Source organism: Salvelinus namaycush, unplaced genomic scaffold (assembly GCF_016432855.1).
Source record: "Salvelinus namaycush isolate Seneca unplaced genomic scaffold, SaNama_1.0 Scaffold913, whole genome shotgun sequence".
NCBI lineage: Eukaryota > Metazoa > Chordata > Actinopteri > Salmoniformes > Salmonidae > Salvelinus > Salvelinus namaycush.
The window spans coordinates 1-57,484 of NW_024061657.1; the positions used below are offsets into that span (position 1 = coordinate 1).

A 57,484-nucleotide genomic window follows, 5' to 3' on the forward strand; every position below is an offset into this window, starting at 1 on the left:
TTTAGATGGACTTAAAACAGTGAGTAAGGAGTACTTAAAACAAGTAGAGGTTTAGGTGGACTTAAAACAAGTAGAGGTTTAGATGGACTTAAAACAGTGAGTAAGGAGTACTTAAAACAAGTAGAGGTTTAGATAGACTTAAAACAAGTAGAGGTTTAGATGGACTTAAAACAAGTAGAGGTTTAGGTGGACTTAAAACAAGTAGAGGTTTAGATGGACTTAAAACAAGTAGAGGTTTAGATGGACTTAAAACAAGTAGAGGTTTAGGTGGACTTAAAACAAGTAGAGGTTTAGATGGACTTAAAACAAGTAGAGGTTTAGGTGGACTTAAAACAAGTAGAGGGTTAGATAGACATAAAACAAGTAGAGGTTTAGATGGACTTAAAACAAGTAGAGGTTTAGATAGACTTAAAACAAGTAGCAGTTTAGGTGGACTTAAAACAACTAGAGGTTTAGATGGACTTAAAACAAGTAGAGGTTTAGATGGACTTAAAACAAGTAGAGGTTTAGGAAGACTTAAAACAAGTAGAGGTTTAGATAGACTTAAAACAAGTAGAGGTTTAGATATATTTAAAACAAGTAGAGGTTTAGATAGACTTAAAACAAGTAGAGGTTTAGATGGACTTAAAACAAGTAGAGGTTTAGATGGACTTAAAACAAGTAGAGGTTTAGATGGACTTAACAAGTAGAGGTTTAGGTGGACTGTAAAACATAGAGTTTAGATGGACATAAAACAAGTAGAGGTTGTAGAGTGGACATTAAAACAAGTAGGAGGTTTAGATGGACTTAAAACAAGTAAGAGGTTTAGGTGGACTTAAAACAAGTAGAGGGTTTAGATAGACTTAAAACAAGTAGAGGTTTAGATGGACTTAAACAGTGAGTAAGGTTAGTGGACTTAAAACAAGTAGAGGTTTAGGTAGACTTAAAACAAGTAGAGGTTTAGATGGACTTAAAACAACGTAGAGGTTTAGATGGACTTAAAACAAGTAGAGGTTTAGATGGACTTAAAACAAGTAGAGGTTTAGATGGACTTAAAACAAGTAGAGGTTTAGATGGACTTAAAACAAGTAGAGGTTTAGATAGACTTAAAACAAGTAGAGGTTTAGGTAGACTTAAAACAAGTAGAGGTTTAGGTAGACTTAAAACAAGTAGAGGTTTAGATGGACTTAAAACAAGTAGAGGTTTAGGTGGACTTAAAACAAGTAGAGGTTTAGGTGGACTTAAAACAAGTAGAGGTTTAGGTGGACTTAAAACAAGTAGAGGTTTAGGTGGACTTAAAACAAGTAGAGGTTTAGATGGACTTAAAACAAGTAGAGGTTTAGATGGACATAAAACAAGTAGAGGTTTAGATATACATAAAACAAGTAGAGGTTTAGGTAGACTTAAAACAGTGAGTAAGGAGTACTTAAAACTAGTAGAGGTTTAGATATACTTAAAACAAGTAGAGGTTTAGGTAGACTTCAAACAAGTAGAGGTTTAGGTGGACTTAAAACAAGTAGAGGTTTAGATAGACATAAAACAAGTAGAGGTTTAGATATACATAAAACAAGTAGAGGTTTAGGTAGACTTAAAACAGTGAGTAAGGAGTACTTAAAACTAGTAGAGGTTTAGATGGACTTAAAACTAGTAGAGGTTTAGATATACTTAAAACAAGTAGAGGTTTAGGTAGACTTCAAACAAGTAGAGGTTTAGGTGGACTTAAAACAAGTAGAGGTTTAGGTGGACCTAAAACAAGTAGAGGTTTAGATGGACTTCAAACAAGTAGAGGTTTAGGTAGACTTAAAACAAGTAGAGATTTAGGTGGACTTAAAACAAGTAGAGGTTTAGATGGACTTAAAACAAGTAGAGGTTTAGATGGACATAAAACAAGTAGAGGTTTAGATGGACATAAAACAAGTAGAGGTTTAGATGGACTTAAAACAAGTAGAGGTTTAGATGGACTTAAAACAAGTAGAGGTTTAGATGGACTTAAAACAAGTAGAGGTTTAGATGGACTTAAAACAAGTAGAGGTTTAGATGGACTTAAAACAAGTAGAGGTTTAGGTGGACTTAAAACAAGTAGAGGTTTAGGGAGACTTAAAACAAGTAGAGGTTTAGATGGACTTAAAACAAGTAGAGGTTTAGATGGACTTAAAACAAGTAGAGGTTTAGATAGACTTAAAACAAGTAGAGGTTTAGATGGACTTAAAACAGTGAGTAAGGAGTACTTAAAACAAGTAGAGGTTTAGATATACTTAAAACAAGTAGAGGTTTAGATGGACTTAAAACAGTGAGTAAGGAGTACTTAAAACAAGTAGAGGTTTAGATATACTTAAAACAAGTAGAGGTTTAGATGGACATAAAACAAGTAGAGGTTTAGATATACATAAAACAAGTAGAGGTTTAGGTAGACTTAAAACAGTGAGTAAGGAGTACTTAAAACTAGTAGAGGTTTAGATAGACTTAAAACAAGTAGAGGTTTAGGTAGACTTAAAACAAGTAGAGGTTTAGGTAGACTTAAAACAAGTAGAGATTTAGATGGACTTAAAACAAGTAGAGGTTTAGGTGGACTTAAAACAAGTAGAGGTTTAGGTGGACTTAAAACAAGTAGAGGTTTAGGTAGACTTAAAACAAGTAGAGGTTTAGGTAGACTTAAAACAAGTAGAGGTTTAGATGGACTTAAAACAAGTAGAGGTTTAGATGGACTTAAAACAAGTAGAGGTTTAGATGGACATAAAACAAGTAGAGGTTTAGATATACATAAAACAAGTAGAGGTTTAGGTAGACTTAAAACAGTGAGTAAGGAGTACTTAAAACTAGTAGAGGTTTAGATATACTTAAAACAAGTAGAGGTTTAGGTAGACTTCAAACAAGTAGAGGTTTAGGTGGACTTAAAACAAGTAGAGGTTTAGGTGGACTTAAAACAAGTAGAGGTTTAGGTGGACTTAAAACAAGTAGAGGTTTAGATATACTTAAAACAAGTAGAGGTTTAGATATACTTAAAACAAGTAGAGGTTTAGGTGGACTTAAAACAAGTAGAGGTTTAGATATACTTAAAACAAGTAGAGGTTTAGATGGACATAAAACAAGTAGAGGTTTAGATATACATAAAACAAGTAGAGGTTTAGGTAGACTTAAAACAGTGAGTAAGGAGTACTTAAAACTAGTAGAGGTTTAGATAGACTTAAAACAAGTAGAGGTTTAGGTAGACTTAAAACAAGTAGAGGTTTAGGTAGACTTAAAACAAGTAGAGATTTAGATGGACTTAAAACAAGTAGAGGTTTAGGTGGACTTAAAACAAGTAGAGGTTTAGGTGGACTTAAAACAAGTAGAGGTTTAGGTAGACTTAAAACAAGTAGAGGTTTAGGTAGACTTAAAACAAGTAGAGGTTTAGATGGACTTAAAACAAGTAGAGGTTTAGATGGACATAAAACAAGTAGAGGTTTAGATATACATAAAACAAGTAGAGGTTTAGGTAGACTTAAAACAGTGAGTAAGGAGTACTTAAAACTAGTAGAGGTTTAGATATACTTAAAACAAGTAGAGGTTTAGGTAGACTTCAAACAAGTAGAGGTTTAGGTGGACTTAAAACAAGTAGAGGTTTAGGTGGACTTAAAACAAGTAGAGGTTTAGATGGACTTAAAACAAGTAGAGGTTTAGATATAATTAAAACAAGTAGAGGTTTAGATAGACTTAAAACAAGTAGAGGTTTAGGTGGACTTAAAATAGTGAGTAAGAAATACTGTCTTCCCTCTGCTGTACAGTATGTAGGTTACAAGACTAAGCTTGTTTGAGAGCAGCACTTCCTTCTACTGTGCAATGTTATGCAAACACCGACAACCCCATTCCACTTTACACTGCTTCAAACACACTTAAAGGGATAGTGCAGGGGATAATGCTAGCTGTTCCTTTTAGACTTTCAGTCATTGTGCTAACGCTAGTTAGCAATGGCTCGCAGAACTACCTTAAACTTCCTTCAACCTGCACGCAGAGACATTGACATGGTATCCATGAGTTCGTCTGACTCAGGGTAAGTAGAAAAGGGTTTGCCAAAATCTCGCACTATCCCTTTTTAAACACACATCCCCTTGCCTGGTTGTGAAACAGACACACAGTGGAAGTGACAGCTGCTGGCGTTTACAGACCTGAATTTACAGTCATAATCAATTCCGTAATCCGTCGTTAAAAAAGTATGATTACAATGAGCAGTAAACCGCAGGCCAGGAAGTAATCTGGACCCTAAGCAGAGGGTCTACAGCTCTATGAATGTTGATTCAGTTTGGTCTGCAGACTAAACTGAATCAGTACAACGTTCAGACTTCAGATGACTGCTGACTACTGTATTTAGATACGTCGACGTCATTTCACGTTATAACTGAAATTCAGGAGAAGGAGATATAGAGCTGTGCTGGACAGACAAGTAACATGACCCGTCTTAGTAGGTCTATTATGTAATGTCATTGACATGTGGTGATGTTAGTTAACATGACAGATGTTAGTTACCACCTCCCCAACACTCTCTCCACACAGGGCCTGGAACGTAGAGACATGGTGACTAGAACGGACCTTCCCACTCTCTCCACACAGGGCCTGGAACGTAGAGACATGGTGACTAGAACGGACCTTCCCACTCTCTCCACACAGGGCCTGGATCGTAGAGACATGGTGACTAGAACGGACCTTCCCACTCTCTCCACACAGGGCCTGGAACGTAGAGACATGGTGACTAGAACGGACCTTCCCACTCTCTCCACACAGGGCCTGGAACGTAGAGACATGGTGACTAGAACGGACCTTCCCACTCTCTCCACACAGGTCCTGGATCGTAGAGACATGGTGACTAGAACGGACCTTTCCACATTCAACACACAGAAACTGGAACTGGAAAGGACCCCAGATATGGGGAGTGCCATCACCATCCACCGTTTTGTGGATTTAGGGACTGTGTCCATTCTAGCAGCCTTATCTCTACGTCTAGGCAACTGTGTCCATTCTAGCAGCCCTATCTCTACGTCTAGGCAACTGTTTCCATTCTAGCAACCCTATGTCTACGTCTAGGCAACTGTTTCCATTCTAGCAGCCCTATCTCTACGTCTAGGCAACTGTTTCCACTCTAGCAGCCCTATCTCTACGTCTAGGCAACTGTGTCCATTCTAGCAGCCTTATCTCTACGTCTAGGCAACTGTTTTCATTCTAGCAGCCCTATCTCTACGTCTAGGCAACTGTGTCCATTCTAGCAGCCTTATCTCTACGTCTAGGCAACTGTTTCCATTCTAGCAGCCCTATCTCTACGTCTAGGCAACTGTGTCCATTCTAGCAGCCATATCTCTACGTCTAGGCAACTGTGTCCATTCTAGCAGCCCTATCTCTACGTCTAGGCAACTGTTTCCATTCTAGCAACCCTATCTCTACGTCTAGGCAACTGTTTCCATTCTAGCAGCCTTATCTCTACGTCTAGGCAACTGTGTCCATTCTAGCAACCCTATCTCTACGTCTAGGCAACTGTGTCCATTCTAGCAGCCCTATCTCTACGTCTAGGCAACTGTTTCCATTCTAGCAGCCCTATCTCTACGTTTAGGCAACTGTTCTGTTCTAGCAGCCCTATCTCTATGTCTAGGCATCTGTTTCCATTCTAGCAGCCCTATCTCTACGTCTAGGCAATTGTTTTCATTCTAGCAGCCCTATCGCTACGTCTAGGCAACTGTCCAATCTACCAGCCCTGTCTCTATGTCTAGGAAACTGACTCCACTCTAGCAGCCCTATCTCTACGTCTAGGCAACTGTCCAATCTACCAGCCCTATCTCTACGTCTAGGCAAATGTTTTCATTCTAGCAGCCCTATCTCTACGTCTAGGCAACTGTCCAATCTACCAGCCCTATCTCTACGTCTAGGCAAATGTTTTCATTCTAGCAGCCCTATCTCTACATCTAGGCAACTGTCCAATCTACCAGCCCTGTCTCTATGTCTAGGCAACTGATTCCACTCTAGCAGCCCTATCTCTACATTCAGGCCTGCCTTCCTCACCCTCCTACCCCACAGCCCACAGCCCACTTATAAAGATGAGAGACTATGAATTCTACCAACTCTATCTCTACATTCAGGCCTACCCCCCTACCCCACCTAAAAAGGTGAGAGACTGTCCATTCTACCAACTCTATCTCTACATCTTTGCTTGCTGTAGCATCTCCTATGCAGCCATGATGGTTTAATGGGACTGTGTCCAATCTACCTGCCCTATCTCTACGTTCAGGCCTACTGTAGCCTCTCTACCTCACACCAGTCCTATCTCTACTGTAGCCTCTCTACCTCACAGCAGTCCTATCTCTACTGCAGCCTCACTAACTCACAGCAGTCCTATCTCTACTGCAGCCTCACTAACTCACAGCAGTCCTATCTCTACTGTAGCCTCTCACAGCAGTCCTATCTCTACTGTAGCCTCTCACAGCAGTCCTATCTCTACTGTAGCCTCTCACAGCAGTCCTATCTCTACTGTAGCCTCTCACAGCAGTCCTATCTCTACTGTAGCCTCTATAACTCACAGCAGTCCTATCTCTACTGTAGCCTCTATAACTCACAGCAGTCCTATCTCTACTGTAGCCTCTATAACTCACAGCAGTCCTATCTGTACTGTAGCCTCTCTACCTCACAGCAGTCCTATCTCTACTGTAGCCTCTATAACTCACAGCAGTCCTATCTCTACTGTAGCCTCTCACAGCAGTCCTATCTCTACTGTAGCCTCTCACAGCAGTCCTATCTCTACTGCAACCTCCCTGCCCCTCCACAGTGTAACTCCCAGTAGTCCTGTAATTAGAGTCTGGTTCATGATCTGTGTGCCGTCCAGGCCACGCTGCTAAGAACCCCACCAGCATTTCACACCAGCATGACACTTTTCCCCTTCCACAGAGACAGAGACAGAGAGACGCACAGATGCATACGAGCACACACACACACACACACGGACACACACACACGGACACACACACGGACACACACACACGGACACACACACGGACACACACACACACACACACACACACACACACACACACACACACACACACACACACACACACACACACACACACACACACACGGACACACACACACACACACACACACACACACACGGACACACACACACACACACACACACACACACACACACACACACACACACACACACACACACACACACACACACACACACACACACACACACACACACACACACACACACACACACACACAGAGAGAGATACAGGCACACACACTCACACACACACACACACACACACACACACACACACACACACACACACACACACACACACACACACACACACACACACACACACACACACACACACACACACACACACACACACACACACACACACACACACTCACACACGCACACACACACACACACACACACAGACAAAAACACACACACAGACACACACACACAGAGATACAGGCACACACACTCACGCAGACAAAAACACACACACACACGGACACACACACACTCACACTCAGTTAGTGGGACGTCCAGGGGTAAAGATGATATGTAACATGGTGCTGTCTGTCCCGTCCCTTCTCTCTGTTCTCTCGTCTGTCTGACGTCACATGATAATATCCCCCACCTTGGCCTGCACATCTTACTGTCTGATTGGCCAGGGGTGTCATCTCAACACGTTCTGTTGGACAGACATACACACTGACCGGACGAAGAGAGACATACACACTGACCAGACAAGGAGGAAGAGAGACATACACACTGACCGGACAAGGAGGAAGAGAGACATACACACTGACCGGACGAAGAGAGACATACACACTGACCAGACAAGGAGGAAGAGAGACATACACACTGACCGGACAAGGAGGAAGAGAGACATACACACTGACCGGACGAGGACGAAGAGAGACATACACACTGACCGGACGAGGACGAAGAGAGACATACACACTGACCAGACAAGGAGGAAGAGAGACATACACACTGACCGGACGAGGACGAAGAGAGACATACACACTGACCGGACAAGGAGGAAGAGAGACATACACACTGACCGGACAAGGAGGAAGAGAGACATACACACTGACCAGACAAGGAGGAAGAGAGACATACACACTGACCGGACGAGGACGAAGAGAGACAGCGGGGACTGTGATTGGAGTTCGTTTTTGGGGTGTTTCTGTGTGTTTGTTCTGACACCATGGATTCCAGTTTTCTGAAAGGATTGATTGTTGTTTACCTGATACGTCAATGCAAGGTTCAAGGTAAGATGGATTGATTGTTGTTTACCTGATACGTCAATGCAAGGTTCAAGGTAAGATGGATTGGGGGCCTCTTGGGAATGTTGTGAGTATATAGTGAGAATTTATGAGAATGTTTGTGCTCGTATGTACTGTTGTGTTTCTACTGTCTCTCTTGTGTTTCTACTGTCTCTCTTGTTTTCTACTGTCTCTCTTGTTTTCTACTGTCTCTCTTGTGTTTCTACTGTCTCTCTTGTTTTCTACTGTCTCCCCTGTGTTTCTACTGTCTCCCCTGTGTTTCTACTGTCTCTCTTGTTTTCTACTGTCTCTCTTGTTTTCTACTGTCTGTCTTGTTTTCTACTGTCTCTCTTGTGTTTCTACTGTCTCTCTTGTGTTTCTACTGTCTCTTGTTTTCTACTGTCTCTCTTGTTTTCTACTGTCTCTCTTTTTTTCTACTGTCTCCCCTGTGTTTCTACTGTCTCCCCTGTGTTTCTACTGTCTCTCTTGTTTTCTACTGTCTCTCTTGTTTTCTACTGTCTGTCTTGTTTTCTACTGTCTCTCTTGTGTTTCTACTGTCTCTTGTTTTCTACTGTCTCTCTTGTGTTTTCTACTGTCTCCCTTGTGTTTCTACTGTCTCTCTTGTTTTCTACTATCTCTCTTGTGTTTCTACTGTCTCTCTTGTTTTCTACTATCTCTCTTGTTTTATACTCTCTCGTGTGTTTCTACTGTCTCTCTTGTTTTCTACTGTGTCTCTTGTTTTCTACTGTCTCTCTTGTGTTTCTACTGTCTCTCTTGTGTTTCTACTGTCTCTCTTGTTTTCTACTGTCTCTCTTGTGTTTCTACTGTCTCTCTTGTTTTCTACTGTGTCTTTTGTGTTTCTACTGTCTCTCTCTTGTGTTTCTACTGTCTCTCTTGTGTTTCTACTGTCTCTCTTGTGTTTCTACTGTCTCTCTTGTGTTTCTACTGTCTCTCTTGTTTTCTACTGTGTCTCTCTTCTTTTCTACTGTCTCTCTTGTGTTTCTACTGTCTCTCTCTTGTTTTCTACTGTCTCTCTTGTTTTCTACTGTCTCTCTTGTTTTCTACTGTCTCTCTTGTGTTTCTACTGTGTCTCTCCTGTTTTTCTACTGTCTCTCTTATTTTCTACTGTCTCTCTCTTGTGTTTCTACTGTCTCGTGTTTTTGTCTCTTGTCTTTCTACTGTCTCTCTCTTGTGTTTCTACTGTCTATCTTGTGTTTCTACTGTCTCTCTCTTGTGTTTCTACTGTCTCTCTTGTGTTTCTACTGTCTCTCTTGTGTTTCTACTGTCTCTCTCTTGTTTTCTACTGTCTCTCTTCTTTTCTACTGTCTCTCTTGTGTTTCTACTGTCTCTCTCTTGTTTTCTAGTGTCTCTCTTGTTTTCTACTGTCTCTCTTGTTTTCTACTGTCTCTCTTGTGTTTCTACTGTCTCTCTCTTGTTTTCTACTGTCTCTCTTCTTTTCTACTGTCTCTCTTGTGTTTCTACTGTCTCTCTCTTGTTTTCTACTGTCTCTCTTGTTTTCTACTGTCTCTCTTGTTTTCTACTGTCTCTCTTGTGTTTCTACTGTGTCTCTCCTGTTTTTCTACTGTCTCTCTTATTTTCTACTGTCTCTCTCTTGTGTTTCTACTGTCTCGTGTTTTTGTCTCTTGTCTTTCTACTGTCTCTCTCTTGTGTTTCTACTGTCTATCTTGTGTTTCTACTGTCTCTCTCTTGTGTTTCTACTGTCTCTCTTGTGTTTCTACTGTCTCTCTTGTGTTTCTACTGTCTCTCTCTTGTTTTCTACTGTCTCTCTTCTTTTCTACTGTCTCTCTTGTGTTTCTACTGTCTCTCTCTTGTTTTCTATTGTCTCTCTTGTTTTCTACTGTCTCTCTTTTTTTCTACTGTCTCCCCTGTGTTTCTACTGTCTCCCCTGTGTTTCTACTGTCTCTCTTGTTTTCTACTGTCTCTCTTGTTTTCTACTGTCTGTCTTGTTTTCTACTGTCTCTCTTGTGTTTCTACTGTCTCTTGTTTTCTACTGTCTCTCTTGTTTTCTACTGTCTCTCTTGTGTTTCTACTGTGTCTCTCCTGTTTTTCTACTGTCTCTCTTATTTTCTACTGTCTCTCTCTTGTGTTTCTACTGTCTCGTGTTTTTGTCTCTTGTCTTTCTACTGTCTCTCTCTTGTGTTTCTACTGTCTACCTTGTGTTTCTACTGTCTCTCTCTTGTGTTTCTACTGTCTCTCTTGTGTTTCTACTGTCTCTCTTGTGTTTCTACTGTCTCTCTCTTGTTTTCTACTGTCTCTCTTCTTTTCTACTGTCTCTCTTGTGTTTCTACTGTCTCTCTCTTGTTTTCTATTGTCTCTCTTGTTTTCTACTGTCTCTCTTTTTTTCTACTGTCTCCCCTGTGTTTCTACTGTCTCCCCTGTGTTTCTACTGTCTCTCTTGTTTTCTACTGTCTCTCTTGTTTTCTACTGTCTGTCTTGTTTTCTACTGTCTCTCTTGTGTTTCTACTGTCTCTTGTTTTCTACTGTCTCTCTTGTGTTTCTACTGTCTCCCTTGTGTTTCTACTGTCTCTCTTGTTTTCTACTATCTCTCTTGTGTTTCTACTGTCTCTCTTGTTTTCTACTATCTCTCTTGTTTTATACTCTCTCGTGTGTTTCTACTGTCTCTCTTGTTTTCTACTGTGTCTCTTGTTTTCTACTGTCTCTCTTGTGTTTCTACTGTCTCTCTTGTGTTTCTACTGTCTCTCTTGTTTTCTACTGTCTCTCTTGTTTTCTACTGTCTCTCTTGTGTTTCTACTGTCTCTCTTGTTTTCTACTGTGTCTTTTGTGTTTCTACTGTCTCTCTCTTGTGTTTCTACTGTCTCTCTTGTGTTTCTACTGTCTCTCTTGTGTTTCTACTGTCTCTCTTGTGTTTCTACTGTCTCTCTTGTGTTTCTACTGTCTCTCTCTTGTTTTCTACTGTCTCTCTTCTTTTCTACTGTCTCTCTTGTGTTTCTACTGTCTCTCTCTTGTTTTCTACTGTCTCTCTTGTTTTCTACTGTCTCTCTTGTTTTCTACTGTCTCTCTTGTGTTTCTACTGTGTCTCTCCTGTTTTTCTACTGTCTCTCTTATTTTCTACTGTCTCTCTCTTGTGTTTCTACTGTCTCGTGTTTTTGTCTCTTGTCTTTCTACTGTCTCTCTCTTGTGTTTCTACTGTCTATCTTGTGTTTCTACTGTCTCTCTCTTGTGTTTCTACTGTCTCTCTTGTGTTTCTACTGTCTCTCTTGTGTTTCTACTGTCTCTCTCTTGTTTTCTACTGTCTCTCTTCTTTTCTACTGTCTCTCTTGTGTTTCTACTGTCTCTCTCTTGTTTTCTAGTGTCTCTCTTGTTTTCTACTGTCTCTCTTGTTTTCTACTGTCTCTCTTGTGTTTCTACTGTGTCTCTCCTGTTTTTCTACTGTCTCTCTTATTTTCTACTGTCTCTCTCTTGTGTTTCTACTGTCTCGTGTTTTTGTCTCTTGTCTTTCTACTGTCTCTCTCTTGTGTTTCTACTGTCTATCTTGTGTTTCTACTGTCTCTCTCTTGTGTTTCTACTGTCTATCTTGTTTTCTACTGTCTCTCTTGTTTTCTACTGTCTATCTTGTTTTCTACTGTCTCTCTTGTTTTCTACTTTCTCTCTTGTTTTCTACTGTCTCTCTTATTTTCTACTGTCTCTCTTGTGTTTCTACTGTGTCTCTCTTGTTTTCTACTGTCTCTCTTGTTTTCTACTGTCTCTCTTGTGTTCTACTGTCTCTCTTGTGTTTCTTCTGTCTCTCGTGTTTCTTCTGTCTCTCTTGTTTTCTACTGTGTCTCTTGTTTTCTACTGTCTCTCTTGTGTTTCTACTGTCTCTCTTGTTTTCTACTGTGTCTCTTGTTTTCTACTGTCTCTCTTGTGTTTCAACTGTCTCTCTTGTGTTCTACTGTCTCTCTTGTTTTCTACTGTCTCTCTTGTTTTCTACTGTCTGCCTTGTGTTTCTACTGTCTGTCTTGTGTTCTACTGTCTCTCTTGTTTTCTACTGTCTCTCTTGTTTTCTACTGTCTCTCTTGTTTTCTACTGTCTCTCTTGTTTTCTACTGTCTATCTTGTGTTTCTACTGTCTCTCTTGTTTTCTACTGTCTGTCTTGTGTTTCTACTGTCTCTCTTGTGTTTCTACTGTCTCTCTTGTTTTCTACTGTCTATCTTGTGTTTCTACTGTCTATCTTGTGTTTCTACTGTCTGTCTTGTTTTTCTACTGTCTCTCTCTTGTGTTTCTACTGTCTCTTGTTTTTCTACTGTGATGTTATCTAACTGTAATTAATTATTCATTGTAATAAATAATGGTGCTTGGTTGTGGTCCATGGACAGTGATGTGGTGATATTAACCCATACTTTGTTTGCTTTTAGTCCTCTCCAAATGAAACACCCCATCATAAACGCAATGTGATTTATCTAAACAATATAACATTTACACATTTTCCTTACTTGTTTGAAAGACAATAAACCAAAACAGTTGATTTATACCAACCCAGCCTTTTCCAGCAGAGAGAATGGCGAGAGTCAGGCAACGCAATACTTTATACTAGCTAGTCAAACTAGAAACTACTACTAATTATATTTTACTGTTGGCATTTCTCTCCCAAGCCAACAAAGAGCCAGCGTCCATCCCAGCCCAACCACTAGTGTAAAGACGTGTTGTATCAGTATCCTCTACATCCTCCAAATATACTATAGAGCTTTACTTCTCCATGCAGACCTGTCCACTTCCACACGGACTTCTTAGCATCAATCTTATGAAATATAAATATATATTATAAAATGTGTTTATACGGGTAAAATATATGTAAGTATCAATCTTTTGAAGTATAAAAAGAGTGTGCAAAGCTGTCATCAAGCGTGGCTACTTTGAAGAATATAAAATATAAAATATGTTTTGATTGGTTTAACACTTTTTTGGTTACTACATGATTCCATATGTGTTATTTCACAGTTCTGATGTCTTAACTATTATTGAGTAGGTGTGTCCAAACTTTTGACTGGTACAGTATATTATAAAATACATTTATACATGTAAAATATATGTGTATTTCCCCTATGCAGACCTGTCAACGTCCACCTTGCCCTCTATGGAAGTAACCCTCCAAGAGGCAGCAGAGATTCCTCAGGAACCAGAGCAGGAGGAGGTGCTTCCGGAGGTAGCTACGCCCAGCCTGAAGGAGGTGGAGGACGCCGTGCAGGAGGCCTCGGAGCTGGCCGAGGTGCCGGGGGTCGAGGAGGTGCTGAAGGAGCTGTTAGAGAGGGTGGTGGAGGCCGTCATGGGGGAGGTGCTGAAGGAGGCACAAGGGGAGGTGAAGGAGGACCTGGTTGAAGTAGAGGATGGAGTTGAGGAGGAGTTAGGAGGAGGAGGAGGAGGAGAGCAGGAGGTGGTGGAGGTAGAGGAGGAAGGAGAGGTGGAGGAGCAAGGAGAACAGGAGGATGCTGTGACTGAAGTGGTGGAAGAGGAGGTGGAGGTTGGAGGAGAAGGGGAGGCCACTGAATCTGTGTCTGTAGAGGAGGAGGCGGGGGGAGAGGAGGTGCTGGGAGAGACAGCAGCTGAGTCTGAGGAGGAGAGTATAGCAGAGGAGGTGGAAGATCAACTAGTGGAGGCCCCTGTTTTTCCCCTCACTGAGGGAGAGGTTGTGGAGGAAACTACCCTCCCAGAAGAGGAGGAAACTACCCTCCCAGAAGAGGAGGAAACTACCCTCCCAGAAGAGGAAGAGGAGGAAACTACCCTCCCAGAAGAGGAAGAGGAGGAAACTACCCTCCCAGAAGAGGAGGAGGAGGAGGAGGGAGGAGGAGGAGAGGTAGACGTAGAGGAGACGGAGGGAGAGGAGGAGGAGGCGGCGGGAGAGGAGGAGGCGATAGAGGAGAGAGGAGCAGCCAAAATGGTGGAGGAGTACGAGGTGCAGACAGAGCAGGAGACTGTGACTGAGGAGGCTGGAGGAGAGAAGGAGCGAGAGGGGGAGGTGGAGGTGGAAGCTGAGGGAGTTGAGGGGTTAGGTGGGGAGGTGGGGGTGGAAGACTATGAGGAAATGAATACTACTCAGTCGGTAGTGGGGGAGCCAGTCAAAGAGGAGGGAGGGAAGGAGGAGGTGGTGGTGGTGGTGGTGGGAGGAGAGGGGGAGGAGGGAAGGATGGAAGAAAGTGTGGTGGTTGTGGAGGAGGAAGAGGCTGGAGCTGAAGTAGTGATTGGGGATGCAGGGGGTGAGGCGATTGGGGGAGAGGAGGAAAGGGATGGAGAGAGTGTGGAAGAGGAGGGGGGAGATGAAGGAGTGGTGGTAGGAGCTGCAGACCAGCTGGGAGGTGAAGCAGGAGGAGGAGGAGGAGGAGGAGAGGCTGTTGAAGAGGAGGAGGGAGATGAGGGAGTGGTTCTAGGAGCTGCAGACCAGCTGGGAGGTGTAGCAGGAGGAGGAGGAGGAGGAGAGGCTGTTGAAGAGGAGGAGGGAGATGAGGGAGTGGTGGTAGGAGCTGCAGACCAGCTGGGAAGTGAAGCAGGAGGAGGAGGAGGAGGAGAAGGAGGAGAGGCCGTCGAAGAGGAGACACCAGAAACCAGTCAAACGGAGAACCAGGGTAAACAATAGTGGAACATTCTAACATGAAAAACAAAACACTAAAATATCCTGATGAGATAAGTATTCAACCCCCTGAGTCAATACATGTTAGAATCACCTTTGGCAGCCATTACAGCTGGTAGTCTCTGGATAAGTCTCTAAGAGTCATTACAGCTGGTAGTCTCTGGATAAGTCTCTAAGAGTCATTACAGCTGGTAGTCTCTGGGTAAGTCTCTAAGAGCCATTACAGCTGGTAGTCTCTGGATAAGTCTCTAAGAGCCATTACAGCTGGTAGTCTCTGGATAAGTCTCTAAGAGCCATTACAGCTGGTAGTCTCTGGATAAGTCTCTAAGAGCCATTACAGCTGGTAGTCTCTGGATAAGTTTCTAAGAGCCATTACAGCTGGTAGTCTCTGGATAAGTCTCTAAGAGTCATTACAGCTGGTAGTCTCTGGATAAGTCTCTAAGAGTCATTACAGCTGGTAGTCTCTGGATAAGTCTCTAAGAGTCATTACAGCTGGTAGTCTCTGGATAAGTCTCTAAGAGATTTACACACCTGGATTGTGGCCATTATTCTGTCAAATTGGTTGTTGATCATTGTTAGACAACCATTTTCAGGTCTTGCCATAGATTTTCAAGTAGATTTCAGTCAAAACTGTAACTCGGCCACTCAGGAACATTCACAGTCTTCTTCGTAAGCGACTCCAGTGTAGATTTGGCCTTGTGTTGTAGGTTATTGTCCTGCTGAAAGGTGAATTCATTTCCCAGTGTCTGGTGAAAAGCAGACTGAACCAGGTTTTCATCTAGGAATTTGCCTGTGCTTAGCTCAATTCCATTTATTTTTTATCCTGAAAAACTTTGCAGTACTTTGCAGCATACCCATAACATGATGCAGCCAATACTATTCTTGAAAATATGGAGAGTGGTACTTAGTAATGTGTTGTATTGGATTTGACCCAAACATAACACTTTGTATTTATGATAAAAGTGATCTGCTTTGCCACATTCTTTGCAGTTTTACTTTAGTTGTTGCAATTATTTGTATTCTGTACAGGCTTCCTTCTTTTCACTCTGTCATTTATGTTAGTATTGTGGAGTAACTGCAATGTTGTTGATCCATCCTCAGTTTTCTCCTATCGCCTCATAGTGAAATCCCTGAGCAGTTTCCTTCCTCTCCGGCAACTGAGTTAGGAAGGACGCCTGTATCTTTGTAGTGACTGGGTGTATTGATACACCATTCAAAGTGTAATTAATAACTTCACCATGCTCAAAGGGATGTTCAATGCTTTTTATCAATCTACCAATGGGTGCCCTTGCTTGTGAGGCACTGGAAAACCTTCCTGGTCTTTGTGTTTGAATCTGTGTTTGAAATTAACTGCTCGACTGAGGGACCTTACAGATAATTGCATGTTTGGGGTTACAGAGATGAGGTAGTCATTCAAAAATCATGTTCAACACCATAATTGAACACAGTGTGAGTCCAGTGTGAGACCGAGTCACAGTGTGAGTCCGTGCAACTTAGTATGTGACTCGTTAAAGTACATTTGTACTGCTGAACTTATTCAGGCTTACCATAACAAAGGGGTTGAATACTTATTGACTCAAGACATTTCAGCTTTTTGTTTTTAATTCATTCATAAACATTTCTAAAAACATAATTCCACTTTGACATGATGGGGTATTGTGTGTAGGACAGCGACAAAAATAATCTACATTTAATCATTTTTAAATTCAGGCTGTAACACAACAAAATGTGTAAAGAATCAACTGAGTGAGATTACACACACACACACACACACACACACACGCACGCACGCACGCACGCACGCACGCACGCACGCACGCACGCACGCACGCACGCACGCACGCACGCACGCACACACACACACACACACACACACACACACACACACACACACACACACACACACACACACACACACACACACACACACACACACACACACACACACACACACACACATCTATACGTTAGCCCCTACATTCCATAGGTCCACTCTATAGTCCCACTACCCTCAGCCTTGGGCCTTCTCACTCTCATTCACACATGTGTGTCAAATATCTGACCCCTCCTCTAGAAGTGCTGCTGGACCCAGGTGAGAGCTCCATGAGATCCATACCAGGGGATTCTCAGGACCCCGCTAGCCCACTCAGCCCCCACCATCCTGGGGGAGAGACGGAGAGCAACACCATGGGAGGGGAGGAGATCCTGGAGGATGTGGATCTGGAGTCGAACGACGGCAACAAGATCATCACGTTTAAGGACAACCTTTTAAACTTTGATCCTGATGAGGCTACGTCCACACTGGATAACTTTGTGGAGGACATTCCTGCCATGGCCGATGAGGAGGAGCCAGGAGAGACCAATGAGGTGGTGGAGGTCACTACAGGCACTGAAAACTCAGGTAACTGTATCCTGTGTTATAACTACTGACAACAGGTAACTATATCCTGTATTATAACTACTGACAACAGGTAACGGTATCCTGTATTATAACTACTGACAACAGGTAACTATATCCTGTATTATAACTACTGACAACAGGGAACTGTATCCTGCATCCTGTATTATAACTACTGACAACAGGGAACTGTATCCTGTATTATAACTACTGACAACAGGTAACTGTATCCTGTATCCTGTATTATAACTACTGACAACAGGTAACTATATCCTGTATTATAACTACTGACAACAGGGAACTGTATCCTGCATCCTGTATTATAACTACTGACAACAGGGAACTGTATCCTGTATTATAACTACTGACAACAGGGAACTGTATCCTGTATTATAACTACTGACAACAGGTAACTGTATCCTGTATCCTGTATTATAACTACTGACAACAGGTAACTGTATCCTGTATTATAACTACTGACAACAGGTAACTGTATCCTGTATCCTGTATTATAACTACTGACAACAGGTAACTGTATCCTGTATTATAACTACTGACAACAGGTAACTATATCCTGTATTATAACTACTGACAACAGGGAACTGTATCCTGTATTATAACTACTGACAACAGGTAACTGTATCCTGTATCCTGTATTATAACTACTGACAACAGGTAACTGTATCCTGTATTATAACTACTGACAACAGGTAACTATATCCTGTATTATAACTACTGACAACAGGTAACTGTATCCTGTATTATAACTACTGACAACAGGGAACTGTATCCTGTATTATAACTACTGACAACAGGGAACTGTATCCTGTATTATAACTACTGACAACAGGTAACTGTATCCTGTATCCTGTATTATAACTACTGACAACAGGTAACTGTATCCTGTATTATAACTACTGACAACAGGGAACTGTATCCTGTATTATAACTACTGACAACAGGGAACTGTATCCTGTATTATAACTACTGACAACAGGTAACTGTATCCTGTATTATAACTACTGACAACAGGTAACTGTATCCTGTATTATAACTACTGACAACAGGTAACTATATCCTGTATTATAACTACTGACAACAGGTAACTGTATCCTGTATCCTGTATTGTAACTACTGACAACAGGTAACTGTATCCTGTATTATAACTACTGACAACAGGTAACTGTATCCTGTATTATAACTACTGACAACAGGTAACTGTATCCTGTATTATAACTACTGACAACAGGTAACTGTATCCTGTATTATAACTACTGACAACAGGTAACTGTATCCTGTATTATAACTACTGACAACAGGTAACTGTATCCTGTATCCTGTATTATAACTACTGACAACAGGTAACTATATCCTGTATAATAACTACTGACAACAGGTAACTGTATCCTGTATCCTGTATTATAACTACTGACAACAGGTAACTGTATCCTGTATTATAACTACTGACAACAGGTAATAATATCCTGTATTATAACTACTGACAACAGGTAACTGTATCCTGTATTATAACTACTGACAACAGGTAACTGTATCCTGTATTATAACTACTGACAACAGGTAACTGTATCCTGTATTATAACTACTGACAACAGGTAACTGTATCCTGTATTATAACTACTGACAACAGGTAACTGTATCCTGTATTATAACTACTGACAACAGGTAACTGTATCCTGTATTATAACTACTGACAACAGGTAACTGTATCCTGTATCCTGTATTATAACTACTGACAACAGGTAACTATATCCTGTATAATAACTACTGACAACAGGTAACTGTATCCTGTATCCTGTATTATAACTACTGACAACAGGTAACTGTATCCTGTATTATAACTACTGACAACAGGTAATAATATCCTGTATTATAACTACTGACAACAGGTAACTGTATCCTGTATTATAACTACTGACAACAGGTAACTGTATCCTGTATTATAACTACTGACAACAGGTAACTGTATCCTGTATTATAACTACTGACAACAGGTAACTGTATCCTGTATTATAACTACTGACAACAGGTAACTGTATCCTGTATTATAACTACTGACAACAGGTAACTGTATCCTGTATCCTGTATTATAACTACTGACAACAGGTAACTATATCCTGTATAATAACTACTGACAACAGGTAACTGTATCCTGTATCCTGTATTATAACTACTGACAACAGGTAACTGTATCCTGTATTATAACTACTGACAACAGGTAATAATATCCTGTATTATAACTACTGACAACAGGTAACTGTATCCTGTATTATAACTACTGACAACAGGTAACTATATCCTGTATTATAACTACTGACAACAGGTAACTGTATCCTGTATTATAACTACTGACAACAGGTAATAATATCCTGTATTATAACTACTGACAACAGGTAACTGTATCCTGTATCCTGTATTATAACTACTGACAACAGGGAACTGTATCCTGTATTATAACTACTGACAACAGGTAACTGTATCCTGTATTATAACTACTGACAACAGGTAACTGTATCCTGTATTATAACTACTGACAACAGGTAACTGTATCCTGTATTATAACTACTGACAACAGGGAACTGTATCCTGTATTATAACTACTGACAACAGGTAACTACAGCCTGGAAGATAGGAGCCGTCTCTGCTGCTGTGTTAATGTATCTCTCCTCTCTTCTCCTCTCCTCCTCTCATGTCCTGTTCAGAATCAGGTCTGGAAGCCTGGAAGATAGGAGCCGTCTCTGCTGCTGTGTTAATGTACCTCTCCTCTCCTCTCTTCTCCTCTCTCCTCTCATCTCCTGTTCAGAATCAGGTCTGGAAGCCTGGAAGATAGGAGCCGTCTCTGCTGCTGTGTTTCTGGTCCTGGAGATCATCGTCATCATCGTCTACGTCCTCAAGTGTCGTGACAAAACTAACAGGTGGGTCTGTAGGTAGAAATCAAACTAACAGGTGGGTCTGTAGGTAGAAATCAAACTAACAGGTGGCTAGAAATCAAACTAACAGATGGGTCTGTAGGTAGAAATCAAACTAACAGGTGGGTCTGTAGGTAGAAATCAAACTAACAGGTGGCTAGAAATCAAACTAACAGATGGGTCTGTAGGTAGAAATCAAACTAACAGGTGGGTCTGTAGGTAGAAATCAAACTAACAGGTGGGTCTGTAGGTAGAGATCAAACTAACAGGTGGGTCTGTAGGTAGAAATCAAACTAACAGGTGGGTCTGTAGGTAGAAGTCAAACTAACAGGTGGGTCTGTAGGTAGAAATCAAACTAACAGGTGGGTCTGTAGGTAGAGATGAAACTAACAGGTGGGTCTGTAGGTAGAAATCAAACTAACAGGTGGGTCTGTAGGTAGAGATCAAACTAACAGGTGGGTCTGTAGGTAGAAATCAAACTAACAGGTGGGTCTGTAGGTAGAAGTCAAACTAACAGGTGGGTCTGTAGGTAGAAATCAAACTAACAGGTGGGTCTGTAGGTAGAAGTCAAACTAACAGGTGGGTCTGTAGGTAGAAATCAAACTAACAGGTGGGTCTGTAGGTAGAGATCATACTAACAGGTGGGTCTGTAGGTAGAAATCAAACTAACAGGTGGGTCTGTAGGTAGAAATCAAACTAACAGGTGGGTCTGTAGGTAGAGATCAAACTAACAGGTGGGTCTGTAGGTAGAGATCAAACTAACAGGTGGGTCTGTAGGTAGAGATCAAACTAACAGGTGGGCCTGTAGGTAGAGATCAAACTAACAGGTGGGTCTGTAGGTAGAGATCAAACTAACAGGTGGGCCTGTAGGTAGAAATCAAACTAACAGGTGGGTCTGTAGGTAGAAATCAAACTAACAGGTGGGTCTGTAGGTAGAGATGAAACTAACAGGTGGGTCTGTAGGTAGAAATCAAACTAACAGGTGGGTCTGTAGGTAGAAATCAAACTAACAGGTGGGTCTGTAGGTAGAGATGAAACTAACAGGTGGGTCTGTAGGTAGAGATCAAACTAACAGGTGGGTCTGTAGGTAGAAGTCAAACTAACAGGTGGGTCTGTAGGTAGAGATCAAACTAACAGGTGGGTCTGTAGGTAGAGATCAAACTAACAGGTGGGTCTGTAGGTAGAGATCAAACTAACAGGTGGGCCTGTAGGTAGAAATCAAACTAACAGGTGGGTCTGTAGGTAGAAATCAAACTAACAGGTGGGTCTGTAGGTAGAGATGAAACTAACAGGTGGGTCTGTAGGTAGAAATCAAACTAACAGGTGGGTCTGTAGGTAGAAATCAAACTAACAGGTGGGTCTGTAGGTAGAGATGAAACTAACAGGTGGGTCTGTAGGTAGAGATCAAACTAACAGGTGGGTCTGTAGGTAGAAGTCAAACTAACAGGTGGGTCTGTAGGTAGAGATCAAACTAACAGGTGGGTCTGTAGGTAGAGATCAAACTAACAGGTGGGTCTGTAGGTAGAAATCAAACTAACAGGTGGGTCTGTAGGTAGAGATGAAACTAACAGGTGGGTCTGTAGGTAGAGATGAAACTAACAGGTGGGTCTGTAGGTAGAGATGAAACTAACAGGTGGGTCTGTAGGTAGAAATCAAACTAACAGGTGGGTCTGTAGGTAGAGATGAAACTAACAGGTGGGTCTGTAGGTAGAGATGAAACTAACAGATGGGTCTGTAGGTAGAAATCAAACTAACAGGTGGGTCTGTAGGTAGAGATCAAACTAACAGATGGGTCTGTAGGTAGAAATCAAACTAACAGATGGGTCTGTAGGTAGAAATCAAACTAACAGGTGGGTCTGTAGGTAGAAATCAAACTAACAGGTGGGTCTGTAGGTAGAAGTCAAACTAACAGGTGGGTCTGTAGGTAGAAATCAAACTAACAGATGGGTCTGTAGGTAGAAATCAAACTAACAGGTGGGTCTGTAGGTAGAGATGAAACTAACAGGTGGGTCTGTAGGTAGAAATCAAACTAACAGGTGGGTCTGTAGGTAGAAATCAAACTAACAGGTGGGTCTGTAGGTAGAGATCAAACTAACAGATGGGTCTGTAGGTAGAAATCAAACTAACAGATGGGTCTGTAGGTAGAAATCAAACTAACAGGTGGGTCTGTAGGTAGAGATCAAACTAACAGATGGGTCTGTAGGTAGAGATCAAACTAACAGGTGGGTCTGTAGGTAGAGATCAAACTAACAGGTGGGTCTGTAGGTAGAGATCAAACTAACAGGTGGGTCTGTAGGTACTGTACTAAGCCTGGAACAAGAGGTAGAGATGAGGGACTAGTAAAGAGTAGGAAATACATTAAACATGGAACATCTTAACCTGCTCCCTCAGAACTATGAAATATACACATTCTGGAACATCTTAACGTGCTCCCTCAGAACTATGAAATACACACATTCTGGAACATCTTAACATGCTCCCTCAGAACTATGAAATATACACATTCTGGAACATCTTAACATGCTCCCTCAGAACTATGAAATATACACATTCTGGAACATCTTAACGTGCTCCCTCAGAACTATGAAATATACACATTCTGGAACATCTTAACGTGCTCCCTCAGAACTATGAAATATACACATTCTGGAACATCTTAACGTGCTCCCTCAGAACTATGAAATATACACATTCTGGAACATCTTAACGTGCTCCCTCAGAACTATGAAATATACACATTCTGGAACATCTTAACATGCTCCCTCAGAACTATGAAATATACACATTCTGGAACATCTTAACGTGCTCCCTCAGAACTATGAAATATACACATTCTGGAACATCTTAACGTGCTCCCTCAGAACTATGAAATATACACATTCTGGAACATCTTAACGTGCTCCCTCAGAACTATGAAATATACACATTCTGGAACATCTTAACGTACTGCCTCAGAACTATGAAATATACACATTCTGGAACATCTTAACATGCTCCCTCAGAACTATGAAATATACACATTCTGGAACATCTTAACGTGCTCCCTCAGATCTATGAAATATACACATTCTGGAACATCTTAACGTGCTCCCTCAGAACTATGAAATATACACATTCTGGAACATCTTAACATGCTCCCTCAGAACTATGAAATATACACATTCTGGAACATCTTAACATGCTCCCTCAGAACTATGAAATATACACATTCTGGAACATCTTAACATGCTCCCTCAGAACTATGAAATATACACATTCTGGAACATCTTAACGTACTGCCTCAGAACTATGAAATATACACATTCTGGAACATCTTAACGTACTGCCTCAGAACTATGAAATATACACATTCTGGAACATCTTAACATGCTCCCTCAGAACTATGAAATATACACATTCTGGAACATCTTAACGTGCTCCCTCAGATCTATGAAATATACACATTCTGGAACATCTTAACGTGCTCCCTCAGAACTATGAAATATACACATTCTGGAACATCTTAACGTGCTCCCTCAGAACTATGAAATATACACATTCTGGAACATCTTAACGTGCTCCCTCAGAACTATGAAATATACACATTCTGGAACATCTTCTGTGGTACTTTAAATGTCTTCTCTTTCTTGGAGATTGAGGTTAGAGTTCAAATGCGGGTTAATGTTTCTGTCAAGTTTCTGGTGAGGATGCAGGGTTGATGTGTGAAACTGCGTCTCTGTGTAGCAGCCCAGCCCCAGCGAGGCTGTGTGAGGAGGGGCGAGTGGAGATGGAGACAGGTGCAGCCCTGTGTAATGAAGAGACTCTACCAGCCGGAGATGGAGAATGCCAACAGTGAGTCCTAAAGCTACATTACCTTAACATTGTCCAGGCTGTATCACATCCGGCCGTGATTGGGAGTCCCATATGGCGGCGCACAATTGGCCCAGCGTCGTCCAGGTTAGGGCCGTGGCAGGCCGTCATTGTAAATAAGAATTTGTTCTTAACTTGCCTAGTTAAATAAAATAAAAAATAACTCCTGTTTTTTAATTACTTGGTTACTGAACACAACCCGGGTGTCCATGTCCGAACTGTAATCTACCCCCATTAACCCTTTAACTGTCTCTTCTTGAGAAACATGCTGAAACAAATATTCCACCTTAAATTCCTACTGCTAACGACTTAAAAAAATAACTTCCAATACTTCTTCTTTTTTTTTTTTACAACAATGTTTACTTTGGAAATGAAACAGCTGTACCAGGCGGTTTGAGAAGTCAAACGAGCGTCATGTCAGCAATGCAGTATGAGAATGTCCATTTACATAGCATCTCATGAACAGCGCATACAACTACATTACCCAGGATTCTTTGCTTAGCTTTTCTCGGTTTATCAGAGTAAAGAAAGAATAAGGTTGTTTTGCTGCTAACAAAACCCTGCAGTCTGTCTTTTATTGTTGGGCTGTAACAAAACCCTGCAGTCTGTATTTTATTGTTGGGCTGTAACAAAACCCTGCAGTCTGTATTTTATTGTTGGGCTGTAACAAAACCCTGCAGTCTGTCTTTTATTGTTGGGCTGTAACAAAACCCTGCAGTCTGTCTCTTACTCAATACAGATACGGTGGTTTCCTAACCTGGTCCTGAAGAGGTACAGGGAGTGCAGGCTTTAGATCCAGCCCTGCACTGAAGACCACCTGATTCAACCAGTCCTCAAGATAACAATAAGACGAATCAAGAGTGTTAGTGTCGGGCTGTAACAAAAGCCTGCACGCAGCCCTGTAGCTCTTCAGAACCAGCGTTTATGACCACCGCCCAACAACAACAACAACAACACAAACAACAACACAAACATAGTGACATGTGCTGAATACAACAGGTGTAGACTTTACTGTGAAATACTTACTGACAAGCCCTTAACCAACAAATGCACAGTTAAAAAGTAACAACTCAATATCAGAAAAGTGTTCTTAATGTTTTGCAAACTCAGTGTATATCAGTGTACATTGTATATATTACCTGTGTGTCTCAACATGGTTTCCTGCCTCTGAGTCTTGGTAAGTCTGTTCTAGGTCTGTTGATCTGTAGTCAGGGCCCAGGAGGTCACATGACATGTTAGTTGGTCCAGCTGAAGCCAGAGTATTATACTGCCTTACTGCAGACCTCGGTCCAGCTGAAGCCAGAGTATTATACTGCCTTACTGCAGACCTCAGTCCAGCTGAAGCCAGAGTATCATACTGCCTTACTGCAGACCTCAGTCCAGCTGAAGCCAGAGTATTATACTGCCTTACTGCAGACCTCAGTCCAGCTGAAGCCAGAGTATTATACTGCCTTACTGCAGACCTCAGTCCAGCTGAAGCCAGAGTATTATACTGCCTTACCCTCTCCCCTCTCCCCTCTCTCTTCTGTCTCTCTCCCTCTCCCCTCTCTCTCCTCCTCTCTCCCCTCTCTCCCTCTCTCTCCCCCTCTCTCCTCCTCTCTCCCTCTCTCTCCCCCTCTCTCCCCTCTCTCCCCTTCTCTCTCTGTATTGTCTACCCTACCTGTATCTACTTATGTATCTTTAACCCATTCTACTTCATTCTCTCCTCTAGAATTGCTGTTCTAGCCCCGAGGGACCTGGACCCCTCTCTAACCCAACAGCAGCAGGAGGAGGAGGAGGAGGAGGGGGTAGAAATGATGGATCTACAGCTCACCTCCATAGAGGACCTGACCAACAGACCAGTAGATCTGTCACATGATGTCCAGACTTCAGTTCTTTAGATCTACAGAGTCAGCTGACACTCTCCCTCCCCCTGTTCCTATGTCCCTCTCCCCCTCTCTTCCTCCCTCTGTTCCTGTGTCCCTCTCCCCCTTTCTCCCTCCCCCTGTTCCTGTGTCCCTCTCCCCTTCTCTCCCTCCCCCTGTTCCTGTGTCCCTCTCCCCCTCTCTCCCTCCCCCTGTTCCTGTGTCCCTCTCCCCTTCTCTCCCTCCCTCTGTTCCTGTATCCCTCTCCCCCTCTCTCCCTCCACCTCCACCTGTGCCTGTATCCCTCTCCCCCTCCACCTGTGCCTGTATCCCTCTCCCCTTCTCTCCCTCCCTCTGTTCCTGTATCCCTCTCCCCTTCTCTCCCTCCCTCTGTTCCTGTGTCCCTCTCCCCTTCTCTCCCTCCCTCTGTTCCTGTATCCCTCTCCCCCTCTCTCCCTCCACCTCCACCTGTGCCTGTATCCCTCTCCCCCTCCACCTGTTCCTGTGTCCCTCTCCCCTTCTCTCCCTCCCTCTGTTCCTGTGTCCCTCTCCCCTTCTCTCCCTCCCTCTGTTCCTGTATCCCTCTCCCCCTCTCTCCCTCCACCTCCACCTGTGCCTGTATCCCTCTCCCCCTCCACCTGTTCCGGTGTGCCTCTCCCCTTCTCTCCCTCCCACTGTTCCGGTGTGCCTCTCCCCTTCTCTCCCTCCCACTGTTCCGGTGTGCCTCTCCCCTTCTCTCCCTCCCACTGTTCCTGTGTCTGTCTTTAAATGTGTCTCAAATGGAACCCTGTTCCCTATATAGGCCAATAGGGCTCTGGTCAAAAGTAGTTCACTAGAGTATATAGGGAACATGCTACCCTTTGGGACAGAGCCTTACTATATCACCCACCACCCAGCCTATTGGTGGGCAACATACGGCTGAGTAACTGCAGCTCACTGTGAAAATAAAATAACTATTCGGGATACACCGGAACGTCAACAACCAGATAGAATATATGTAGAAATCAGAATAAACCACCGCTAATTAATTACATCCTGATGTGGCCCTCGAGACAAAATGATTGATGACCCGTCCTGCATACCTTCACCTCTACTGTTACTACTGTAATCAGCCCTGTCCTGCATACCATCACCTCTACTGTTACTACTGTAATCAGCCATGTCCTACATACCATCACCTCTACTGTTACTACTGTAATCAGCCCTGTCCTGCATACCCATCCTACTGTTACTACTGTAAGCAGCCCTGTCCTGCATACCATCACCTCTACTGTTACTACTGTAATCAGCCCTGTCCTGCATACCATCACCTCTACTGTTACTACTGTAATCAGCCCTGTCCTGTATACCATCACCTCTACTGTTACTACTGTAATCAGCTCTGTCCTACACACCATCACCTCTACTGTTACTACTGTAATCAGCCCTGTCCTGCATACCATCACCTCTACTGTTACTACTGTAAGCAGCCCTGTCCTGCATACCATCACCTCTACTGTTACTACTGTAATCAGCCCTGTCCTGCATACCCATCCTACTGTTACTACTGTAATCAGCCCTGTCCTGTATACCATCACCTCTACTGTTACTACTGTAATCAGCCCTGTCCTGCATACCCATCCTACTGTTACTACTGTAATCAGCCCTGTCCTACACATCATCACCACTACTGTTACTACTGTAATCAGCCCTGTCCTGCATACCCATCACCTCTACTGTTACTACTGTAATCAGCCCTGTCCTGCATACCCATCACCTCTACTGTTACTACTGTAATCAGCCCTGTCCTGCATACCATCACCTCTACTGTTACTACTGTAATCAGCCCTGTCCTGCATACCCATCCTACTGTTACTACTGTAATCAGCTCTGTCCTACATACCATCACCTCTACTGTTACTACTGTAATCAGCCCTGTCCTGCTTAGCATCTCCTCTACTGTTACTACTGTAATCAGCCCTGTCCTGCATACCCATCACCTCTACTGTTACTACTGTAATCAGCCCTGTCCTGCATACCATCACCTCTACTGTTACTACTGTAATCAGCCCTGTCCTGCATACCCATCCTACTGTTACTACTGTAATCAGCTCTGTCCTGCATACCCATCACCTCTACTGTTACTACTGTAATCAGCCCTGTCCTGCATACCATCACCTCTACTGTTACTACTGTAATCAGCCCTGTCCTACACACCATCACCTCTACTGTTACTACTGTAATCAGCCCTGTCCTGCATACCCATCCTACTGTTACTACTGTAATCAGCTCTGTCCTACACATCATCACCACTACTGTTACTACTGTAATCAGCCCTGTCCTGCATAGCATCACCTCTACTGTTACTACTGTAATCAGCCCTGTCCAGCATACCATCACCTCTACTGTTACTACTGTAATCAGCCCTGTCCTGCATACCATCACCTCTACTGTTACTACTGTAATCAGCTCTGTCCTGCATACCATCACCTCTACTGTTACTACTGTAATCAGCTCTGTCCTACACACCATCACCTCTACTGTTACTACTGTAATCAGCTCTGTCCTACACATCATCACCACTACTGTTACTACTGTAATCAGCCCTGTCCTACACATCATCACCACTACTGTTACTACTGTAATCAGCCCTGTCCTGCATAGCATCACCTCTACTGTTACTACTGTAATCAGCCCTGTCCTGCATACCCATCAACTCTACTGTTACTATTGTAATCAGCCCTGTCCTGCATACCATCACCTCTACTGTTACTACTGTAATCAGCCCTGTCCTGCATACCCATCCTACTGTTACTACTGTAATCAGCTCTGTCCTACACATCATCACCACTACTGTTACTACTGTAATCAGCCCTGTCCTGCATAGCATCACCTCTACTGTTACTACTGTAATCAGCCCTGTCCAGCATACCATCACCTCTACTGTTACTACTGTAATCAGCCCTGTCCTGCATACCATCACCTCTACTGTTACTACTGTAATCAGCTCTGTCCTGCATACCATCACCTCTACTGTTACTACTGTAATCAGCTCTGTCCTACACACCATCACCTCTACTGTTACTACTGTAATCAGCTCTGTCCTACACATCATCACCACTACTGTTACTACTGTAATCAGCCCTGTCCTACACATCATCACCACTACTGTTACTACTGTAATCAGCCCTGTCCTGCATAGCATCACCTCTACTGTTACTACTGTAATCAGCCCTGTCCTGCATACCCATCAACTCTACTGTTACTATTGTAATCAGCCCTGTCCTGCATACCATCACCTCTACTGTTACTACTGTAATTACAAATGCCATGTAAGAACATACCTGGCTAACTTGATCATTCTATAACAGAATAAATGAATACATTGTTTTGAAACGCAATTTAACCATTGTTGTTCTGGTGATGAACTACAACCTTCTGGTCTCCATTTTGTTGTCCTGGTGATGAACTACAACCTTCTGGTCTCCATTTTGTTGTTCTGGTGATGAACTACAACCTTCTGGTCTCCATTTTGTTGTCCTGGTGATGAACTACAACCTTCTGATCTCCATTTTGTTGTTCTGGTGATGAACTACAACCTTCTGGTCTCCATTTTGTTGTTCTGGTGATGAACTACAACCTTCTGATCTCCATTTTGTTGTTCTGGTGATGAACTACAACCTTCTGGTCTCCATTTTGTTGTTCTGGTGATGAACTACAATCTTCTGGTCTCCATTTTGTTGTTCTGGTGATGAACTACAACCTTTTGATCGCCATTTTGTTGTTCTGGTGATGAACTACAACCTTCTGATCGCCATTTTGTTGTTCTGGTGATGAACTACAACCTTCTGATCGCCATTTTGTTGTTCTGGTGATGAACTACAACCTTCTGATCTCCATTTTGTTGTTCTGGTGATGAACTACAACCTTCTGGTCTCCATTTTGTTGTTCTAGTGATGAACTACAACCTTCTGATCTCCATTTTGTTGTTCTGGTGATGAACTACAACCTTCTGACCGCCATTTTGTTGTTCTGGTGATGAACTACAACCTTCTGATCTCCATTTTGTTGTTCTGGTGATGAACTACAACCTTCTGACCGCCATTTTGTTGTTCTGGTGATGAACTACAACCTTCTGATCTCCATTTTGTTGTTCTGGTGATGAACTACAACCTTCTGATCTCCATTTTGTTGTTCTAGTGATGAACTACAACCTGATCTCCATTTTGTTGTTCTGGTGATGAACTACAACCTTCTGATCTCCATTTTGTTGTTCTGGTGATGAACTACAACCTTCTGATCTCCATTTTGTTGTCCTGGTGATGAACTACAACCTTCTGGTCTCCATTTTGTTGTTCTAGTGATGAGCTACAACCTTCTGATCTCCATTTTGTTGTTCTGGTGATGAACTACAACCTTCTGGTCTCCATTTTGTTGTTCTGGTGATGAACTACAACCTTCTGGTCTCCATTTTGTTATTCTAGTGATGAACTACAACCTTCTGATCTCCATTTTGTTGTTCTGGTGATGAACTACAACCTTCTGGTCTCCATTTTGTTGTTCTGGTGATGAACTACAACCTTCTGGTCTCCATTTTGTTGTTCTGGTGATGAACTACAACCTTCTGGTCTCCATTTTGTTATTCTAGTGATGAACTACAACCTTCTGATCTCCATTTTGTTGTTCTGGTGATGAACTACAACCTTCTGGTCTCCATTTTGTTGTTCTGGTGATGAACTACAACCTTCTGACCGCCATTTTGTTGTTCTAGTGATGAACACACACTTACCCCCCACCAGACATGCCACCAGGGGTCTTTTCACAGTCCCCAAATCCAGAACAAATTGAAGAAAGCGTACAGTATTATATAGAGACATTATTGTATGGAACTCCCTTCCATCTCATATTGCTCAAATAAACAGCAAACCTGGTTTCAACAAACAGATAAAGCAACACCTCACGGCACAACGCCTCTCTCCTATTGGACATAGATAGTTTGTGTGTATGCATTGATATGTAGGCTACGTGTGCCTTTTTTAATTTATTTTTTAAATTGATGTATTTCTGTCCTTCAGCTGTTCTTGTCTATTGATGTTCTGTATTATGTCATGTTTCATGTTTTGTGTGGAACCCCAGGAAGAGTAGCTGCTGCTATAGAAACAGATAATGATCCTAATAAACCCCAGGAAGAGTAGCTGCTGCTATAGAAACAGATAATGGTCCTAATAAACCCCAGGAAGAGTAGCTGCTGCTATAGAAACAGATAATGATCCTAATAAACCCCAGGAAGAGTAGCTGCTGCTATAGAAACAGCTAATGGGGATCTTGATCCTTTGACCCTGATCAAATACCTCATTACCACACGACAACCTTCTGATGGCCATTTTGTTGTTTGACGTGTGCACAATAAAACCATCTTTATAAAGGTATGGCTGTCCTGTGGTATTTCCTCAGGGTGTGTGTGGGTTCCATGGTAGTAGGATCACGTTTTGTGCGTGAATGAACTCCCAGATTGGCCTCCGCTGGGTTGGATTGAATCACGAGGCGAGGTGTGTGTGTGGGGGGCTCAGGGAGGAAAGGCCTAGTCATGCGGCAGAGTGTGTGTGTGTGTGTGTGTTAATGTGTGTGTGCAGTAGGCTATATGAGAGAGAAGGGGCCAATGGGCTGCCCCTTGGTTGCGATCAGTTGGACTGAGACAGAGGAACAGCATGCACTATCACAGGTAGGACACAGCAACAGGTAGGAAACAGCAACGGGTAGGATACAGCAACAGTTAGGAGACAGCAACAGGTAGGATACAGCAACAGGTAGGATACAGCAACAGGTAGGAAACAGCAACGGGTAGGATACAGCAACAGTTAGGAGACAGCAACAGGTAGGATACAGCAACAGGTAGGATACAGCAACAGGTAGGATACAGCAACAGGTAGGAGACAGCAACAGGTAGGAGACAGCAACAGGTAGGAAACAGCAACAGGTAGGAGACAGCAACAGGTAGGACAGCAACAGGTAGAAGACAGCAACAGGTAGGACACAGCAACAGGTAGGAAACAGCAACAGGTAGGAGACAGCAACAGGTAGGACAGCAACAGGTAGAAGACAGCAACAGGTAGGACACAGCAACAGGTAGGAAACAGCAACAGGTAGGAGACAGCAACAGGTAGGAACCAGCAACAGGTAGGAGACAGCAACAGGTAGGAACCAGCAACAGGTAGGAGACAGCAACAGCTAGGAAACAGCAACAGAAAGGAACCAGCAACAGGTAGGAACCAGCAACAGGTAGGAGACAGCAACAGGTAGGAGACAGCAACAGGTAGGAGACAGCAACAGTTAGGAGACAGCAACAGGTAGGATACAGCAACAGGTAGGAGACAGCAACAGGTAGGAGACAGCAACAGTTAGGAGACAGCAACAGGTAGGAACCAGCAACAGGTAGGAGACAGCAACAGAAAGGAACCAGCAACAGATAGGAACCAGCAACAGGTAGGACAGCAACAGGTAGGAGACAGCAACAGGTAGGAACCAGCAACAGGTAGGAGACAGCAACAGGTAGGAACCAGCAACAGGTAGGAACCAGCAACAGGTAGGAGAAAGCAACAGGTAGGAGACAGCAACAGGTAGGAACCAGCAACAGGTAGGAGAAAGCAACAGGTAGGAGACAGCAACAGGTAGGAACCAGCAACAGGTAGGAGAAAGCAACAGGTAGGAGACAGCAACAGGTAGGAGACAGCAACAGGTAGGAGACAGCAACAGGTAGGAGACAGCAACAGGTAGGAACCAGCAACAGGTAGGAGACAGCAACAGGTAGGAACCAGCAACAGGTAGGAACCAGCAACAGGTAGGAGACAGCAACAGGTAGGAACCAGCAACAGGTAGGAGACAGCAACAGGTAGGAGACAGCAACAGGTAGGAACCAGCAACAGGTAGGAGAAAGCAACAGGTAGGAGACAGCAACAGGTAGGAGACAGCAACAGGTAGGAGACAGCAACAGGTAGGAACCAGCAACAGGTAGGAGACAGCAACAGGTAGGAACCAGCAACAGGTAGGAGACAGCAACAGGTAGGACAGCAACAGGTAGGAGACAGCAACAGGTAGGAGACAGCAACAGGTAGGAACCAGCAACAGGTAGGAGACAGCAACAGGTAGGAACCAGCAACAGGTAGGAGACAGCAACAGATTAGTTGTTAATTCATTCATCTATTCAACTCATTTATTGATTTATCATAATTGGTTTTGTATAATCTGTATATTTGTATCGTATTCATATGTAATCACTACGATACGGGGGCGGCAGGTAGCCTGGTAGACTAGGGGTTAGAGTGTAGAGGCGGCAGGTAGCCTGGTAGCCTAGGGGTTAGAGTGTTGAACTAGTAACCAGAAGGTTGCTGGATCAAATCCCCGAGCTGACGAGGTAAAATCTGTTGTTCTGCCCCTGAACAAGGCAGTTAACCCACTGTTCCCCTGTAGGCCGTCATTGTAAATAAGAATTTGTTCTTAACTGACTTGCCTAGTTAACTAATGAAATACAGCAACAGGTTTGATAAGGAATTATATATTGATATTTATTTCTTGGTCTATAGACATTTAAATTGTCTGGTATTATATGGGAGAACAACAGATCGCTGGTTTATTTATAGTAGGATACAAAGACAGGGGATTGAGTGGATTGAGTTTATAGGTGCTTTGGAGATACTCCTTCATCAGACCACTGGACATGGTGTCCATTCTGTGAAACATCACTGAGAGAATGGAAACTGAGAATCTTATAGGCGGTGGGATTGTTTTAAAAAAACTTTATTTAACAAGGCAAGTCCGTTAAGAACAAATTCTTATTTACAATGACGGTTTACACCGGCCAAACCCGGACGACGCTGGGCCAATTGTGCACCGCCCTATAGGACTAGGGCGGCAGCCTGGATTTGAACCAGGGTGTCTGTAGTGACGCCTGTAGCACTGAGATGCAGTGTCTCAGACCGCTGTGATACAGCCTGGATTTGAACCAGGGTGTCTGTAGTGACGCCTGTAGCACTGAGATGCAGTGTCTCAGACCGCTGTGATACAGCCTGGATTTGAACCAGGGTGTCTGTAGTGACGCCTGTAGCACTGAGATGCAGTGTCTCAGACCGCTGTGATACAGCCTGGATTTGAACCAGGGTGTCTGTAGTGACGCCTGTAGCACTGAGATGCAGTGTCTCAGACCGCTGTGATACAGCCTGGATTTGAACCAGGGTGTCTGTAGTGACACCTCTAGCACTGAGATGCAGTGTCTCAGACCGCTGTGATACAGCCTGGATTTGAACCAGGGTGTCTGTAGTGACGCCTCTAGCACTGAGATGCAGTGTCTCAGACCGCTGTGATACAGCCTGGATTTGAACCAGGGTGTCTGTAGTGACGACCTCTAGCACTGAGATGCAGTGTCTCAGACCGCTGTGATACAGCCTGGATTTGAACCAGGGTGTCTGTAGTGACGCCTCTAGCACTGAGATGCAGTGTCTCAGACCGCTGTGATACAGCCTGGATTTGAACCAGGGTGTCTGTAGTGACGCCTCTAGCACTGAGATGCAGTGTCTCAGACCGCTGTGATACAGCCTGGATTTGAACCAGGGTGTCTGTAGTGACACCTCTAGCACTGAGATGCAGTGTCTCAGACCGCTGTGATACAGCCTGGATTTGAACCAGGGTGTCTGTAGTGACGCCTCTAGCACTGAGATGCAGTGTCTTAGACCGCTGTGATACAGCCTGGATTTGAACCAGGGTGTCTGTAGTGACGCCTCTAGCACTGAGATGCAGTGTCTCAGACCGCTGTGATACTAGTGATAAACAGTTGCAGAACCAAGCTCACATACGATTTGCTGCTCTTAGTTGGAGGAGAGATTTGAGTGTCGCACCCCCACAGAATCCAGACACAGCCGTCAATCTGTCTAATCCTCTCTGTTATCTTGTTGCTTTTTTAAACGTGATCAAGGAGGGATTTTATGTGGTTGTTTTTTTTTGGGGGGGGGGGCCGTGTAAACAGGGTCCTTGCAAATCCTAGAACACTTTTGATATTTGTTCAGAAAGTAGAACTTGTTTGTTTTCTTTGGCTCGATAAGTTATTCGGAGGGAAAGGGAATTATTGGGAATCATAAAGGGAATTATAACAAAGAGAATGGTTGATTTCAGAGATAAAAGAGATTTGCTGGAGCTGGTATACATTTGTACAAGAACACATCTCCAATCCTTTGTGTAATCTGATATCTGATGTGGAGTCTAGGCTGAGCTGGGCTTGGCACACAAAAATGGACCAGCCTTTGTTTCAACTCTCTAACTACATCTCTCTCTCTCTCTGTCTCTCTCTCTCAATTCAAGTCAAGGGGCTTTATTGACATGGGAAACGTGTTAACATCGCCAAAGCAAGTGAAGTAGATCATATACTGAAGTGAAATAAACATTAACAATAAACAGTAAACATTACACTCACAGAAGTTCCAAAAGAATAAAGACATTACAAATGTAATATTATGTATATATACAGTGTTGTCACGATGTGCAAATGGTTAAAGTACAAAAGGGAAAATAATATATAAATATGGGTTGTATTAACAATGGTGTTTGTTCTTCACTGGTTGACCTTTTCTTGTGGCAACAGGTCACAAATCTTGCTGCTGTGATGTCACACTGTGGTATTTCACCCAGTAGATATGGGAGTTTATCAAAATCGGGTTTGTGTTTGAAATCTTTGTGGATCTGTGTATTCTGAGGGAAATATGTGTCTCTAATATGGTCATACATTTGGCAGGAGGTTAGGAAGTGCAGCTCAGTTTCCACCTCATTTTGTGGGCAGTGTTGCACATAGCCTGTCTTCTCTTGAGAGCCAGGTCTGCCTACAGCGGCCTTTCTCAATAGCAAGGCTATGCTCACTGAGTCTGTACATAGTCAAAGCTTTCCATAAGTTTGGGTCAGTCACAGTGGTCAGGTATTCTGCCACTGTGTACTCTCTGTTTAGGGCCAAATAGCATTCTAGTTTGCTCTGTTTTTTTGTTAATTCTTTCCAATGTGTCAAGTAATTATCTTTTTGTTTTCTCATGATTTGTTTGGGTCTAATTGTGTTGCTGTCCTGGGGCTCTGTGGGGTCTGTTTATGTTTGTGAACAGAGCCCCAGGACTCTTCTCCAGGTTCATCTCTCTGTAGGTGATGGCTTTGTTATGGAAGGTTTGGGAATCGCTTCCTTTTAGGTGGTTGTAGAATTTAACGTCTCTTTTCTGGATTTTGATAATTAACGGGTATCGGCCTAATTCTGCTCTGCATGCATTATTTGGTGTTCTACGTTGTACACGGAGGACATTTTTGCAGAATTCTGCATGCAGAGTCTCAATTTGGTGTTTTCCCATTTAGTGAATTCTTGGTTGGTGAGCAGACCCCAGACCTCACAACCATAAAGGGCAATGGGCTCTATGACTGATTCAAGTATTTTTAGCCAGATCCCCCCCCCAAAAACACTTGTTTGTGTACATGGATTTTATAATGTCGTATGTTTTTCCTTCAACACCACTATCCATCAATTTGTAAAGCAGACCCTCATGCCAAATTGAGTCGAAGGCTTTTTTGAAATCAACAAAGCATGAGAAGACTTTGCCTTTGTTTCGATTTGTTTGTTTTAATTAGGGTGTGCAGGGTGAATACGTGGTCCTTTGTACGGTAATTTGGTAAAAAGCCAATTTGACACTTGCTCAGTATATTGTTTTCACTGAGGAAATGTATGAGTCTGCTATTAATGATAATGCAGAGGATTTTCCCAAGGTTTCTGTTGCTGCATATCCCTGTTGACGCTCTCCTCTGTCTCTCTCTCTCTCACTTCCTCTCTCTCAATTCAATTCAAGGGCTTTATTGGCAATGGAAACATATGTTTACATTGGCAAAGAAATTGAAGATTATAATAAACAAAAGTGAAATAAACAATACAAATTTAGAGTAAACATTACACACAGAAGTTCCAAAAGAATAAAGACATTTCAAATGTCATATTATGTATATATACAGTGTTGTAATGATCTCGATCTCTCTCTCTCTCAATTCAATTTAAATTCAAAGGACCTTTATTGGCATTGAAAACATATGTTTACATTGCCAAAACAAGTTAAATCAACAGTCACAAATTAACAGTTAACATTACACACACACAAATTAATAAAAACTGTCTTTCTTTCAAAAACGAATAAAGACTCCCTTTTTCTCTCTCCTCCATCTCCAGTATGTGTTGGCTGGGTCTCCTGGTGGTGCTGGGCCTGACCCCATGGACCCTGGCACAGTTTCCCAGAGAATGTGTCACCTCAGTGGGGCTACGGAGCGGCCAGTGCTGCCCCTCTCCCGCTGGAGCCCTGGGTGACGAGTGTGGTTCTGCCACAGGGAGGGGTCAGTGTGTGTCCGTAGCTGCCGACAGCCACCGCCACGGCCCCCAGTACCCACATGATGGCCGGGACGACCGGGAGCGCTGGCCGTTAAGGTTCTTTAACCGGACGTGCCGGTGTAACGGGAACTTTGCGGGGTATAACTGTGGCCGGTGCCGACATGGACTCACCGGATCTAACTGTGATCAGAGGATATCTGTGGGTAAGAGAGAGGGAGGTGTATTTATTTATCTGATTGGATATTGTCTCTTTCCTACTTCCTTTAAAAAAGAAATTGATAATAAATATATTTATTCTAGGTTTTCTTCATACATCCATGTATTTCTTTATCAGGGACCATCTACAGTTTCTAATGTACAATATTTGATGCATCGCTCTCTCCCTCCTTTATTTCCCTCCCTCTCCCTCCCTCCTCTCAATCTCCCTCACTTCTCCCTTCCTTTCTTCTCCCTCCCTCCCTCCCTCCCTCCCTCCCTCCCTCCCTCCCTCCCTCCCTCCATGCTTCCCTCCCTCCATCCTCCATGCTTCCCTCCCTCCATCCTCCCTGCTTCCCTCCATCCCCCAATGCTTCCCTCCCTCCATCCTCCCTGCTTCCCTCCCTGCTTCCTCCCTCCATCCTCCCTGCTTCCCTCCCTCCCCCATACGTCCCTCCCTCCCCCCATCCTCCCTGCTTCCCTCCCTCCCTCCCTCCCTGCTTCCCTCCCTCCCCCATACGTCCCTCCCTCCCTCCATCCTCCCTGCTTCCCTCCCTCCCTCCCTCCCTCCCTGCTTCCCTCCCTCCCCCATACGTCCCTCCCTCCCTCCATCCTCCCTCCCTCCCTCCCTCCCTCCCTGCTTCCCTCCCTCCCTCCCTCCATCCTCCCTGCTTCCCTCCCTCCCTTCTTCCCTCCCTCCCCCATACGTCCCTCCCTCCCTCCATCCTCCCTGCTTCCCTCCCTCCCTCCCTCCCTGCTTCCCTCCATCCTCCCTGCTTCCCTCCCTCCCTCCCTCCCTGCTTCCCTCCCTCCCTGCTTCCCTCCCTCCCTGCTTCCCTCCCTCTCTCCAGTCAGGCGGAATGTGATGCAGATGAGTTCAGCAGAGAAGCAGGCGTTTGTGAACTCTCTGGACCAGGCCAAAAGGACCGTCCACCCTGACCTGGTCATCTGCACACGACGGTAACCAGTTTGATGGTGCTGTGATCTTAATGATCGGAGATCGATTGCTTCGATCTGATTGTGCATCGGAACCAAATAACTGATACTTCATTACCACTCATCTGTTTAAATCAAATATAATCTCATTTGTTAGAGAACTGGAGGATAGAGATTAGAGTATTAGAGGCTAGAGGTAAGAGAATTGGAGGCTAGAGGTTGAAGGCTAGAGGTTAGAGGCTAGAGGTTAGAGACTAGAGGTTAGAGAATTGGAGGCTAGAGGTTGGAGGCTAGAGAATTGGAGGCTAGAGGTTGGAGGCTAGAGAATTGGAGGCTTGAGATTATAGATTTGGAGGCTAGAGTTTGGAGGCTAGAGGTAAGAGAATTGGAGGTTATAGAATTGGAGAGCTTTGGAGGCTAGAGGTTAGAGTTTTGGAGGCTAGAGGTAAGAGAATTGGAGTCTAGAGGTAAGAGAATTGGAGTCTAGAGGTTAGAGTATTTGAGTCTTGAGGTAAGAGCATTGGAGGCTAGAGGTTATAGAATTGGAGGCTAGAGGTAAGAGAATTGGAGGCTATAGGTTAGAGAATTGGAGGCTAGAGGTAAGAGAATTGGAGTCTAGAGGTAAGAGAATTGGAGGCTAGAGGTAAGAGAATTGGAGGCTAGAGGTAAGAGAATTGGAGGCTAGAGGTAAGAGAATTGGAGGCTAGAGGTTAGAGAATTGGAAGCTAGAGGTAAGAGAATTGGAGGCTAGAGGTTAGAGAATTGGAGGCTAGAGGTTAGAGAATTGGAGGCTAGAGGTTAGAGAATTGGAGGCTAGAGGTTAGAGAATTGGAGGCTAGAGGTTAGAGAATTGGAGGCTAGAGGTAAGAGATTTGGAGGCTAGAGGTAAGAGATTTGGAGGCTAGAGGTTAGAGAATTGGAGGCTAGAGGTAAGAGAATTGGATGCTAGAGGTAAGAGAATTGGAGGCTAGAGGTTAGAGAATTGGAGTCTAGAGGTAAGAGAATTGGAGGCTAGAGGTTATAGAATTAGAGGCTAGAGTTAGAGAATTGGATGGGAGCTTGGTTGTGCATTAAACTCCACTTTGCCACATTGCCATTGGTAAATCCTCATCTCTCTACAGTTACCAGGAAGTGTATGGTCCGGACGGTAACACCCCTCAGTTTGACAACATCTCCATCTATAACTACTTTGTGTGGACACACTACTACTCTGTCAGCAAGACCTACATGGGGGCGGGGCAGGCTAGCTTTGGGGGTGTGGACTTTTCTCACGAAGGCCCGGGATTCGTCACCTGGCACAGGTTCCACCTGCTGCAGCTGGAGAGAGATATGCAGGTGAGTGAGAGAAGTGGGTACGGAGTGTATGTGTGTGAGAGAGAAACGACTGTGTATGTGTGTGAAAGAGAAAAGAGAGAGTGTATGTGAGATAGAGAAGAGAGAGAGAGAGTGTGTGTGTGTGTGTGTGTTCAATACTACCATATATTCAAACATTGTCAAACCCTCTCTCGACCAATCAGAATCGACTATTCAGCCAAGCAGGGGTTATAAACTGTAATATTGATCCTTACCATATATGTCTTCCCCCTTCATCCATCCATCTCTCCATCTCCCCATCCCTCCATCTCTCCATCTCCCCATCCCTCCATCCATCTCTCTATCTCCCCATCCATTCATCCATCTCTCCATCCATCCATCTCTCCATTTCTCCATCCATTCATCTCTCCATCCATCTCTCTATCTCCCCATCCATCCATCCTTCTCTCCATTTCTCCATCCATTCATCTCTCCATCCATTCATCTCTCCATCTCTCATCCATCCATCTCTCCATCTCTCATCCATCCATCTCTCCAGGACATGCTGGGTGATGCCACCTTTGCCCTCCCCTACTGGAACTTTGCCATCGGCGGCAGTGAGTGTGACGTGTGTACTGACGACCTCCTAGGAGCCAGGTCTGCCTTCGATATGAACAGCCTCAGCCCCAACTCTGTCTTCTCCCAGTGGAGGGTGATCTGTGAGAGTGTGGAGGACTACGACACTCTGGGAACCATCTGTAACAGTGAGCATGATATGTACTAACACCTTGTAAACACTACGACACTCTGGGAACCATCTGTAACAGTGATGACTAACCATTTTTACTAACCCTCTGCTATGGAGACTGAGCTGGCTTTTCTAGTACAGCACTAGGCTAAATCTGAGTCAGGGAAACTGACAGTAACTAACCCAAGACTGATCTGGGGCAGGGAAACTGACAGTAACTAACCCCAGACTGATCTGGGGCAGGGAAACTGACAGTAACTAGCCAGAGACTGATCTGAGTCAGGGAAACTGACAGTAACTAACCCCAGGCTGATATGGGGCAGGGAAACTGACAGTAACTAGCCAGAGACTGATCTGAGTCAGGGAAACTGACAGTAACTAACCCCAGGCTGATATGGGGCAGGGAAACTGACAGTAACTAACCAGAGACTGATTTGGGGCAGGGAAACTGACAGTAACTAACCCCAGACTGATCTGGGACAGGGAAACTGGCAGTCACTAACCCCAGACTGATCTGGGGCAGGGAAACTGACAGTCACTAACCCCAGACTGATATGGGGCAGGGAAACTGACAGTAACTAACCCCAGACTGATCTGGGGCAGGGAAACTGACAGTAACTAACCAGAGACTGATCTGGGGCAGGGAAACTGACAGTCACTAACCCCAGACTGATATGGGGCAGGGAAACTGACAGTAACTAACCAGAGACTGATCTGGGGCAGGGAAACTGACAGTAACTAACCCCAGACTGATCTGGGGCAGGGAAACTGACAGTCACTAACCCCAGACTGATATGGGGCAGGGAAACTGACAGTAACTAACCCCAGACTGATCTGGGGCAGGGAAACTGACAGTAACTAACCAGAGACTGATCTGGGGCAGGGAAACTGACAGTCACTAACCCCAGACTGTGCCACTCTGGATAGTGGGAACCATCTGTAACAGTGGTTTTGGTTGGACCTGTTAGAAGTAGTGCTGGCTAGTGATTTCTCTGGGCTTTGGAAGGAATTATAACTAACACACAATGAACAACAGGGTTCTGAAGGTCTGGACTAAGGAATCAGTAGTATAATCTACATTCACATGACTCCAGATTAGGAGATTAGTCTGGTTGGTATGCATAATCTGGGCCAGATTACAACACTCACTTCCTCCCTACTTTTGTCTCAGTAAATGTCCTACAATTTCCTAGAGATTCAAAATTGCATCGATGGGGAGAAATGAGTCAGAATTGTGACCTGACAGAACATGAGAGGAGTGACTGTGTGTGACCTGACAAAACATGAGAGGAGTGAGGGTGTGTGACCTGACAGAACATGAGAGGAGTGACAGTGTGTGACCTGACAGAACATGAGAGGAGTGACAGTGTGTGACCTGACAGAACATGAGAGGAGTGACAGTGTGTGACCTGACAAAACATGAGAGGAGTGAGGGTGTGTGACCTGACAGAACATGAGAGGAGTGAGGGTGTGTGACCTGACAGAACATGAGGAGTGAGGGTGTGTGACCTGACAGAACATGAGAGGAGTGACAGTGTGTGACCTGACAAAACATGAGAGGAGTGAGGGTGTGTGACCTGACAGAACATGAGAGGAGTGAGGGTGTGTGACCTGACAGAACATGAGGAGTGAGGGTGTGTGACCTGACAGAACATGAGAGGAGTGACAGTGTGTGACCTGACAGAACATGAGAGGAGTGACAGTGTGTGACCTGACAGAACATGAGAGGAGTGAGGGTGTGTGACCTGACAGAACATGAGGAGTGAGGGTGTGTGACCTGACAGAACATGAGAGGAGTGGGGGTGTGTGACCTGACAGAACATGAGAGGAGTGACAGTGTGTGACCTGACAGAACATGAGGAGTGAGGGTGTGTGACCTGACAGAACATGAGGAGTGAGGGTGTGTGACCTGACAGAACATGAGGAGTGAGGGGTGTGTGACCTGACAGAACATGAGGAGTGAGGGTGTGTGACCTGACAGAACATGAGGAGTGAGGGGTGTGTGACCTGACAGAACATGAGAGGAGTGAGGGTGTGTGACGTGACAGAACATGAGGAGTGAGGGGTGTGTGACCTGACAGAACATGAGGAGTGAGGGTGTGTGACCTGACAGAACATGAGGAGTGAGGGTGTGTGACCTGACAGAACATGAGAGGAGTGAGGGTGTGTGACGTGACAGAACATGAGGAGTGAGGGTGTGTGACGTGACAGAACATGAGGAGTGAGGGTGTGTGACCTGACAGAACATGAGGAGTGAGGGGTGTGTGACCTGACAGAACATGAGGAGTGAGGGGTGTGTGACGTGACAGAACATGAGGAGTGAGGGTGTGTGACCTGACAGAACATGAGGAGTGAGGGTGTGTGACCTGACAGAACATGAGGAGTGAGGGGTGTGTGACCTGACAGAACATGAGGAGTGAGGGTGTGTGACCTGACAGAACATGAGAGGAGTGAGGGTGTGTGACCTGACAGAACATGAGGAGTGAGGGTGTGTGACCTGACAGAACATGAGGAGTGAGGGGTGTGTGACCTGACAGAACATGAGGAGTGAGGGTGTGTGACCTGCTCAGTGATTGCTAGTAGCTGTCCAGTCTGTCTCCAATCTGATCCTCTTTACCTCAGTATACAGGGAACAACACATTATGGTCATGTGATTTCCTAATATGGGCGTTATGAGGCTAAGGAGGAAGAAGTCTGCCAGTCTACTGGTTCTCTTTGATCAAGAGGAATTACACTCAAATGGTCAGATAGACAGCACACAGCTATGCAGTATCTCCTCACGTGTGTGTGTGTGGTGTGTGTGTGTGTGTGTGTGTGTGTATGTGTGCATGCTTTCATACGTGCATACGCATGAAAGCATAACTAACCATTGAATCCTTGATTTGATTCCAAAATTCCTTGCCTCCCTCTCAAAGCTCATTGGAGGAAAGGATCCAATCAAGGTCCTTCCCCTTGGAGCCCCTCCTCCAGTGACCTTTGAGAGGAAGGGGAGGAATGATTAAGGAATAAAGGACAGAAGGAATCAAGGGTTTAACGGCTAGTTAAACCTACGTTTCCAGACAGAGCCAAGGAGTCCAGGGAAAACCTCCCTATTCCTTTTATAGTGCACTACTTAGTGCACTACTGTTGTCAACAGAGGCGCATTACATAGTAAATAGGGTTCCATTTGAGATGCATGCATATTAAATGTGGATGTTGACCATCCCGAAGTTAAGAGACTAGTCCAAAACTTCTTGACATGTCAACCCTCTGTGCCCTATAGATTCAGAGACCTGTGACCCCTAACCTAGGACCCCTATATATTCAGAGACCTGTGACCCCTAACCTAGGACCCCTATAGATTCAGAGACCTGTGACCCCTAACCTAGGACCCCTATAGATTCAGAAAACTGTGACCCCTAACCTACGACCCCTATAGACTCAGAGACCTGTGACCCCTAAACCCTAACCCCTATAGATTCAGAGACCTGTGACCCCTGATCCCTAACCTATGACCCCTATAGATTCAGAGACCTGTGACCCCTAAACCCTAACGTATGACCCTATAGATTCAGAGACCTGTGACCCCTAATACCTAACCTATGACCCCTATAGATTCAGAGACCTGTGACCCCTAACCCCTAACCTATGACCCTATAGATTCAGAGACCTGTGACCCCTAACCCCTAACCTATGACCCTATAGATTCAGAGACCTGTGACCTATAACCCCTAACCTATGACTCTATACATTCAGAGACCTGTGACCCATAACCCCTAACATATGACCCCTATAGATTCAGAGACCTGTGACCCCTGACCCCTAACCTATGACCCTATAGATTCAGAGGCCTGTGACCCCATACCCCTAACATATGACCCCTATAGATTCAGAGACCTGTGACCCCTAACCTATGACCCTATAGATTCAGAGACCTGTGACCCCTAACCCCTAACATGTGACCCCTATAGATTCAGAGACCTGTGACCCCTAACCCCTAACCTATGACCCTATAGATTCAGAGACCAGTCCCATCAGGAGGAACCCAGCAGGTAACGTGGCGCGGCCCATGGTGCAGAGGCTGCCTGAACCCCAGGATGTAGTGGACTGTCTGGACCTGAAAACCTTCGATACCCCGCCGTACTACTCCACCTCTTCAGAGAGCTTCAGGAACACCGTAGAGGGTGAGGATTCAGGAACACCGTAGAGGGTGAGGATTCAGGAACACCGTAGAGGGTGAGGATTCAGGAACACCGTAGAGGGTGAGGATTCAGGAACACCGTAGAGGGTGAGGATTCAGGAAGACCGTAGAGGGTGAGGATTCAGGAACACCGTAGAGGGTGAGGATTCAGGAACACCGTAGAGGGTGAGGATTCAGGAAGACCGTAGAGGGTGAGGATTCAGGAACACCGTAGAGGGTGAGGATTCAGGAACACCGTAGAGGGTGAGGATTCAGGAACACCGTAGAGGGTGAGGATTCAGGAACACCGTAGAGGGTGAGGATTCAGGAACACCGTAGAGGTTGAGGATTCAGGAACACCGTAGAGGGTGAGGATTCAGGAACACCGTAGAGGGTGAGGATTCAGGAACACCGTAGAGGGTGAGGATTCAGGAAGACCGTAGAGGGTGAGGATTCAGGAACACCGTAGAGGATGAGGATTCAGGAACACCGTAGAGGGTGAGGATTCAGGAAGACCGTAGAGGGTGAGGATTCAGGAACACCGTAGAGGGTGAGGATTCAGGAACACCGTAGAGGGTGAGGATTCAGGAACACCGTAGAGGGTGAGGATTCAGGAACACCGTAGAGGGTGAGGATTCAGGAACACCGTAGAGGGTGAGGATTCAGGAACACCGCAGAGGGTGAGGATTCAGGAACACCGTAGAGGGTGAGGATTCAGGAACACCGCAGAGGGTGAGGATTCAGGAACACCGTAGAGGGTGAGGATATAATACATCCCGTTTAGCAGACACTTTTATCCATAGAGACTTACAGTTATGGGTGTATACATTTTGCGTATGGTGGTTCCGGGAATTGAACCCACTATCCTGACCCACACGTAACCCTCCTCTCCTCTTCCTCCAGAGGACACATACCTCCACCCCAAACCTCCTAACCCTCCTCTCCCCTCTCTCTCCTCCCTCCTCCCTCTCCTATCCACTCTCTCTCTCTCTCTCTCCTCCCTCTCCTCTCCTCCTCTCTCACTCCTCTCCTCCTCTCTCTCTTCCCTCTCCTCTCTCACTCCTCTCCTCCTCTCTCACTCCTCTCCTCCTCCCTCTCCTCTCCTCCTCTCTCACTCCTCTCCTCCTCTCTCTTCCCTCTCCTCTCCTCCTCTCTCACTCCTCTCCTCCTCTCTCTCTTCCCTCTCCTCTCCTCCCTCCCTCTCTCTCTCTCTCTCTCCTCTCCACTCCTTTCCTCCTCTCTCTCTTCCCTCTCCTCCCTCTCTCTCTCTCTCTCTCTCCTCTCCTCCTCTCTCTCCTCCCTCTCCTCTCCTCCTCTCTCTCTTCCCTCTCCTCTCCTCCTCTCTCACTCCTCTCCTCCTCTCTCTCCTCTCCACTCCTCTCCTCCTCTCTCTCTTCCCTCTCCTCTCCTCCCTCTCTCTCTCCTCTCCTCTCCTTTCCTCTCCTCCTCTCTCTCTTCCCTCTCCTCTCCTCTCCTCCCTCTCCTCTCCTCCCTCCAGGCTACAGTGCCCCTCAGGGTGGTTATGACCCAGTGGTGCGCAGCCTCCATAACCTGGCTCACCTGTTCCTCAACGGGACGGGAGGGCAGACACACCTGTCCCCTAACGACCCCATCTTTGTCCTGCTCCACACCTTCACTGACGCCATCTTTGATGAGTGGCTGAGCCGACACGCCCCAGGTATAGTATGTCACACCTGAAACCAATCACAGAACACAAACAATTCATTCAAACAGACCAATGGGGAGAGCGTCTGCAGATCCACACCCAGCCACTGCCAGCGCTAGGCTAAGGTTCATGTCGTCCCCCAGGGGAGGCAGCGTACCCGGAGGAGAATGCTCCCATTGGTCACAACAGACAGTTCAACATGGTTCCCTTCTGGCCCCCCGTCACCAACGCTGAGATGTTCGTCACAGCCCCCGAGAACCTGGGATACGCCTACGAGGTCACATGGCCCAGTGAGTCACACACACAAACACACAGACACACAGACAGACAGACAGACAGACAGACAGACAGACAGACAGACAGACAGACAGACAGACAGACAGACAGACAGACAGACAGACAGACAGACAGACAGACACACACACACACACACACACAGACACAGAACCTAGGTCACACGGCACAGTGAGTCATACACAGAGACTGTATGACCTTTGAACAATATGGTTATATTCCAAATGGCACCATATTCCCTATATAGTGCACTACTTTAGACCAGGGGCCTATTCCCTATATAGTGCACTACTTTAGACCAGAGCCCTATTCCCTATATAGTGCACTACTTTAGACCAGGGCCCTACTCCCTAAATAGTGCACTACTTTAGACCAGGGCCCTATTCCCTATATAGTGTGGACTACTCCCAGAATAGGACTCCATTTGGGACGTAACTGTAGTCTAATTGTTAACTCTAATATTGATAACCCTAGCGCAGGGATAGAGCAAAAGCCTGCACATCCATCTGTTCTCATATATATATTATTTAGCTCACTGTTGCTTTTCTCTCTTACCCCCCACAGCTCGCCCCTACACGCTGTCTGAGATCATCACCATAGCGATCGTCGCCGCGGTGCTGGTGGCTGCGGTGGTGTCGGGGGTCATCGCCTGTGCTATGCGTGCCCACGCTTTCCGCTCGGCTGAGGGACTGGAGCCGTTGCTAGGGGAGACCTTCCGTCGCTACTCGGAGGACGACAGACGGACAGACAAGAGCCAGTCTGTAGTGTAGAGTTCAAGGGTGCGTCTCAACCGGCACCCTATTCCCTATGTAGTGCACTACTTTTGACCAGGGACCATAGCCTATACAATATTTTTTGTTGAACCTTAATCTAACTAGGCAAGTCAGTTAAGAACAAATTCTTATTTACAATGACGGCCTACCAGGGAACAGAGGGTTAACTGCCTTGTTCAGGGGCAGAACGACATACTAATGCTAATGTACTACCACTAGGCTAATGCACTACCACTAGGCTAATACACTACCATTAGGCTAATGCACTACCACTAGGCTAATAAACTACCACTAGGCTAATACACTACCACTAGGCTAATGCACTACCACTAGGCTAATGCACTACCACTAGGCTAATGTACTACCACTAGGCTAATACACTACCACTAGGCTAATACACTACCACTAGGCTAATGCACTACCACTAGGCTAATGCACTACCACTAGGCTAATGCACTACCACTAGGCTAATACACTACCACTAGGCTAATACACTACCACTAGGCTAATACACTACCACTAGGCTAATACACCACCACTAGGCTAATGCACTACCACTAGGCTAATGCACTACCACTAGACTAATGCACTACCACTAGGCTAATGCACTACCACTAGGCTAATGCACTACCACTAGGCTAATACACTACCACTAGGACTAATACACTACCACTAGGCTAATGCACTACCACTAGGCTAATGCACTACCACTAGGCTAATGCACTACCACTAGGCTAATGCACTACCACTAGACTAATGCACTACCACTAGGCTAATGCACTACCACTAGGCTAATACACTACCACTAGGCTAATGCACTACCACTAGGCTAATACACTACCACTAGACTAATGCACTACCACTAGGCTAATGCACTACCACTAGGCTAATGCACTACCACTAGGCTAATGCACTACCACTAGGCTAATGCACCACCACTAGGCTAATACACTACCACTAGGACTAATACACTACCACTAGGATAATGCACTACCACTAGGCTAATGCACTACCACTAGGCTAATGCACTACCACTAGGCTAATGCACTATCACTAGGCTAATACACTACCACTAGGCTAATGCACTACCACTAGGCTAATACACTACCACTAGGCTAATGCACTACCACTAGGCTAATGCACTACCACTAGGCTAATACACTACCACTAGGCTAATGCACTACCACTAGGCTAATGCACTACCACTAGGCTAATGCACTACCACTAGGCTAATGTACTACCACTAGGCTAATGCACTACCACTAGGCTAATGCACTACCACTAGGCTAATGTACTACCACTAGGCTAATGCACTACCACTAGGCTAATACACTACCACTAGACTAATGCACTACCACTAGGCTAATACACTACCACTAGGCTAATACACTACCACTAGGCTAATACACTACCACTAGGCTAATACACTACCACTAGACTAATGTACTACCACTAGGCTAATACACTACCACTAGGCTAATACACTACCACTAGGATAATGCACTACCACTAGGCTAATGCACTACCACTAGGCTAATGCACTACCACTAGGCTAATGTACTATCACTAGGCTAATGTACTATCACTAGGCTAATACACTACCACTAGGCTAATGCACTACCACTAGGCTAATACACTACCACTAGGCTAATGCACTACCACTAGGCTAATGCACTACCACTAGGCTAATGCACTACCACTAGGCTAATGCACTACCACTAGGCTAATACACTACCACTAGGCTAATGCACTACCACTAGGCTAATGCACTACCACTAGGCTAATGTACTACCACTAGGCTAATGTACTACCACTAGGCTAATGCACTACCACTAGGCTAATGCACTACCACTAAGCTAATGCACTACCACTAGGCTAATACACTACCACTAGGCTAATACACTACCACTAGGCTAATGTACTACCACTAGGCTAATGTACTACCACTAGGCTAATGCACTACCACTAGGCTAATGCACTACCACTAGGCTAATGCACTACCACTAGGCTAATGCACTACCACTAGGCTAATGCACTACCACTAGGCTAATGCACTACCACTAGGCTAATGCACTACCACTAGGCTAATGCACTACCACTAGGCTAATGCACTACCACTAGGCTAATGCACTGCCACTAGGCTAATGCACTACCACTAGGCTAATACACTACCACTAGGCTAATGCACTACCACTAGGCTAATGCACTACCACTAGGCTAATGCACTACCACTAGGCTAATGCACTACCACTAGGCTAATGTACTACCACTAGGCTAATACACTACCACTAGGCCAATGCACTACCACTAGGCTAATGCACTACCACTAGGCTAATGTACTACCACTAGGCTAATACACTACCACTAGGCTAATGCACTACCACTAGGCTAATGCACTACCACTAGGATAATGCACTACCACTAGGCTAATGCACTACCACTAGGCTAATGTACTACCACTAGGCTAATACACTACCACTAGGCTAATGCACTACCAATAGGCTAATGCACTACCACTAGGCTAATGCACTACCACTAGGCTAATGTACTACCACTAGGCTAATGCACTACCACTAGGCTAATGCACTACCACTAGGCTAATGTACTACCACTAGGCTAATACACTACCACTAGGCTAATACACTACCACTAGGCTAATGTACTACCACTAGGCTAATACACTACCACTAGGCTAATACACTACCACTAGGCTAATACACTACCACTAGGCTAATGCACTACCACTAGGCTAATGCACTACCACTAGGCTAATGTACTACCACTAGGCTAATGCACTACCACTAGGCTAATGCACTACCACTAGGCTAATGCACTACCACTAGGCTAATGTACTACCACTAGGCCAATGCACTACCACTAGGCTAATGCACTACTTTAGCATACGATCCCTGGTCAACAGTAGTACACTATAGAGGGAATGGTGCCCTTGTGTACCCATAGGGTTCTGGTCAAAAGTAGTGCACTATATTTAGGTTAGGGTGCTATTAAACCAGAACCCCATCTATAGTTTATGCTGTTTTAATTCCTTCTTCCTCTTCTAATAAAGTTGTACTGGTTTTGAAAACCTGTGACCGAGCGGCTTTGTCTGTGTTTTCATAACGTTCACTACCCTTTGGCCCGTATCCACGGAGACTGAGACCCTGAGGGTTTTTTTGTGGATACGGGCCTCTGGATTAGTAAACCTGGTCAGGCACCTTTCATCCCCGTACTGTAGATAGTAGTTCCTTCATAACAGTGTATGGGGCTCCCTCCGGTGGAGAATATACTGTCCTTCGCTTCACAGCACCACCCATCAGACAGGCATACTGTCCTGCGCTTCACAGCACCACCCATCACACAGGCATACTGTCCTACGCTTCACAGCACCACCCACCAGACAGCCATACTGTCCTGCGCTCCACAGCACCACCCACCAGACAGGAATACTGTCCTACGCTTCACAGCACCACCCACCAGACAGGCATACTGTCCTGCGCTTCACAGCACCACCCATCAGACAGGCATACTGTCCTGCGCTTCACAGCACCACCCATCACACAGGCATACTGTCCTACGCTTCACAGCACCACCCACCAGACAGGCATACTGTCCTACGCTTCACAGCACCACCCACCAGACAGGCATACTGTCCTACGCTTCACAGCACCACCCACCAGACAGGCATACTGTCCTACGCTTCACAGCACCACCCACCAGACAGGCATACTGTCCTACGCTTCACAGCACCACCCACCAGACAGGCATACTGTCCTGCGCTTCACAGCACCACCCATCAGACAGGCATACTGTCCTACGCTTCACAGCACCACCCATCAGACAGGCATACTGTCCTACGCTTCACAGCACCACCCATCAGACAGGCATACTGTCCTGCGCTTCACAGCACCACCCACCAGACAGGCATACTGTCCTACGCTTCACAGCACCACCCACCAGACAGGCATACTGTCCTGCGCTTCACAGCACCACCCACCAGACATGCATACTGTCCTACGCTTCACAGCACCACCCATCAGACAGGCATACTGTCCTGCGCTTCACAGCACCACCCACCAGACAGGCATACTGTCCTGCGCTTCACAGCACCACCCACCAGACATGCATACTGTCCTACGCTTCACAGCACCACCCATCAGACAGGCATACTGTCCTGCGCTTCACAGCACCACCCACCAGACAGGCATACTGTCCTACGCTTTACAGCACCACCCATCAGACAGGCATACTGTCCTACGCTTCACAGCACCACCCACCAGACAGGCATACTGTCCTGCGCTTCCCAGCACCACCCACCAGACATGCATACTGTCCTACGCTTCACAGCACCACCCATCAGACAGGCATACTGTCCTGCGCTTCACAGCACCACCCACCAGACAGGCATACTGTCCTGCGCTTCACAGCACCACCCATCAGACAGGCATACTGTCCTACGCTTCACAGCACCACCCACCAGACAGGCATACTGTCCTGCGCTTCACAGCACCACCCACCAGACATGCATACTGTCCTACGCTTCACAGCACCACCCATCAGACAGGCATACTATCCTGCGCTTCACAGCACCACCCACCAGACAGGCATACTGTCCTACGCTTTACAGCACCACCCATCAGACAGGCATACTGTCCTGCGCTTCACAGCACCACCCACCAGACAGGCATACTGTCCTACGCTTCACAGCACCACCCACCAGACAGGCATACTGTCCTGCGCTTCACAGCACCACCCATCAGACAGGCATACTGTCCTGCGCTTCACAGCACCACCCACCAGACAGGCATACTGTCCTACGCTTCACAGCACCACCCACCAGACAGGAATACTGTCCTACGCTTCACAGCACCACCCACCAGACATGCATACTGTCCTACGCTTCACAGCACCACCCACCAGACAGGCATACTGTCCTACGCTTCACAGCACCACCCATCAGACAGGCATACTGTCTTACGCTTCACAGTGTAACAGTATAACTTTATACCGTCCCCTCGCCCCAACACGGGCGCGAACCAGGGACCCTCTGCACACATCAACAACAGTCACCCACGAAGCGTCGTTACCCATCGCTCCACAAAAGCCGCGGCCCTTGCAGAGCAAGGGGCAACACTACATCTAGGTTTCAGAGCAAGTGACGTAACTGATTGAAACGCTACTAGCGCGTACCCACTAACTAGCTAGCCATTTCACATCCGTTACAACAGCACCACCCACCAGACAGGCATACTGTCCTGCGCTTCACAGCACCACCCATCAGACAGGCATACTGTCCTACGCTTCACAGCACCACCCACCAGACGGGTCGGAAGATTCCAGAGAGTCTGTTTCCTTTTGCCCCGGATGGACGGATGATGAAAGAGAATACAGACGAGTGGGACTCGCCTGGCCGTGTCAAAGACATGTCCTACACCACGAGTCTGCAGAGCAACATGCGACTCCTAAGACAAGAAATGGTAAGTATTTTATTTAACCTTTATTGTGTCTAAGTGTCTATCCAAGTCCTGTAGTGTTTTATCCAAGTCCTATAGAGTGTTTTATCCAAGTCCTATAGAGTGTTTACGTGTTTATCCAAGTCCTATAGAGTGTTTACGTGTTTATCCAAGTCCTGTAGAGTGTTTACGTGTTTATCCAAGTCCTATAGAGTGTTTACGTGTTTATCCAAGTCCTATAGAGTGTTTACGTGTTTATCCAAGTCCTATAGAGTGTTTACTTGTTTATCCAAGTCCTATAGAGTGTTTAAGTGTTTATCCAAGTCCTGTAGAGTGTTTATCCAAGTACTGTAGAGTGTTTACTTGTTTATCCAAGTCCTGTAGAGTGTTTACGTGTTTATCCAAGTCCTGTAGAGTGTTTACTTGTTTATCCAAGTCCTATAGAGTGTTTACGTGTTTATCCAAGTCCTGTAGAGTGTTTATCCAAGTCCTGTAGAGTGTTTACATGTTTATCCAAGTCCTGTAGAGTGTTTACGTGTTTATCCAAGTCCTGTAGAGTGTTTATCCAAGTCCTGTAGAGTGTTTACGTGTTTATCCAAGTCCTGTAGAGTGTTTACTTGTTTATCCAAGTCCTGTAGAGTGTTTACTTGTTTATCCAAGTCCTGTAGAGTGTTTACGTGTTTATCCAAGTCCTGTAGAGTGTTTACGTGTTTATCCAAGTCCTGTAGAGTGTTTATCAAAGTCCTGTAGAGTGTTTACGTGTTTATCCAAGTCCTGTAGAGTGTTTACGTGTTTATCCAAGTCCTATAGAGTGTTTACGTGTTTATCCAAGTCCTGTAGAGTGTTTACGTGTTTATCCAAGTCCTGTAGAGTGTTTACGTGTTTATCCAAGTCCTGTAGAGTGTTTACGTGTTTATCCAAGTCCTGTAGAGTGTTTACTTGTTTATCCAAGTCCTATAGAGTGTTTACGTGTTTATCCAAGTCCTATAGAGTGTTTATCCAAGTCCTGTAGAGTGTTTACGTGTTTATCCAAGTCCTATAGAGTGTTTAAGTGTTTATCCAAGTCCTGTAGAGTGTTTATCCAAGTCCTGTAGAGTGTTTACTTGTTTATCCAAGTCCTGTAGAGCGTTTACGTGTTTATCCAAGTCCTGTAGAGTGTTTACTTGTTTATCCAAGTCCTATAGAGTTTTTACGTGTTTATCCAAGTCCTGTAGAGTGTTTATCCAAGTCCTGTAGAGTGTTTACATGTTTATCCAAGTCCTGTAGAGTGTTTACGTGTTTATCCAAGTCCTGTAGAGTGTTTATCCAAGTACTGTAGAGTGTTTACTTGTTTATCCAAGTCCTGTAGAGCGTTTACGTGTTTATCCAAGTCCTGTAGAGTGTTTAAGTGTTTATCCAAGTCCTGTAGAGTGTTTATCCAAGTACTGTAGAGTGTTTACTTGTTTATCCAAGTCCTGTAGAGTGTTTACGTGTTTATCCAAGTCCTGTAGAGTGTTTACTTGTTTATCCAAGTCCTATAGAGTGTTTACGTGTTTATCCAAGTCCTGTAGAGTGTTTACGTGTTTATCCAAGTCCTGTAGAGTGTTTATCCAAGTCCTGTAGAGTGTTTACGTGTTTATCCAAGTCCTGTAGAGTGTTTACTTGTTTATCCAAGTCCTGTAGAGTGTTTACTTGTTTATCCAAGTCCTGTAGAGTGTTTACGTGTTTATCCAAGTCCTGTAGAGTGTTTACTTGTTTATCCAAGTCCTGTAGAGTGTTTACGTGTTTATCCAAGTCCTGTAGAGTGTTTATCCAAGTCCTGTAGAGTGTTTACTTGTTTATCCAAGTCCTGTAGAGTGTTTACGTGTTTATCCAAGTCCTGTAGAGTGTTTACGTGTTTATCCAAGTCCTGTAGAGTGTTTACGTGTTTATCCAAGTCCTATAGAGTGTTTACGTGTTTATCCAAGTCCTGTAGAGTGTTTACGTGTTTATCCAAGTCCTGTAGAGTGTTTACGTGTTTATCCAAGTCCTGTAGAGTGTTTACGTGTTTATCCAAGTCCTGTAGAGTGTTTACTTGTTTATCCAAGTCCTATAGAGTGTTTACGTGTTTATCCAAGTCCTATAGAGTGTTTATCCAAGTCCTGTAGAGTGTTTACGTGTTTATCCAAGTCCTATAGAGTGTTTAAGTGTTTATCCAAGTCCTGTAGAGTGTTTATCCAAGTCCTGTAGAGTGTTTACTTGTTTATCCAAGTCCTGTAGAGCGTTTACGTGTTTATCCAAGTCCTGTAGAGTGTTTACTTGTTTATCCAAGTCCTATAGAGTGTTTACGTGTTTATCCAAGTCCTGTAGAGTGTTTATCCAAGTCCTGTAGAGTGTTTACATGTTTATCCAAGTCCTGTAGAGTATTTACGTGTTTATCCAAGTCCTGTAGAGTGTTTATCCAAGTACTGTAGAGTGTTTACTTGTTTATCCAAGTCCTGTAGAGCGTTTACGTGTTTATCCAAGTCCTGTAGAGTGTTTAAGTGTTTATCCAAGTCCTGTAGAGTGTTTATCCAAGTACTGTAGAGTGTTTACTTGTTTATCCAAGTCCTGTAGAGCGTTTACGTGTTTATCCAAGTCCTGTAGAGTGTTTACTTGTTTATCCAAGTCCTATAGAGTGTTTACGTGTTTATCCAAGTCCTGTAGAGTGTTTATCCAAGTCCTGTAGAGTGTTTACATGTTTATCCAAGTCCTGTAGAGTGTTTACGTGTTTATCCAAGTCCTGTAGAGTGTTTATCCAAGTCCTGTAGAGTGTTTACGTGTTTATCCAAGTCCTGTAGAGTGTTTACTTGTTTATCCAAGTCCTGTAGAGTGTTTACTTGTTTATCCAAGTCCTGTAGAGTGTTTACGTGTTTATCCAAGTCCTGTAGAGTGTTACTTGTTTATCCAAGTCCTGTAGAGTGTTTACGTGTTTATCCAAGTCCTGTAGAGTGTTTATCCAAGTCCTGTAGAGTGTTTACTTGTTTATCCAAGTCCTGTAGAGTGTTTACGTGTTTATCCAAGTCCTGTAGAGTGTTTACGTGTTTATTCCAAGTCCTATAGAGTGTTACGTGTTTATCCAAGTGTTGCAGCACTAAACTACAGGAGGTTATATTACAGTAGGAACACTGAACTACAGGAGGTTACTGTGACAGTAGGAACACTGAACTACAGGAGGTTAATACAGTAGGAACACTGAACTACAGGAGGTTATGTACAGTAGGAACACTAAACTACAGGAGGTTATTGTACAGTAGGAAACACTCTAAACTACAGGGGTTATGTACAGTAGGAACACTAAACTACAGGAGGTTATTACAGTAGGAACACTCTAAACCACAGGAGGTTATATACAGTAGGAAACACTCTAAAACTACAGGAGGTTTATGTCCAGTAGGAACACTCTAACTACAGGAGGTTATGTACAGTAGGAACACTCTAAACTACAGGAGGTTATATACAGTAGGAACCTAACTACAGGGTATATACAGGCACTTAAACTACAGGAGGTTATATACAGTAGGAACACGAATACAGGTTGTTATGTACAGTAGGAACACTGAACTACAGGAGGTTATGTACAGTAGGAACACTCTAAACTACGGGTTATGTACAGTAGGAACACTCTAAACTACAGGAGGTTTGTACAGTAGGAACACTCTAAACTACAGGAGGTTATATACAGTAGGCCACTCTAAACTACAGGAGGTTATATACAGTAGGAACACTCTAAACTACAGGAGGTTATATACAGTAGGACACTGAACTACAGGAGAGGTTATATACAGTAGGAACACTCTAACTACAGGAGGTTATATACAGTAGGAACACTAAACTACAGGAGGTTATATACAGTAGGAACACTCTAAACTACAGGAGGTTATGTACAGTAGGAACACTGAACTACAGGAGGTTATGTACAGTAGGAACACTCTAAACTACAGAGGTTATGTACAGAGAACACTCTAAACTACAGGAGGTTATGTACAGTAGGAACACTCTAAACTACAGGAGGTTATATACAGTAGGAACACTCTAAACTACAGGAGGTTATATACAGTAGGAAACACTCTAAACTACAGGAGGGTTATATACAGTAGGAACACTGAACTACAGGAGGTTATATACAGTAGGAACACTCTAAACTACAGGAGGTTATATACAGTAGGAACACTCTAAACTACAGGAGGTTATGTACAGTAGGAACACTCTAAACTACAGGAGGTTATGTACAGTAAGACACTAAACACAGGAGGTTATGTACAGTAGGAACACTCTAAACTACAGGAGGTTATGTACAGTAGGAACACTCTAAACTACAGGAGGTTATATACAGTAGGAACACTCTAAACTACAGGAGGTTATATACAGTAGGAACACTCTAAACCACAGGAGGTTGGTGTTACCTTAATTGGGGAGGACGGGTTCGTGGTAACGGCTGGGGCAGAATAGAGGAATGGTATCAAATAAATCAAACACATTGGTTTCCATGGTTTCCATGTGTTTGATGTCATTCCATTTACTCCGTTCAACCATTATTATGAGCCGTCCTCCCCTCACCAGCCTCCACTGCCACTGCTCTCACCAGCCTCCACTCTACTGCCAATGTTATGCAGTTTTTAAATGAAACAAAATACCTTGTTCTTGTTAAATATTTTAGAAATGTAAAACCCCTAAATCTTTAATGCCTTGAGGGAATTGTATGGTACAATGCATTTCTCTCTCTCTCTCACTCACTCTCTCTGTCC

The 57,484-nt window shown here is 44.5% G+C and overlaps 1 protein-coding gene across 1 annotated transcript; it reads left to right on the forward strand.

The window, feature by feature from the left end:
• The first annotated feature begins 14,152 nt into the window (after positions 1–14,152).
• On the forward strand, positions 14,153–47,286 carry LOC120043431 (5,6-dihydroxyindole-2-carboxylic acid oxidase-like). Its single transcript, XM_038988015.1, has 14 exons — positions 14,153–14,267; positions 16,917–17,243; positions 19,961–19,966; positions 20,062–20,173; positions 23,891–23,998; positions 25,728–25,865; positions 37,070–37,428; positions 38,272–38,380; positions 39,478–39,691; positions 40,209–40,413; positions 44,393–44,560; positions 46,055–46,234; positions 46,366–46,512; positions 47,081–47,286. The coding sequence occupies exons 1-14, from the start codon at positions 14,153–14,155 to the stop codon at positions 47,284–47,286; spliced, it is 2,394 nt and encodes a 797-aa protein (XP_038843943.1).
• The last annotated feature ends 10,198 nt before the right edge of the window (positions 47,287–57,484 follow it).

Coding starts and splice junctions, on each gene's coding strand:
- LOC120043431 (XM_038988015.1), top strand. CDS start 14,153: ATGGTGGAGGAGTACGAGGTGCAGACAGAGCAGGAGACTGTGACTGAG. Junction 20,174..23,890: donor TGTCGTGACAAAACTAACAG/GTGGGTCTGTAG, acceptor GTCTCTGTGTAG/CAGCCCAGCCCCAGCGAGGC. Junction 44,561..46,054: donor CTTCAGGAACACCGTAGAGG/GTGAGGATTCAG, acceptor TCCTCCCTCCAG/GCTACAGTGCCCCTCAGGGT.